Raw genomic sequence first — 60948 nt, forward strand, 5'->3', positions numbered from 1 at the left:
TAGAAAAGACAATCACTTGAACTGGACCAACTGATGTGGAGCATAAGAACAGAGCCCCATGCACTGAAACTTGATTTAAAGAAAAGGACAAAATCGTGGTGGAAATCGAAATCACAATATCTGTCAAAGAAATCGCAATTCCAATTTTTTCTTAAAATCCTTCAGCCCTAGTGTGCGCACATCCAAAGTAAGTGTGTGCCGGTGCCAGGCAATAGTGTGAAACAGTGAAAAGAGGTAGGTCTGCACTTTGCCAAATGCCTGATGAAGATCCAGGTTGATTGAAATGTTGCACCTTTTAATATTTTGGAGCAGTGTGAGAATTGGCAGTGTGCAGACCTACCTCTTTTCACTGAACGTGAAAAATAGCGAAGACCTCTCCTGAAAGGTTTGACTGAGTAATGCCGCAATATTGGTCCTATTTCGCAGAGGGTAGAGTGCCAAAGATCCCTTTGTTCTGGTGCTTTGAGTATTTCTTGGAAGTTAGTTACTAGGTATTAGTGGACCAAGTAATTCGACGTATACTCACGTTTTACGTTTGCGATTGCAATTTTTTTTAAAAAAGTGTCAGTATTGTATCAAAAAAAATATTATTGAAATTGTAACTGAAACCAAAACTCGGGGGCAGTTAATGTAGTTTGAAACGGTTACTTTACCGACTAGCATCTATTCTAGACCACTGTGTTTTCCTCGCCCATACCCCCCTGAGCCTTCACCTCAGCCATCCCCCATCCACATCCCACTCACATCCTCCTTCTCAAGAAGACTCCTGTGCTGCGCAGCCCAGCTTCAGTTGCACCCAGTGGCCCACACCTGTGATGTATAATTCACTGTTGTCTGGTGTCTCTGTGAAGAGTGCATTACAGGTCCCCACACTAAGACGCTCATCATCAATACAAGAGCACCAGTGAATCTTAACTTTCTTACCCTCATCTTTACATATTAGAGGTTTAGAGAGAGAGATTTCAGACCTTTTTTTTTTTCAAAAGAAATTATGTGTAGTACATGACCATGTCTTGTGTTAATATTTTTCCTCCCACATATATCATCCAAATATGGAGCTTTGTTTACCTTTCATCACTTGGATTTGAGCTTAGGATAGTCAGGGCACAACATGTGTTAGAGGGGGTGGATATGTGGTTATGTATTTAGGTTCATTGTTACATTATAACACCTGTCTGTACTGCCTGCAAATTCTTGAGGTAGCATTGAAGGTGTAAAAAATCATGGATTTTAGATTCTGTGGTTATGGTTTCCAAGGTTCTTTGAGCTCTCAGTTTAAAAAAAAAACAAAAAACTTATGTACATTGCTTTTAAAAGCAACACCATTTAGCCCATTTACCCGTGAAGACTCTGTGTTAAATTTGCTGTTACCAGGATGGCAATGACCATGTCCTAGTACATTAGTAAAGGCCCCGTGTTATGTCATAGCATTGTAGTACTATGGTAGTTAACTTTTCAGTAACTATTACAGTGTGCCACTGGAGGTACGGCTACGACGTACTGTATGAGCAACGTTTATGCAGCATAACTGAAGAACACCTGCAGCATCTGTGTATATTTACCTTGAAAAGTGTTGACAATTCTGTTAAAAATAGGTCTTAATGTTGAGTCTTAATGGGGTTAAACAACTGAATAAACGTGTTATGTGGTGTGGGTGTGTGATGTGGGACTCTAACTCCTCTTGGTGTCTGCTTCTTTTTTTTAATCACTCCAGGTTTGGACCCTATGGAATCCCAATCACATTACATCCCAAGAGAGAGTACAAGGACAAGCCGGAACCTATGCAACTAAAAGCTGTACCTCCTACCGCGGATGCCGAAAAGACACATGGCAAAAACACCAACGACAACTCCCAAAAAGAGCCTCCTCCCCCAACAGCAGAGGGTCGTAATGGCACTCTCGAATCCACCCCCACGCCCACGCCCCCCGAAGCAAACCCGAACCCTAACCGACCCCCCCACCCATGGACGTCGAAGCCTCCACCGCTGTTCCAGGAGGGCGCCCCGTACCCGCCGCCCCTCTTCATCAGGGACACCTACAACCAGCCCTTACCTCAGCCGCCGCCCCGCAAGATCAAGCGGCCCAAGCGTCGGCTGCTGTACCGCGAGGAGCCCACCTCCATCATGAACGCCATCAAGCTGCGGCCGCGCCAGGTGCTCTGCGACAAGTGCAAGGGCACCGTCACCGTGGGCGGCGGCAGCGGCGGGGGGGACAGTAGGCGGGAGACGCGGAGAGGAGGCCCCGCCGCGTCCGATTGTCGAAACGACGATGGCAAACGGCGGCGGAACGACCACAGCGCAAACACTGTCTCCGGTAAGCGGCATCGACCCGACGAGAAGGCCCGCGGCGGGGCGGACTCGGCCAAGCGGCAGAGCTCGGCCCATCTCCGCATCTCCTCCAACACTACGTCCTCGTCTGTGGGCTCGGTGAAAGGGGCAGCAGCCGGGGGGAACAGGGTGGTGAGGGGGGTGTCGAGCTCAGCAGGAAACGGCAACAGCAGAGTCAGCAGCAACCAGCTGAGCAGCGCCAAGAAGGTCCTGCAGAGCAAGAACGTCGACCACGTGGCCAAGGCCCAGGAGAAGATGGCCAAGGTGCCGTGCCGGCAACGGGACACAGTGACGTCCTCCGGCGTCAACAACACCAACAGCAACAACAACAACAACAACAGCGGTGGAGGCGCCAAAACCATGACCCGCTCGGCGGCTCTCCAGCAGGCCCACCAGCACCAGAAGGTGCACTTCACCCGCCGGCTGCAGCAGATCAGCACCAGGGGAGTCGGCGGCAGTGTCGGGGTCGGCAGCAGTGGCGTCGGCGGTCCGCCCAGCATCTCCAGCCCGCTGCCGCCCAGGATGCGCCTGAAGCCCCAAAGGTACCGTAACGAGGAGAACGAGTCCTCTCCCCCCTCCTCTAGTAAGCCGTCGCCGCCCCCTCCCCCGCCCCTAACCCCACCGCCACCTTGCCTTGAGAAAGTGCCGACAACGAGCGTCGTCCACGTGTCGCTGGCCAAGGTCGCCGCCGCCGCTCCTCCGCCCCACTGCACCTCCTCCTCGCGTTCCTCCTCCTCCGCCTCCTCCACTACTTCGTCCTCCTGCTCCCCGCCCTCCTCTGGCTCGGCCTGTGAGCCCGCCGCCGTTGTTGCCGCTACCGTTGCTGCTCCCGCTTCCGTCGCTGCTCCTGCTTTCACCGCCACTGCTGCCGCTACCGTTTTTGAAACCTTGGGTCCTGCCAAAGTGACCGGCCCCGAGCCTGATCCTAGACCGCCGGTGCTACCTGAGCCTCAAACCCAACCCATACTCAAACCGCATCCCCAGCCCCAGCCTGAGCCAGAGCTAGTGCCCGAGCCGGCCACGGTGACGGCGACAGCTGCAGAGCGCGGGGACTCGACGGTGGAGGCCGAGGAGCAGGAGGGCCGGGAGGAGAGGCTGGAGATGCGCGGGAGTGGGAACAAGACGGCGGCGGCGGCCAGCGGCGGCGGCAACCTGCTGGTGTACGTGTCCCTTAAGCCTAGCCAGCCTGACTCCTCCAGCACCTCCATGTGCAGTGTCGATAGCTCAGACGAGGCCAAGTCCTCCAACTCCGAGTGTAGCTCGACCGAAACCTTTGACTTTCCTCCTCCCGGCGCTTTGTCCTCGCCCGTCCCTGTTGTCCCCGCCATCCCCGTCGTCCCTTCCCCCAGCACGTCCTCCTCCTCCTCCAGCACAGTCGCCACCTCCGCCACTACCACCGCTGACGCCGTCATCGCCCCCGACACTTCCTCGCCCGTCATCGACGGCGACGAGAACAGGCGCGGCAAATCTCACAAAGGCTCGACGTTTTCCAAAAACGTCTCCAAGTGCATGACGCTGGACGGCAGGACCATTTGCGTGGGGGACATCGTCTGGGCCAAAATATACGGCTTCCCCTGGTGGCCCGCCCGCATCCAGGCCATCCAAGTGAGCCGCAAAGATAACGGGCTCCTAGTCAGGCAGGAGGCCCGAGTGGCCTGGTTCGGTTCGCCGACCACCTCCTGCCTAGGGCTCACGCAGCTCGCGCCCTTCCTAGAAAACTTCCAGTCCCGCTTCAACAAGAAGAGAAAGGGCTTGTACCGTAAAGCCATCACAGAAGCGGCCAAGGCTGCTAAACAGCTGACCCCCGAGGTGCGCGCCCTCCTCACACAGTTTGAGACGTGAGGCCGTTGCGTTGTGTGTGTGTGTGTGTGGGTTGTGCCATTTGGGGGTGGGGGGGTCAAACAAAAGGTAGGCAAAGCAGGCATCCGATTTTTTTCCCCCGACACCCTGCCCGTTCGTTCGCCCCTTAACCCTTTCGCCCAGTCGCCCGCACCTCCCATAAATCTCAGTGTGAGATTCGGCCTGAACCACCATTCCGCCACACAGAAATCGCGTCAGGTGTGCGACACATAGGACTGCTTTCACTTTCACTTTACATAGCGTGTGTAAAAGGGGAACCACGTCAGATACTGGACTTAATGGAAAGAAAAAAGGTTTTGGTGTTTGATGAAGGCTGTTTTGCATCATGATTTTAAAACACTACATGTTCAGAGTGGGTTTGAGTTGAGAAAAGATGAGTTTTTGTTTGTTTTGTTCTTATTTTTTAAAGAAAATGTTTCACGACTTTGCTGATTAAGTACATAGCTGATTTCCATTTTGAGCTCCACTGTCTAGACTCTGTCCTCAGAAAATATTCGAGTGCATTCTCAAACCTGTTTTTTTATGTCCTTACTGCCCATTACATGTAAACCGTGTCCATTTGACAACTCGCGAATAAATGTGAATCGTAACCTAGATAGGCCTGTGAAAGTCAAGTCTTTTGCGCCGATCAGCGTTTACTTTTTGGCGAACTGCATCAAATGCTTAAAGAGAGGGCTTTACAACTTTCAAAGCAATAGGGGTTTTACACGACCACAGGCAGCAGTGAGTGTGTACACAACCTCCGTTATCCATGAAAAAGTCATCAATGAATAGAGGCATCCAAAAAGGCCATTTTGTGTAGTAGTTTCTCTGTAGACTGTTATTATATTGAAAGAAAACGAGAGAGGGAAAAAAAAAGATGTATCTTTTTTACATCCGCCTTTTAAAAATGAAAAGAGAACATCTGTTACTAGTTATCCTGTAGCTACTGTATGAGGTCAATAAGGGCTGCCAGTTTTCCAGTCAGATTGAAATGGGCTGTGTGTGATCACTACTTGATGGCAGTGGCTTAGACCCCAAGAGAGTCGCTGCACTGCACAACATAGCTGCACTGTACACACATAATACAAGTCCCACCTCCGCTGCTATTTGTCATAAAAAACAAAGGTTACTTTTCTTCCCTCATTCGCCTACATGTTGTTGATGTTGCCTGAAATTGGAATGTACTTGCAGACCCCCGAGATTATACACCGTACGAGTGATAACATACTGTACGATCTCTTGAAATCGATGACCTGCCTCGTTGGCGAGTCTCCTGATTAGTATTTGCTTGGATGTACAGTATTAGCCGCGAACATCTATTTTGAGACGTCAATCCGCTAGGGACAACATCCAATCAGAAATGTCAGATATTGAAATCGGTCTTTGGAATTATGTTACTGTGAAATAACTCTGACGGAAGAGAGAATTTGTTGTTTCCATATGCTCAGGCGAGGTGTCATGTCTGTAAGCTGACAAAGCGACACCACTGAGAAAATGTGCGGAGCTCTGGTCTGGGCTGTTTTTTTTTTATTTCATTTTTTTAACCTATAGGTTGCCATAGCTACCCGCTGTGTGGAGTTGTAGCTGTGCAGGAGAAAGCTTGGTAATGGTTCCTTTTATAGTCTGCTATGTGCTGGGTGTTAACCTCGCAACAGCATTCTCAATTCAAGCATACTGAAGGATACCAATGTGTTGTCAAATACAGACAAAATACACATGGAATACTATCACATACCTTTTCTTTAGTACCTACAATGCAGCCGTTTCAGAGGGTGTTAACATCACTGTATACCTCTGCATTATTACCTAACTAAAGATGTTTTTTGTATGTGTTTGTATTTCTGGTGCATTTTCACAGTATTTACCTACATTTTACTGGCAAGAAACTCTTCAATATGCTTGTATTTACTGTGTTGTTACCAGGTAGCTAAATGACCTGTCAATGGTGGCAAAAAAGAAGCATTACTAAAAAAGATGCTGGTGTGGTACGAGGTCTAGGCCCCTGTTTCGTATACCCCCAGGCAGCGGCACTAGAGCTGCTCCTACGCCAAACTCACCTCAAGTGCCCGCGAGAGGGGAGCCACTACGCTGCTCCTGTTAGCCCCCATCCCCCAACCACTCCCCGCCCCCCTGCACCTTCTCCTTACTCCTCCCTCCTCCTCCTCCGTCTCGCCTGGAAAAAGAGACCACGCTTTACCCTAGAGAGCCTGCGAAGCCAGCCAAGCGACCACAAACGGCTTTAGTATGTACAGTACAGTATAGCCCCCCAGCTCATTTTCTCTCCTTTTCTTTCCTCTCTGTCTTGGCCGTGTGTGTGTGTGTGTGTGTGTGTGTGTGTGTGTGTGTGTGTGTGTGTGTGTGTGTGTGTGTGTGTGTGTGTGTGTCAGATTTTGTGTTTTAGTTCTTTTATATTTGTGTGTGTGTGTGTGAATCTGACCTCATCTTAAATTCTGTATCTCTGGACAGTGGAGCTCACGTTGGGTGTGTGGCACAGATTGGGGTTGTGTGGCCAGTGTGTGTGTTTGAAATGACTGCTTTGATTTTTATGAAGTGTGTCTTGGTCCAGAGCACAGTAAACGTAGGCCTGTTTGTCTCCAGAGGCAGACCACCTAAGCAATCATCACATCTATCGTTTTTATCAGCTGGAGTGCTCTGAGAACTGAGAAGGGCCTTTTTGAGTCTTGTCAGACAATGTTGCTCTGTCAACATTTAGGGATCGGGTTGTTCCAGATAGCTTATTTTTGTATGTACGTCGTTTTGTCAGTTTTTAGTGTGTGCCCTTTTGTTGGGTAAATATCTTTTTGAGGTTTGAATTTGTTTTTGTTGTGGTGTGCCTGAACATTATTTTCCACCATTGGACTAGTTTTTTGCTTGTCTGGCTGTGAATCTTGAAGATGTACATAACGTGCGAATAATATGCAATTTCTATGTATGTGGCGTGCTGGCAAAAAGGCCAACCGAGGTGTTTGAGAAGAGCCAGCGAGAGCCTTTTTTGACTTTTTGGACTGGAGAGTGACGTGGCTTTGCTGTTAACACGTGGCTTGCAGTGGAGGGTTGGCTTGGGTTGGTTTGCATTGAGGAACACTTTACCTGTTAGCCTGTTTCTGCTTCCTGGTGATTCACTCTGGCAAACACGTCATCAAACTTCCCCATCAACACTGTTCAAAAAAAAAAAAAAAACATGAAAAGAAAAGAAAAGAAAAAGGGACGTATTGTAAGACACAGTCCCCTATCCCTCCCACCCTCCCAAACACCTTTCAGTAAATAGTTTTGAGTGGAGACGACTTGACCGGTAGTTTACGATACACTAACTGACTTTTTGTCAAACTCCAGAAGAAATGGTATTTATTTTGGTGGTTAGCTTTTTCTCTCTCTCTCTCTCTCCCGCTTCTCTTTTTTCCTCCTCTTGTTTTTTTTAATCTGTTTGCAGGTCAGAGAATGCTGTAAATCCTTACATTTGAAAATATTGTGTAAATGTTTCTGTTTCAAGATTATATAAATAAAATGTGAACAAAAAGAATTTTAGCCTAGTTGTCGTCATTTGAACCTCTCCCTGTCTCCCTGACACCTAAAGCCAAAGGCTGCATTGAAGTAAGTTCAATCCTATTTCATCTGTGTTAATCACAGTTATTATGTTGTCATGTATGGGAGGGTTGTCACATATAACAATAACATGCCAGACGCATTGGACAGCATCTCTTACCTGCAAACAGATGAACTGTAATGATATTTCTACAATAATGTACAGTCGTTACAGCAGAAACCATTTCTACATTTGCAACAGAAAAAAGTCACCTGAGATATTAGACAACAGGTAATCATTTAGACATTCCAGGTGTATAAAATGCTCATTTAAAATCCTGCAGAAATGCATACTAAAGCATAATCTTTAGCAGCTCATATCTCCCAGATGTGTTCATAAGTCCTTTGTTCAGTTAGCATATAATGTTGAGTAATTCTGTGTTTATTACAGCTTTGTAGCTATAGTGATACTTGGCCAGAGGACCTTGTTTATTTGAAAACTGCTCAGCTTTGGCACAGAAAGCCTTGCTCCAAATTTGCGGTATTGGGACAGAAACCTCTGCCAAACAGTTTCTGTCCCGCCGGTGTGACCTACTTCATTCCTAAATAGAGGTAGGCTCTTGAGCTGCAACAATAACACAACTCTGTCCAGTCTCCACATTCACCTCTCTTAAAATCAAGTAGGCCTATTTGGGCTCAATACTCCTTCATCCCCTTAAAACACTAACACAATTTAAGAGTTGGCCCTGGAACTGTTAAGTTGCAACTTTACCATGACTATCCAAATTTGCCCTTTTTAAAATTGAGTACCTCTGGACTCGGTATTGCTTCTTGACCATTAAAAAAGCAATTTAACTAAAAGACATTTTAAGAGCTGGCCCTGGAACTCGGTGTATCACATTGACATTCAGCCGATGATTTCCCCTGACATTTAACGAGACAAACATCTGAATGTTAACTGCTCAGGATTAGTTTTGACTGTGAGAATAGTGTTTTACCCCCCCAGCTCAGCTCTAAGACCTGAGTCAGTCAGTGCTGGGTGAACATGGTTCAACCTGATATGACACCACACTACTGAACCGAACTGAACCGAAACGCCAGTACGCGTCCCTTCCTCTCCTTTCCTATGGCAGGAAGCTCTGTGTGTGCGTGTGCGTGTGTCTGTCTGTCTGTCTGTCTGTCTGTCTGTCTGTTTCTCTCTGTTTCTCTCTCTCTCTCTCTGTTTGTGTGTGTGTGTGTGTGTGTGTGTGTGTGTGTGTGTGTGTGTGTGTGTGTGTGTGTGTGTGTGTGTGTGTGTGGAGGTATTTATGCAACCGATGTGGAGTAAGTGGAGAGGGGTCTGTTGGTATTTTTAGTCCCTCCTTGGTTACACAGCAAAGCAAATAGAACTGTTGCAAGGCTTATTGCATGTGTGAATTGCAGATAAGTGGACGCTAAACTAACGGGAAGGCAACCAGCTTGGCGGTTAGGTATTTAGTGTAAAACACATTTCAGATCATTGCAATTAGTACTACCAGATATGCATCAAAAATCACTTTTTACTATTGAATATGATGTCTATTTTATTTTTTAATGCATTTTTATTTTTATTTTTTTCAACTTTATTTGGAAATGATCTCGGGTCGGTAATTGAACACCGGTCCCCGGCGTAACAGTGCAGTGCCCTACCATTTGGCCAACATTGGGGTCAATGGTAGAAATTTAAAAGCAGTGGTCTCTCTAAGTACAGAGCATGAGGCTCATTTATAATGCCTAATGTTATTTCTTATTATCTTATCCCACTTTGTAATGTTTATACTTTGGAGATGTGTTAATCTTTGAAAAATAATGTGAACATGAAAGAAGTAGAAGTAAAAAACAAAACAAAAAGCAGATTTACCTCAGAAGACCAACCTTGCATAGACTACAGCTTTTGCATGACAACCATACTGAACAGATTGACCCTCACTGTTTTTGTTGAGAGGGAGCAATATTGTTTTGTTTACAGTAATGGGAGCAACACCTGTTCCCACCACGCCTGACACACCATGCAATGATCATTTCTGTAGGTCTGCACTGTACTGTGCTGTAATTCTGACCCACCTGTAGGACTGTAGTACGTAGTGTAACTGAGGTTGTCTGCACTTGTACTGCACTGGGGGCTTGAACCCACAACCTACCTACCAGTCAACGCTCCAATGTGGCCATGAGAGACATAGCACGATACCGCTGAGGTCCAGACCGATAGTCCAGAAATATTGCACCTGTATGAGGCTTCAGGAGGGAGGTTTACTAACATCCTACACTGGGTTCCAATGGGTCATGGAATGTCTGAAATATCATGGAATTTCATTAAAGTTTTTACAGTCATGGAAAGTCATGGAATTTTACTATTTTGCATGTACAGTAATGGAATATCATGGAATTTTCTGTTGCGTGGAAGCAAAAACTTGTTTGTTTGGTGTATAACATTGTTTCGTACTGGTTGTACTACAACACTTCGCCAGAGACAGTTTGGTTTCACACTGTAATGTGCAACATTCTAGAATGCAATGAGCCAACTGAACTCTGGCGGTGGCTCGTCGTCGGCTCAAGGAGTGAAGATCATCTTCAGTTTTCACACTTTTTAAAAACTTTTTAACGTCATTTCTTTTTACAGAAGTGGTCATGGAAATTCTGTTTTTTGGGCCTGGAAAGTCATGGAAAATCATGGAATTTTATATCTGAATTAGAGTGGGAACCCTGTGTTACACTAGCCTGACTATCGCAACTTCAAAGCTCTGCAAGCATTTGGTCTGGCTTACTCGCGTTGTCAAATCCTTTCTCAGAGGGAGATTCAAAGGGCGTGCCCAGAGCCATCTCCATAAAAGAGTTAGTCCGTTGCCATAGCATCCCGCTGTGGTTCCGCCTACAAAAATGCCGGTGAAATTGTCCATATTTGGTCAAATATGGGTGATCATCAACATTCATATCACACCTTCCCCGAAGGTGTTGCGTCACTAGGAGGGCGCAGCCTGGCTAGGTGATCTAGCAGTTTTGTGCGGCCTTCACAAGGTTCCGGATGTAGCGGTTTGTTTCCATAACATTGAGGGCTCTGAGAGGAATTGAACAACTGTTTTTGTCCACTGTTATACCTACGGCTCTGGGTGTGCCTAGCTCATGTTCATGAAAGCCTCCGTATAATGGTAGAAGCTACAATCGATAAGACCATTTACCCCTTCTCTCATTTGCTAAATGAACTGGTGCGTCATTGCCTTAAAAACGCCCCATCTTGGCCCTACCATGCCTTAACGGTAAGCCACTGGAGTCCGTTTCTCGATTCTTGCCTTTGCTAACCGTCTTAAGTCGGTCTTGAGTTGGTCGTAAGTTGCTCTTGAGTTGGTCTTAAGTTGGTCTTAAGTTGGTCTTCAGTTGGTCTTTAGACGTAAGACCAACTTAAGAATAACTTAAGAACAACTTAAGAACAACTTAAGACCAACTCAAGACCTTGGTTACAACGTTGGTCTTAAGAACGAACAAAATGGCTAAAGTCGTTAGCAAAGGCACTGTCGAGAAACGACCCCCTGGTCTGCTATGAGGCCGACCCGGGTTCAATTCCTGTCCGGTTCCTTCAACGTCTCTCTCCCAAAATGTTTCCTGTCTCTCTCTCTCAAACTGTTCTGTCACTAATTAAGTCTAAAAGACCAAAAAACATATTTAAAAAAAAACACCCCATCAAGCTATTGGAAATGCTCAAAATTGATTGGATCACTACATCGATAGGATTTGGAATCCTGTAGATCAGTGATTCTCAAGCTGTGGGCCACAGTGTCACAGTTTGTATGGGCGGGCCCAGGCTAGGACTGCACTGTAGTAGGCTACTGTATTCTGACCTGCTTGTGGTCCTGCACTGTACTGTATTTTGACCTGCGTGTTTCTCTTCATTCTCTCTTGCAGTGCTGCAACAGTGAAGGGCTGTTGATGAGTTCCATGGCGTCCTGACCACACTGCCAGAGGAGGAGAGAGAGAGCGAGAGAGAGAATGGAGGGGGGAAGAAGAAGAAAAAAAAAAAAAAAATGAAGAAGATAATGATGATGATGCAGTCTACCACGGGACAAATGGGCCAAAACGGAGATTATTTTTATTTTAAAAAAAGATGACTTTTATATTTATAATGACTTGCTGACTTGCTCCAACTCTCCCCAGCTCCTTTGGTTATATCAGAAGAGAAATTAAAAACAACCCTTAGATCTTGTGATCTTTTTTTCTCCTTTGTTGAGCGGGTGGTGCTGAGCAAGGCCAGAGAGACATGATCAAAAAGGCACAAGGCGCAACGACGACAGGCATCAATGCAATGCAATGCAAGCAAACGCGGAGGGAGCTGTGAATAGTAGTGACACAGAGAATAATGTATTACGATGAAGCGTATACCTGGTGAGATGAGCTGAAGTGATGGCAACTGTGAGTGATTGAGAATGCATGTGTTTCGCTCTCACCTAAATGCAAAGGGGAGGGATGGGGGAGGTAGCCTGGCCTGGCGACTTCCAAGTCTCTTCAAGACTTCAGTCTGGCCATGCAAACCATCTACAACAGTTTTCTGCAGGAGATGTAAAGGGCGTGTCTAGCTCACGTTCATAAAATGTCTCCATAAATATATATATTTTAAATTTAACCTTGATTTTACCAGGAAAATAGACCCATAGAGATTAAAATCTGTCTTTTACAAGGGTGTCCTGGCCACGTGGCAGCACAAGCTACAAATTAAAAAAAATGCTAGGCTACTGGTTGAAGCTTCAGTTCATTAGATAATTTCTTCACTCACCTTTTAACTGAAATGGTGTGTGATTGCCTTTAACACACCCCAAATCATCGGAAATGCTCAAAATTGATTGGTTCCCATTATTGGGGAAATTTGCAATGTTGTAAGATGGTGCCTGGCCAAACTCAAAAGAGACTTGTGGTGGTGATTGCCAGGCTAGGGGAGAGGGGGTTTGGGGTAATCAGGTTTTTGCTGTGTGGAGTGACAATGGAATTTCCTTATAAATTGTGATATTTGTTCATATAGTTGGTGCTATTGAAAGTGAGATGGCCTTAACAAGTGTGCTCTTCAAAGTCCATTTTGTGCGTTATGTTTATATGAAAAATTGGGGCGGCTTGAGTGGAAAAGTGGTCAAAAGCCAACTGCCTGGATCAAATGTGCACAGACATAATTATGCAGGCTCAGCAGTGCACACCCATTCTTTGTCAAGGACTGTTAAGGAAGACACTTTCCCCTCTGACACTTACATCTATACTTGGTCGCCGATGTTCCCTTATTCTATAACCAGATCACACAACTGGAGAAAATGTAACATGTAGTACCTATTTGTAACGGTCCCATGGTTGTATGCAACAGCACACCCAGATTATCCTCTTTGCATATGGAAAATCTCCTTCCAGACCCTGGGTGCAGTCCATTAAATTAACTCCCGTCCTCCCTTGTGCTTGTGGCCTTGTGATAACGTCATTGAGAGAAGTTTAATTCAATATCTTCCAAAAGCGCAATTCAAATGTCATTTTCACATTTGCAATCGGGAAGTTTAGTCCCCCAAAAGTGGTTGACAGTGCAGGTTGACAGTGGGGAAACCTAATTGATTTCTCCACTGAGGTGGGGTGAGGTGGGGCGGAGCGCAGAGAAGCACGAGGCCATAAGCACAAGGTTGAAGACGGCAGTAAGGATAATGGAAAGAACATCTTGTTTAAATCAAACGCAGAGTGGTGATGACAACATGAGGTCTTAGGCAGCACTGGTCCAGCTGGGGCCTATACTACAAAGCTGGTTCAGGTTAAGTTAAGAGGTAAATCATCTAATACAAGAGCTTTTCTTCAGAAAATGAGGACTGCAGGCTCTTGTATTAGATGATTTCCCTGTTAACTTATCCTGAACCAGCCCTGTTGTATAGGCCCCTGATCTAGGACACATCATATGTGACAAGCTATGGACAGATACATTTGTTGGGCTTTTTTTCCTCCCAACCTGTTATTTTGTACATACATGCGTTTCAAAACAATCGGAGGACTTTAATTGGAGGTGGTGATGATTATTATTATCATTATGAGAACGATAGTTGTGGGGTATTGTTCCGTTTTTACCGTGTCTGTATATCTCTATGAAGAAAACATTAAACATCAGCTTTTGCCTTCGTATGGGAGTGTTTGTGTTTGTTTAAAGACACACGCACACGCACAGACACACACAGACACAGAGACAGACCTGATAGAAGAAAATCCTGACGCTGAATCTTTCACACTTTTTCACTTTTTCAAACAAACCATTGAGCCTGAACAACCATCAGGCACTGAGCCTGAATACTATCACCCCTAACACTGAGATGTTGTGTAGTGTGTGTGTGTTCTTTTTTATTTGCCACATTGCAGTTTTATATAACCAACGCAAAAGAAGTGTGAAAACCACCTTCAAAACGAGAGGGCGTCTTTTATTAACAGGCATACAGTCTTAAAAAAGACAAGATTACGACTGCCGAGAGTAGAGCTGCCACAATCTCAGCGGAGGAGGAGGATGGCCGCGGCCTTGGAGAGAGAGCCTTTTCAATCGCTGTGTGTGTGTGTGTGCATCACGATGTTCTGGAGAGTACATTGCGTCATGTTTGTGCACTGAACAAAATGTCAAAATGAAGTGTGCATGAAGCTCAGTAGTTCTAGTATTTCAATGCTTTTTTCCACTGCAAATAAGCTCACAGTGAACTGCCATGCAGTTCCTAAGTGTGTCTAGATGAGCTTTCTCTCAACGCCATACACAATGTCTCAAGTGAGTATTCTGACGTGTGTGATCGTGGGAAAACCAGTAACAGTAATTGCACTTTTACACACATGAATGTGGAGAATTCTTTAAAAAAAAAAGTCATATTCACACACACACATTAAATTCATACACAAAATGTACACTCAGAAACACAAGTCTTAATCATGGCCATGGAGAAGACTGCTTCACGCGCAAATATAGTACTTACAGTAACTTGCCATTCCTCCCCTTTCAACAGTGGGTACAAGTCAAACTACTTTCTCCACTCCTGTCCTGATCCTCCTATCTCCTTGCCTCAGCATGGCCCTGCCTCGGGAGAGAAAACTATTGAGTTTCTCCGCTGTCAACCAGCACAGAGAGACATTTGAGGAGCTTTCCCCCATTTTACATCTCTCTCACAAATGAGGGAATGACCTTAGCATTAGTTTTTTTTGCAAAATATTGAACATTGATCATCAATAACGTCGAGCCTCGCATCACAAGGCTGCAGGCCACAAGGAAGGACAGGAGGAATTACTTTGACTTGCACCCATAACCTCCAGGATAACCCCAAAACAAGCACAACACAGTATGGCAGGCAGCCTTTTGGTTCTGTGGCATCATTATGGGTCTGCGTTGAGGCAGCCGATATGTCAACAATCCGGATCCAAAAGTAAAAACCCTGCCACAGTTTCCTTCCAACACAAGTGACAGACTGACCATTTCCCAAGGTCAAGTGTTCTAGCCTTGGTAGTGCGTGAAAAGCCCAATGATTGGATACTCTTGGGTGAACTACGCATAGAATGAAATCACTAGGCGTTCCACGTACTACCAAGGCTAGAACACTTGACATTGGACAATGGTGAAAGAGTAGCTAGCCTAACTCTCTTTACTCTCCAGTTCTCATTTTGCGTTCCAGGGGTCCGTATCTCGATAGCGTCTTTGCTAACGATGGTAGCAACGTCCTTCGTAAGAGCGACTCAACTCTCTCTCGACAGCGACACTCACCACTGAATCCAAGGGAATGGTAAGACGGTCTTAAGACGGTTAGCAACGACAAGAATCGAGAAACGGACCCCTGATTCAGAGCTGGTTGGATCAAATTTGTGGCAGGGTTTTTTACTTTCTGAACCAGGGATTGACACATCTGCCAGACGGGCTTCTCTCCCTCCACCCTTGTGTGCTATCTTCGGTTTCCGCCAGGGCCCTGCACAAAGTTTATGGAGTAGGAGCCAGAGCCGGGGTCCTGGTTCACCTGGAAGTTGTTTGTGGACAGGCCGAATGGACGCAAGATCATGTTGCCCAAGTCTTTCAGCTTGCCTGAAGAGTAAACACAAAAACACACAAATGCAAATATGAGCATATTCTCCATAGAAGACAACTTCAAATACATTTTCAGCGCTGATGGTTGGAGAAGCTGTGACCTAATGATTAGGGATCCAGTGCCCACTGCCCAGGGCTACAGTTGACACCTTTGATTGGGCCTGGGACAAAATCATCTAAATAGGCCCCCATCCCAATGCATACAGTGTAATGGTGACCAAATTATGGACCCTCCCCTATCTGGGCCCAGTACAACTGACCTGTTTGTCCCCCCTGTCAGCGATGGGCCTGCCCATAACAGTAGGAATAGTGTGGGTATGGAGTCCCATCATTGACAGGAAAGCGTCCTTGGCCAATGCACCTCACCCCACGTTGCACCAGGGACTGCAATCATACCCTCAAACTAGATAACCAAGTCACTTTGGATAAAAGTGTTGGCTAAGTGTATTGCTATGTCATGATTCATGCATTTGTCAATGGCCTCGGCTGCCTATCTGCACTATATTCAATCACAGGTTCTCTTATTCAATACAAAATGAAATTCCATCATTAATTTTGCCACCATTTCCCACAACTAAAGCGATATATATAGTAGGAGCAAGCTGCCATATTACATTGCTTTCTTTATGTAACCCACTTTTATTAATACCAAAATGATACGTGGAGGAAAAAAAAACATCAAGCAGTTTTCACTCCCTCAATGAGTGCTCTATATTCCCAAACCCTCAATTACTGTTCAGCCCACTTCACATCCTCCATAATAAGTACAGGAGATAGAGGGAGCTCCTGGGGACAACTAAGGGGCTCTGCTCTCCCCCCCTCTCCTCTCAGTCTGAATCATTCTGAACAGAGCAGCCACATACAGTTCATCTGGCCCCCAGGAACAGCAAATCACTGTAATTCGCCCTGAAGTGAAGCTTAATACTGTAAGCGCAGGAGCTGTTAGAGAGACTATGCAATTGTGCACCCATTTTCAGGAGTTGAGGTTTCAAAGAAGTGCTGGAACCCTTTAAAAAAAAAGAAATAAAATAATGAAGGGGGAAAAAAAGGCATTACATTTTCAAGAGGCTGAGTTTATGGTGAGCCGTGATATGAGAGTCATTTTGCCAATGAGCGAAGGAGCAAAAAGCATTTTGTGTGGCATCCTGACAGTGGCAGCCTGGAAGTTAAAGCTAACCGACTTGAAGGCTGCAAGTTCAAACTCACTAGCTGCCAGATATGCCATTGAGGTGCCCATGTCATATCTGAGATGCCACTGAACAGTGAGAACGATATTACATAGGAGAGAATATTCCTATTTTAGAGAGAATGGTGGCAGTTTTCAGTTTTGGCCCGAGTCATGTGAACTCTTTCTTCATTCTGCATGTGGCTATGCAAGGTGAATATTCCGGTTGCAGAATGTTGTTCCGCGCATTTAAGCAAAATATTCTGAAACTTATTTTAAACCAACATTACATCTGAAACTGGAATGCTCTCTGTACGTAACTGCAGTCATTGCCTGCGGAAACATTGCAACCAGCACAGTGCTGTAATTCGACTAGCTTCACGTTCCTCCTTTGTTGGGCTGTGTCAAAAATCTCAACATCCATAATAGACAGATATCACTAATGTAAATTCAAGATTCAAGAGTTTTATTGTCATTGTTAAAAAGGCAACGAAATGCCTGATGTAGCCTGTGTATGAGTAGTTCTGCTCGTTCAAAAGCAGGAAGTGACCACACATGACATACATGGCCTCAGGCTTTGGGTGAACTGTCCTCTCTACAAAGTCAGAGCAGTGCAGAGGACCCAGAGCTCACAATTCAAGATGTCTGTGGAATCCCAAGCATGCTCAGTGAATGCCGTGATTTTTTTTTTCTTCCATTTATACTTTTGTCATCGTCTTTCATACTTTGTTTGGCGCGGCCATCAGCCTTGCACATAATAACCACTATTGTTTCAGTCAGTGCAACATAGATGTTTGTAAAATAAATATGTTCTTTATCTTGCATCATTACATGGTGGAGACACATTCAACAGTTTTAAGAGACATGAGGTCAGTCTGCCCTCCTATCTCAGTTGACGGGACAAATGGAATGCAAGCAAGCAAACACATGCACGCACGCACGCACGCACGCACGCACGCACGCACGCACGCACGCACGCACGCACCATTAATTATGCACGCACATAACAGACGGAACAGACGAAAGCATATTAGAATGTAAAGGTGACCGGTAAAAAACACATACCCATCATCTCCTCCTTCAGCTTCTCATTGCGCTCCTGAATCTGCTGAGGCAACCTCTGGAAGAAGAGAAGAGAAGAGAAGAGAAGAGAAGAGAAGAGAAGAGAAGAGAAGAGAAGAGAAGAGAAGAGAAGAGAAGAGAAGAGAAGAGAAGAGAAGAGAAGTCACATATATGCAGGACATTAGGCACCATGTTGTCTTGTTGTGCTGATGTACAACAATGCCCTATAAATGGCAAAAAGCAGAATCAGGGCTGCTCACTTTTCCTCCCTACTGCAGAGTTGAGTAAATAATGTAATTATTGAATTCATCATGTTGCCTTATACTTACAATTTGGTACCGTTATCCATGATACACCTTTTGATTGCAAAAAATAAAACAATAATAAGCATAATATAATAAAAAAATAAATAAACCAGGAATTCAATTGCCTCTGTTCTGATCTTCTAGCATCAGATCTATATGGCATCCAAACCCTGACTAAAAGCCTCTGCTCTACTGTGGCTAGTACTGACTCACACCACTCAAGATGACGCCACGTTCAGAAACAGATGAGCCACACATGACACGCATGCAATGGAGGAGCATCACCAGAGCAACCCAGACGTGGATGTGGAAATGTATTTATAAAAGGTGCAAGACTAACGTTTAAAGTTTCTTCTTGCACCTTTATAAATACACCTCCACATCTTGAGTTGCTCCAGTGATACTTCTCCATTGTTTGAACCAAATCCTTCCCGTTGGCACACCAGATTGTGAGGTACAGTGGCATGGAGGATACACTGTTTTTTTGTAAATGACATACAGTACACTGTCAAACTTGTGATGTTTTCGCGCACCTCAGCTGGCAGGTGTGTAGGAGTTGGCCCATGGATCATTTATCAGACAATTTGAAAAAAAAAAAAAAAAAAAACTCCTGCGAAACGACCATTTGCCTGTTGTCTTACTCAACGTTTTGGTTTAAGACCTTAATCAGGTTAAAACAAATGTCATTGGTCAGTGTGCGGGAGTTGACACTACCGAACATACCAAAATCATGTAAAGAAAAAAGAATAACTGGATAAGCCACACGTACCATGCATGCTTCCCTGGCCACGGGCAGGCCTGGGTCCTTCTCCAGCACCACCTTATAGTCCTCCAGAGCCTCGTCCAGCTTCTCCGTCCGCTCATACAGCTCTGCTCTCCTCAGCAGGGCCCGGACGTAGTCAGGGTTCAGCTCTATGGCTGTACGGTGGACACAACACCAGATAAGTTATTTTCAAAACAACACACTGTCCCTTTTTGAGACATCTCTGAAGTATTCAGACAATGTAGGGAATATATTGCAGCAGTCTGGTTTTTCTTTTGGTTGTTTTTTATTCAGCCATTGCAGGGGTCAGACAGATGTTTTGTCCACTGATTAATACCCTTGCAGCCAAGAAATCGTCTGACCCATTGTATGCTTGAATAAAAAGAGGAAAAAAAGAAAAAAAAAAAGAAGAACCTGAGTGTCATACACTGGTGAACACAACAAGCTTACAAATACTATTTAAGCATATCCAAGTGTTGATGTCTACAAATGTGTCCAGCAGTCCTAAAGTGTGCCTGCCACCTACAAGATTTATTTTATCTGAAAGACCCAGTAGGAAATTAAAGTACAAGCATGAACATATGAAGTGTGTCCACAGCAGATAAGAGAATGGGCAGAGGGAAGGCACTGGCGTACAGGACATGCAAAATAACCCAGCAGACTGATAAATGAAATCCATAAGTAAGTTTGGTTTGAAAAGATGTGAAATATATCAGCTAGGTTGAAGGCCACGAAGGCTGTGGACGGTATGAAGGTATGTCGTTTAGAAGCTCTCTTCGTGGTAGGTCTCAGTACGTAGGGGTATGGTTAGATGCAGCCCGATTTAGTGTTGTGCTATGCAGGTTATGTTTAGTATGTTAAGCACGGTGTAGCATGGCACTATGGCAGAAGTGTACTCTTAGCTGGAAGTTCACTCCACCAGCATCCAATCCATACACACAGTAAAGCAGATATATTCACCACTTTGTTACCTTGTATCAATGCTCATATTTGCTCAGAAATTAAAAGTGAATAGGTCAAACAAAAATTATTTGTAATGCGAATTAGGAGTCAACTATTGTGGTCTTTATTGATTGTCATCAAAAGTCACTTGCTGGAAAAAAAGCATATGTAATGGCAATCTTTCACCACAGTAAAACCAGGAAAATAAATATTACCTTTTGTGCAGTCTTTGATTGCCTCTTCCTTCTTATCCTAAAGCATCAATAAATGTATTAAGTTAGAAAAAGGCAAAACTAACTGTAGTAACTGTTGTGACTCATCAGCAGGGCTGCAACACAGTTCTAAAAAAACAATGATTTTGGAGACTTCCCAAACCATTCCAACTGTAATGTCACAACACTACCAGTAGACGTCGCCAACGCACAAGATTCTTTGTGGTCAAAACAACAGTTTCCTACTTTTTAAAATCTCTCCTCCCTCATGACAGGTGTTGTAGGTAGGAGGTTATCTAATGAAATAGATTTTTGAATTGTACACTTTCCAACTGTTGATTGGTTGAATTGCTTTTAAAGATCTCCAACCCTGCCAGTGCAAGTTGTGTAACGATTTAAGATCTGGAACACCCACAAATCCTGAGGTGCATCATGAGGCCAAGTTTTAAGCAACTGAATTTATTTTTGGAACTCCAAGGGGCAGCCCAGTTGTTTACAACCTAAGTCTATTGACTACCGTGAGCCGTGAACCAGATGAATGAGAATCTTCATAGACATTTTTCTCACTGCCCAATTAGTAATTGAAGAGATCAGATGCAAACCCTAAGTACATTCATGATGAGTTCACAAAAAATATGCATATATTTCAATACATTTAGTAAACTCAAAAAATCAGTTAATCTCATTTTGTTTTATCTTGACTTGTTGTACTTATTAGCAACATTTTTTTGGGAGGGGGGATACTAATAATTAATACAATTAATTTGAACAGATTTTGAAATGGTTTTGCATTACCTGGTGTGAGCGAGCTGCAGCGCGGTTGGAGAAGAGAATAGACCTCTCCTTACTGCAGCTGAAAGGACAAATGTGCAGGGCTGCCGTGTACGATGCCTCTGCCTCCACATGCTCTGAGGAACACACATCCGCAAGTTACAGCAGCAACAGTTATGCCATTCGATGTGCCAACCATCACAAATCAGGAATGGCAAAAAGCATTGTGAGGTTCTTACCTCCTTTTTTGAATTCACCATTGCCTTTTTCCTTGAGAACCACACTTTCCTTTCGTTTAGTCTGAGATAAAACAAATACAGAAGAAAAGAATTAGCCCCATATATTTTCCTCATTGTTATTTCAGTACAATACAGTAGGTAAAAACTATTTACCAACAGCAGCATTAAGAAAATAGGTTACCTCTTTTTCTTCATCAGTTAGAGATTCTTCAATCTCTTTCAGGTGCACATCATCAAACTCCAGTGGGACCTCTTCTTTCAGTTCAGGCTCTGTATCGGCCCAGTCCTCCTCCTTGTCCTCTTCAGCCAGAGCCTCCTGTTCATCCTGGCTGTGGCTTTCCTCCTCCTCACTTGGGGCTTCCTCTGGTTTATTTACACTTAGGTCTTCAAAATCTTTGTCTAGCTCAGTTAATGGTGAGCTGTCAGCAGAGTCCTTTGAACTTTGTGGTGCAACATTCTGTGGCTCTTTCACAGTTCTGTCACCTGCTCCGAGTTCTGATGTGCTTCCATCCTTTGTTGACATTTTACCATCCTCCTGCACTGTCTCCTCACAGTCAAAGAAGCATTCCTCTTGCTGTTCCATACTTGCAGGCTTCCAGTAGTGTCGGTCTCCTCTTGAATAGTTTCACTGGACAGATCCCCACTCCAACAATCAGACACCTCCTGAAGACTTGTCCATGCCAGAGATGCTCAGTGAACCTTGGTTAGTGAAGAGAACAAGATTGTTGCATTGCAATAGATTCATAACCAGCACCTTTCCCAAACCTACCATACAAAGCTTGCCACACATGGAAATGATAAAGGCGGATCTGCCTGGGAGCCTGGGGGACAGGCGAAATGCCTCCCAAAACCTAGAAGTCCGCAGACCTTCCATAATGGAATATTATCATTAGTGACGTTGTACATAGCATATGGCGGTGTCAAAAGTCGACGTGGTGGTATTACATTATCATGTAAGTAAGTCTGATTAGTACCTAACTGGTAGACAGAAGCATATGACATTTGGAGACAGTGTCAGTAATGCTAACTGATGTTAGCATGACAACTTTTAACTTGTTCTGTGCAAGTGACACAATGCCAATTTGAAACCAACGTCAACGTTATTACATGCCAACAATTACATGTAGATACAATCCATAATTTGATCAAAACGACGGTAGAAAAAAAACATAGGTAAAAGTAGTTAGCCAGACAGGCACAGCCTGTAGTTAGCCACAGACAGACAGCAGTCTGTAGCCTAATAGCCTAACCAAGAAGGCTAGGATAGCCCGCTCATGTACGAGCAACACAACACTGTGACACTAGAAATATAACGACCACGACTTATGCCAGAAGAGAAAAGAAATACAACATCTTTTAAAAACCATAATGCTGTCTCATCTTCTTCCAAACCTACCATGTTCATCCACACGAATCATAAACACTTCCGCGTTAGCATAGGATTGTGGGATATGGAGTAAAACGACGGGTGACATAGGCTACAGTAGTGTCTTGCATGCCCTATCGTTTAGAGCAGTGTTTCCCAAACTGGGGTGCGTGCACCCCTGGGGGTGCGCGGCCTGCCATAAGGGGGTGCGTGAGCTAAATAGAGCAATGGTGGATATGTGAGTTTTAATCCAGCATTAATGAACATGAAGTAGTTTTTAATTGTATGGTGAATTGTATGCTGGGATGGTCCATCTGAAGTGTAGTTTAACTCCTAGACTGTTGGAAAATAGGATTCCCCAAAACAACTGTGCATAATGTGCAGTGAATCATACTTCAGCACACCAAAATATTCGCTTAGGGGGTGCGCGAACCACATTGAAATCTACAAGGGGGTGCGCAGGGGGAAAAGTTTGGGAACCACTGGACTAGAGGTAGTGGGGAAGAATTGGGAAGAAAGTATTGTTTTACTATCAGAAACAATATTCCCCAACCAAAACAAAATACATTATAATGCATTATAATAGTCTCTGAACATTACTACTGTGTTTTATACAGCCCAGTCGGGCACTTACTAACAGACCTAGACCTAGACCTAGAAAAAACGCTTCGAAATAGTGTGGCACACCCCATCTCAGGGGGGGCCTTGCCTGGAATAAGGAGCCTTGTCATGATAAAGCTTGGGAACCCCTGCCTGAGAGATACCAGGCTAATACCTAATATGGTAATATTAAAAAAAAAAAAACTATGCAGCTGCTGAACAAAGCAGGGCAAACTGGGCGGGATGCAGGGCCGCTGCTAAGGTTTTGGAGGCCATAAGCATAACTGGTCAAGATTCACCCTCATAATTTAATAATAATAATAATAATAATAATATTATTAATAATAACAGTTATAATAATATTAAGTAGGCCTATTCATAATTCCAGTATACATTTGTTTTAGATACAACAAATGATGAAATTAAAGGATAACTTCAGTCATTGTCAAGATGCATTTGTAATGCTCACACTACCCTGGATTTGTCAGTACCTGAGGTTTTTTTTTCCCCCTTCTTCAGCCTTTTCCGAGATCCTGGTCATTGTAATGGGGGCAGATGTTTGTTTACATTTCAAAAAAACATTTTTATTTATTCCCAAAAACATCCAAAAGGTTATGCAACATCAGCAGACAACTAGCAAGCAGCGGTACCTTTTGGGGAAATATTTGGAGTAGGATGTTAATTTTTTTTTTTTTTAAATGTAAAGAAACGCTGCCCCCATTAGAATAGCTCATATCTCGGAAAGGGCTGAGGCAAAAAATGTGGCATCACCTGGTACTGACAAGTCAAGGGTAGCATGAGCAATACAATAGCATATTGACATTGGCAGAAGTGGTCCTTTAAGACTGGTGCTGTCTGTGACTTCATTGTTGAATTGTTTGCGACCACTTCTGTCATCTTCTGTCAAAGCTGTGGAGGGATTGAATATTGTGGCACCGCAAAGATGAAACTGTTTATTGGGCAAAACAGTTAGTTTACCTGAATTGAGTGACGGAATACCCATTTCTTTTTTTTTTTTTTTTAAACCCTGATTGGCCTTTTAATAATAAATTAAAACTAATAAATTAGAACTGAAACTAATTTTTTTCATGACGTTTTTTAGTCAATCTCAGACCTACGTAAGTGCTCTGCTTACTTTGTTTATGCCTAGCAGCGGCCCTGGCAGGATGGAAATCATAGTTTCAGACATGAATAGATGGGAGTAAGTGCTGTGGCACAGATGCATCAGCGCTGATGCACCTGACCTGTGAGGGCGGGCTGAATGCCTGGTATCAGGTTCGAATCCGGCCTGGGTCATTTCCCAACCCTGCCTTGTCTCTCTAACCCATCTCCCACTTGTTTCCTGACTGACCTTCACTTTACATTACATTACATTCACTGTCCTATCAAATGAAGGTAAGATATTAGTGAGACAAGATAAAGAGGTAAGATATTATAGATGCAAGATATCATGGCCTGTCTCTATTATGTGGACTACAAACTTTGGAAACCTTTTACCAAGTAAAAAAATAAACAAGGTGAGCTCATGCGGGTTACCAAACAGATCAATCTTTTTTTGCTAGTCTCTAGTTGTTATGTGATATACTGTAGGTCCTGGTTCATAGACTGATTAATCCTTTGATATCCTGCAGGGCTTTTCAGTGGAAAATGACCCGTCTCTCTGAGCAAAGCCCTCGTCCCATTAGTCTCCTAAGAGACCGCCTTTGTAGTCAGCTTTGTTTACCAAGACTGCTCTCGGTCATTAAGTTTCCCATTTTAGCTCAATAAAAGAACAGTCTGATACACAATTAGCCTAAATTGTTAGACGCGGCAAAATCGTGACAGCAGTCTGGTCTTGCTGAAAAGAATGAACCCTCCCTCCACACTTTTAGCTCACATTCTCCACTTGTTAAATAAAATAGAATAATAAAAGCAGATAATATGTGATATAATTGGATGCGTAAATTGATCAACAAATGATAATTTGCAATAAAATTCAGTATTAGATACCTTGCAAACGACCTTGATGGACTTGTTCAGTCGTATAGGAGAAAAGAAGACTGCAAGTGGGCCAAGTGAAGTGACATTGAACAACTGGGTGTATTGTACTGGCTGAGAAAGACAATTCATGTAGTCCTCACTGCGTGACAATGACCTTTATTTAAAATGTACATACTATGGGATACCTTAATTTACACCATACACATCATTCACACTCAGCCAAAATTCAAATACGTACAGAGATACAAAATATTTCATGGAAAAGGTAGCAATTCAACACATATGCCAGAATGCAATGGTAGGTTTCTGTCTATAAGTAGCCTAAAAATATTTAAAGATATTTACAACCTGCCACAGCTTTGACTTCTAAATAAGCCTATAGAACAGAGCCAAATTTTAATGAACAGAGCCAAATTTTAATGTCTCATATACTGACGTCTAGCCTCTCAACTGACACAATCTGAGAAAATAAAAGGTAACATTAGGGAATATGACTGTTTCCATTGCTGATTGTGGCTGAATGCAACCTGACTCTGGTCAGATGAATGTAGTTCTACTGGCAAGAGAGTCAGGTTAGGCTGGATGTGTGGATATGGCCTTTATGATGTCTGACCATTTCAGTGTCTGCCTGTCGTGTACTGTATCTCCAAATATTGATATTACACACCAAATAGTATCCTTAAAAATACATTTGGGAAAATGTACACCTTGAATGAACACTGAGTGCATTTACAGGTGAGTAAAAACTGCGCGCGCGCACGCACGCACGCACGCACGCACGCACGCACGCACGCACACACACACACACACACACACACACACACACACACACACACACACACAAAAACAATTATATAAAGTAATATTATTAAAACACTATAGGAGTTGATAATTCATGCATCACAATGCAAAATATGCTACGTCTGCTGTCCTTCAAAAACGCCACCCATCTGTTGGCCCAGTTCACAAGATATTACAATTTAATGTCTTTTCATTACTTATCCTAATAGAGACCTGAGATTCACATGTGTGGGTCCTTGAAATTTCTCTCCTCTGTCAGCATTGTGTGCTATGGCTTAAGCAAGTTAACAACGCAATATGTCAACAACTCAATATATGTTTCTCTCTTGTCTGCATTGTGCACTAGGGCTAGAACTATGGCTTCAGTAAGTGAAGAAATCTAGTGTTAGCGTCAAATCTAATTCATAACTATTCAATAAAGAAATTGCATTCAGATTTTTTTGTATTGTGTTCTTGACTGTAATGGACCTGACAAACCTGATTATTTTAGTCAACACAGAAAAATCTATGTTATCTTCCCTTATGTCTACCTATTTGTTACTTTAATTACATAATGGCTAACTGATTAAAAAAGGGAATATTTACACATTGTATTCTACAACTGACAAATTAATTTAGTCTTCCTAATAAATTGTCTTTTTTGTCAATACATGCTACACTTGTGGCCTGCACAGGATGGCCCAAGTAATTTATAATGGGCATTTTGTTTGGGCGAGGGTGATATCAATAACAGCAGCTACAATCCTATTCACACCAGCAACATTTCATACAGAAACGGGCCCCTTTCATTAACAGAGACATTTCACAATTATATACATGATGTACAACATTATGTACAGACATACAGTAGCATACCGTAAACTGTTTTCCTTGTATGTCTCATTTAAGTTTGGCTTTGTAGCAAGTCAAATGTGAGACAGGTTATCCAGCTATAGAAATACCGTTTGTTGCTTTGTAAGCTGATTAAAATGATGTTTGCTTTTCAATCAATGCAGGTGTGACTTTCAGCAGTATCCAGACAACTGCAAATTATCACGTCATGCAAACAGGTTTAGTGTGCATGCCAGACGTTGCACCAGGCAGTATACACACATGCCTGTATTCTGATTTTCAAACGGTAAGTGAAATTGCATCTGAGGACATGCCATCATAGTTGCTCTAGGAGCATTAGAGAGCCTGGTTCTGTACTATAAAGAAGAATTCATACATCCAATAAGTACAGATACTTATAGTAGTCTTGAACTAAATGATTATAAATAGCAAACATACAGTATTAAATATGAATGTACATGAACTCTTTAAAGGACTATGCTTTTTCTGCATTGCATTTGGCTGCATGTAACCTGAATATTTAAAGGTGCACTGTGTAATATTTTTTGTAGTTTATTTCCAGAATTCATGCTGTCCATGCACAAATGTTTCAATTTTCGTGAATACTTTCTACCACCATCAAATTTGTAGTATTCATTATGACTGGGAAGATTGCATTTTTCATACAGAAAAGGGGCATCTTCTCCATTGTGCGCCATTTTTAATTTCCAGATATAGACATTTATAGGTGCAAAACTACTGAACTTTGGACATATGAGTAAATATTAGTTCACTATTTTAGTAAATATTCATGAAAAGATCCAATTTGGCGGTAGACAGCACAGTTTCAATGAGCAGTATAGTTGCAATACCTATTCTGGCCACCATCCTACACAGTGCACCTTTAACCTGTTAAAACACTGCGTTATACATTTGCTGTTACCAGAGTGGTAATAACCAAGTCATAGCACATTACTAAAGGCCCTGTGTTATGTCACAGTAGTGTAGTAATATGGTAGTTAACTTTTCAATAACTATTACAGCATTCCACCGGTGGAACGGGCGTGCGGAGTTCATTTTGATTATTTGTAACTGTTTCAAACCTGTAGGGAAAGCGTCTCCAAGCTGAGATGAAAACCATTCCTTCGCTTTCCATCATATCCACAGAAATAAACTGTCATGGGCAATATAAGACCATAAGTGGTAACGTCTATGCCTATACTATTTTTCTTCATAGTTATTATTATTATTATTATCATCATGTCTGTCATGCATGTAATCAAGATGACACGTGTTGAATTGACTTTGTGTTTTTAAGGCATATCCTTTTTCCTCAGTACGCCCTCTATCTCTGTGTTACAGTTCTGGTCGCTAGGAGACAGAGACTTCTTGTTCTTTTTCTTCTTCTCTCCAGGGAACATCAGCGCCACTCTGCCCAGTTTGCTCTTCTCCAGGCAGACGGCCGCTGAGCCAACCCCCAACTGGACGTCACCTGGAAACGGGCTCCCGGACATGGAGGAGGAGGATGACGACGAGCTCGGCCCCCACCCAGGCAGCTGTCCCAACTCTGACCCCGACCCCAAGCCCAACGCCAACCCGGACTTGGACCCAGTGGCACCAGCAGCAGCAGCCTTGCCCTTGTCCTTGGTGGCTTTGCTTATGCAGGAGGGGCTGGGATGGATGGAGGCCAAGGTCTGCTGGCTGCCATTAAAGCAGGAGTTGATGTCCAGGTAGGCGTGGTGGTTGTTGGTGGAGCTCAGGTTGGAGCGGTAGTTGTAGGCTCGAAGGCCCGGGTGGCGCTTGGCATGGCACTGGCAGCGCAGGATGCGGATGAAGGCCGTCTTGAACTCGCGGCTATAGCATGGGTAAATGATGGGGTTGAGGCAGCTGTTGAAGTAGCCCAGCCAGAAGATCACTTTGAAGAAGGTCTCCGGCGGACGCAAGCTGGCGTTGAACGAGCCTGTAGAGGAAACAAAACAAAAGAGATGAAAAAGGGTTTTTATTATTTTCTTTTCATTAGCAGATCAGGGTTTAGTCTCTCCAGTTTTTACTGCAGTAATAAAACACTGGACAAAAAACCCCTGAGTGGGCCCACCGTGTATTAATTAACCACTTGAGTCAGTGTGGTTGTCAGTGAAAATCTTACTTGTGTCCACCAGATGGCAATAGATACCCTTAAAAGGAGGGACACAGGTACAGTTAGGGCCATAAATATTTGGACATCTGCACAATTTCCATCTTTTTGGTGCTGTACACCATCCCAATGGATTTGAAATGAAACAAACGAGATGTACATTAACAGCAGACTTTTAGCTTTAATATGGGGGTGTTTGCGTCCAAATCGAGTGAACTGTGAAGGTATTATGACATTTTCTATCAGTGCCACCCCTTTTTTAAGGGACCAAAAGTAATTGGACAGTCTAGTATTTATACATCAAACTTTCAATTTTTAATTATTTGGTTGCAAATACTTTCCAGTCAGTTACAACCTGTAATTTGCAATCCATAGACATCAATAGACACCGGGTTTTATCCCTGGTGATGCTATAGTGAGCTCTATTGCAACAGTCTTCACTTCCTGCTTATTCTTAGGGTTTTTTCCCTTCAGTTTTGCCAGCAGCAAGTGAAATGCTTGCTCAACCGTACTCAGGTGAGGTTATTGACTGGGCCATTGAATAATATTCCACTTTTTTGGGGTAGAAATGGCTTAGTGGCTTTCAGATGAAGCTTTGGGTCATTGTCCATCTGCACTGCGAAGCATTGCCCAATGACTTCAGAACCATTAGGTTTAATATGACATGATAATATAGCCTGAAAATCTTCAGAATTCATCCTGTGGCTTTTGTCGGTAGTCCTCATCATCAATAAATATAAGGGGAAAATAGTTTTGACAGATATGCATGCCCACACCATGACACTACCACCACCATGATTCACTGATTGGGTGGTATGCTTTGAATCATGAGCAATCCCTTCCCTTCTCTATAGTCCTTCCTTCCCATTACCCTTGTACAACATGATTATTGTCTCCTCTGTCCATAGGATGTAGCTCAAGACCTATACTGTCTTTTTAAGACGTTGTTTGGCAAAGCCAAATCTGGTATTGCTATTTCTGATGCAATCAATAATTTACATCTTTTAGTGAACCCTCTGTATTTCCTATGGTGAAGTATTCCTGAACGTTCTTGATCTTTTTCTTGATTGTTGCCTTGGACATGTATCCACCGTTTACATGGACAGTGTTCTACATCTGGCAAATTGTTGGGAGATGGGTTTTTGCTCACCAGATACAGAATATTGTCTGTCATCCACAGCATTTGTCTTCCATGTCTGCCAGGTAATTTGGTGTTGCTCTGGTATTTCTTTTTTCCAACATTCTGAACTCTTGAATTAATCATATTCAATGTTTGCCCATCTCTCAAATGGGTTTGTTTTGATTTTTTTCAACCTTATGATGGCTTGCATCACTGATTGTGACAGGTGGACTTTGGATCTCATGGACATTCCGTAAAAATATATGGAAATGTAAATTGAACACTTCAAATGAAATCTAAGACCTTGTATTGACATCTTGGTGATGGTGTAGTAAGGGAATAACACACATCTGACTGGAGAATAGCTGAGAAGCCTACTGTCCAATTACTTTTGATCCCTTGAAAAGTGGGCAACACAGACAAAAAACGTTGCTATTTCATTCCTGTTAATGCAATATGGATGTTAACACCTTCACATTAACGCCAAGACTCTACAGTTAATGCACAGCTTGTTTGTTTTATTTCAAATCCATTGTGGTGGGGTATAGGGTGGAAAAGGATGATAATTGTGTTGCTGTCCAAATATTTCTGGCCCTAACTGTAGGTTTGTTTGACCCATAGCAAATTACTCATCAAGGTAACTCATCAAGGTAAGTTATTCATTGACATGGAAGCAAGATTACAACATAAAAAACATTCAGATATTATACGATTACAAATATTGGCTATATGATAGTTAAAATTTGAAACTCTTATGGCTACCTCCCAAACTGGTCTTCATCACACTACAGTACATTATTTTCTGTAATGGAAAAATATGAAGATATAATCATTGTTATTCTAAAACGCATGCCAGATGTCTTGTTTGCTATGATGACAACTAACATTAGACTGCCGTATTGGTCTTCGCCAGAACACTACAACAGGCTCTCCGGTGATAATCAACAACCTGCAATCACATGTTGACTATGCCACATGTGTTCTGAAGACCAACCCCCTACCATCTTTGGGTGAGGAGGACTCTGAAAACAGAAGCTAAAAGAATGTCTGGGGGCCTCCCACAAGTAAACGAAGGGTCAGACTTCCATCAGACCTCCAGATTTTCCCAATATAGGGTAATAAATCAGACATTCCCCATAGGAATACACTACAGGGAGATGCCTCTTTTACTGCCTCTTCGCCTGGCTGGCCTGTTGGCCGCAGGGCTGGATTAACACACAGGCTAGATATGGCTGCAGGCTTGGGGGCCCCACCTGCCAGGGGCCCCCTGATGGCCCGAAAGTGAAAAATTGCAGAATTCTGACAAGATGCACTCTTGAATCATCGATCGTGTTGAGTACAATTGGTAGACATGTCATCCTGAATTTCTAGCTCTAATTATGACACTGTCTAAGTACGTTTTCCGCGAAATTTGCCTTCTGGGGGGGGCCACAGCAACTTGTAGCCTATAGGGCCCCAGGCCATCTTAATCCGGCCCTGGCTGGCCGCCCCTGCCTTGCTCATCCCTATCCCCTTTTTTGGCCTTATCGCAGCCGGCCTTGTAGACCTGTAAAGCACGGACAGACGGGCACCAAGGAGATTTGCTTTTAGTATCGGACCTCTGTGCCACTTTAAGTCTTGTTATGTCATTACAAGCTAAACTACTAGGAGACAAAGTTGCATTACGTTACACTTAACAGATGTTTTTATCCAAAGCGACTTATCAGTTATTTAGGTACAGGGTATTGGTTACAATCTCTGGAGCCATGTAGGGTTAGCTTGCTTTGGTCAAGGGCACCCCGGCCCTGGATGTGGGTGGGTAGGGCTCAGGAGAGAACCAACATTCTTCCTATTGGTATGTATGATGTCTGGAATAGTTGCAGACGGCAGATTGGTTGGTGCACTGTGTTGTCTTAAATGTGATTGTTAGAACAAGAAGTTAAAAGTCAAGTCAAGTCAGCTTTATTATCAGTTTCTTCATACAGGTATGCACATGTCATACAAGGAAACTGAAATTCTGTTTAGGGATTCGTTAAGGGTTTTTTTTCTAGATTTTAAGGGGGGTTTTTTGGCTGATAATTCCAGGCACATATCGCAAGCTTTCATGAAAGCCATAAATACTGGTAGTGCTTATGATTAACACTAAAGTAAGGAGCTTTGAAATTTTAAATGATCATTTATAATTACTTTTTTAAAATGTCCGGCATTAATAGAAGAGCACTGATTGTGTTTCACTGTCTGCCCAGTATTGTGTGAAAGCAGACAGGGTGGCCACAGGCAGATGACGCTATAAAGTGAAGCCAGACACTACATTAATTCCGACACATAGTTTGAAAGCAGTCATCAGTGGGGGAAATACAATTACAATGATAAGAGTAAGACATACATTTTGTTTTATCTCTGTAGCGAAAGGGTAATGTCAGTGTGTGTGTGCATTTACAAACAAACAAGGGAGGTCAGTGCGAAGAGTCGGTCTGGAGGAATGAGATAAAAACTGAGCATACTCTCCACTCCTCTCTCCAACACAAAGCTTTTTTTCATCACTATGCCAGTCTGATTCAATTCCATTCAATTCAGCCCCCTTTTCACAATGCCTGCGATGTGTGTATGTGCAGAACGTCACATTTTTCATTGTATTGGTTGCCACCGAGCACTCAAGCCCTGTGTGACACCAGCGCACAGTTCTCTTAGCCTGTTAACATGAGTGTCAAAATGAAAGTGACAAATTGGCAGTGCAGCCGTCATGCACACACAGCATCAAGGCAGCGCAAAACAATTCAAGCAAAGCTTTTTACCCTGAAACGCTACACGACAAACAATGCATCTCACAGAACATCAGTTACTGGAGACGTGTTTTTTGTTCTCTGGGTCTCTCCTCCTGACATACAGCATAAACACATTTCTCAACTGCCACCTCTTAAGCAAAATGGATTTCCAAAACTCGATGGCTGTGTCAACGCATCAACGGGGTATTTTCAACGTGCTTGAAAGTCTAGTAGGAAGTGCTGTGCATGGCAGGGCGACTATTAGGAATCAATTTCGTAAAGCTGAACGTGCTGACACTGGCCGATGATTGCAGATAGAGGCTGCGAGTGTGGCAATGTCATGTCATCATTCATAGCCACACCTGCAGCATCCCAACAAGCGTGCAACACTCATCTCCAAGCAGAAGCACACAATTCCATCAAAATACAATATGTTGGTGCTTACACACACACACACACACACACACGCACGCACACACACACACACGCACACACACACATACACACACACACACACACACACACACACACACACACACACACACACACACACACACACACACACACACACACACACACACACACACACACACACAAAACATTACTTCATGCAGTAAATTGCTGAAATGCTTTGGAAAAAAATGTTGCGGATTAAGGACTTACACACAAACCAACCAATCTCCATACATTCCAGTAATCGTTTCATAAACAATGGTTGATTAATATATCCAATTATTACACTGTGGTTAAGAAAGTATTCTTGACATTTTTTTTTTGTTAAAGCCAACATGAAGGAGTGAAGAAATCATTTAACTTTTTTTTGCTGATTTGTCTTTTCCCTTGCAACGTCTTTTGTGAAAAAATAATGAAAGAATGCTCATTGAAGTAAAAAGCCAAATCAATCATTTAACTCATTAAAAAAGCGAGCCAACTGGAACTCCTCTGGGCAACAAAACTCTTTGGCGTAATGTGAAATTATGTGATTTGGAAAAGCTAGTGTATGGGATTTTCAGTGTTTTAATCGTAATCCATTTGGTCTCTTTAAAAATGAATACTGTAGGCCTATATTGGCTCACACACTGACAACATGTAATGTGTTACTTCTTTAAACAAAATGAACCTGAGTCTAGGGATTTGTTTTCTGGACTACTTATGACTGCGCATCATTTGCACATGGACATTGGCTTTGCACAGGATTGTATTACTTTGGAGTGCTCTTAGGATTTGTGGTCAACTGAAGACATGCATTTAGTTAAAGTCGTCGTCTCATAGGCCTGAACAACACAACACTGCAGTTGCCATGGCCCACATGCCTGTATGGTGGAAAATAATAGTAATCGTTGCCGTTTATTTTTTACTAATGATTCTCCATGAACACCATCGTCTCCTTGGCGATAGAAATACTAGCACACAAAATCATTCTGTGGACAAAAGTGCTTTTGCATTACTTTCAGTTTACTCATTCAGGCCAAACAATTTGTGTCCTCCACTCTATAAAAATAAAATGCTGAAAGGCCTCTGAATGTGAATGTTATGTCTTCGCATTGGAGAGGTTTCTTCAAAGCCTGAGATAATAATGGCCTACTACACTATGTCATATCAATGTCAAGTGCCTCATTGTAGAGCCATTGCCTTTGCAAAATTGAAATAGGTTCTTCTATCTATGGAATTGCTCTGAAGAATCGGCACTGGTCCCATTAGTTGTTGAATACATGGATTATGCAATCAAAAACCCAACAGCGCCAAGGTCCTTTTCTGAGATGGTACAAAGTACGTCACACTCCCCAACTGTCTTCTCCTAATTACAAAAAAGGCAGTCTGATAACCAGCACTTCTAACCTCAACTATTCAAAGTGGCTTACCAAGCAGGCCATACTATTTAAATAAATAAAAGCACCTCGGACTTGGACTGTCATCGGCACAGCACTGTTGCAATCAGTTCTACCGTGCAATTCCTCAAAAAAGTTGCAACCTCTGCAATCAGCATGAGGCACGGGGAGTCACGTTGCCTGGCCTGGTCACACAGAGGACACCTCCAAGCCACAGCATATCTCCCCTCTCCCCGTCTCGCCTCTTTCCATTGTGTCCGTGAGGTGTCCAACATCGGGAAGCCTGCTGATTTAGACCTTGGCAGCTATACTGCAGCTCGTTGGGAAGCAAGGAGCTGCCCCATTGTGTGTCACAGAAATCACCACACCACATGCAATCACTGCAGCCCGAGCGCCATACTTACTGCCTGGAAGACCCACAAGGTCACCGAGCCCGGTGGATCATCTGTTGTTGACAGATGATTCCATGTGGAGGAGACTGTTAAGAGGCGGCACCTTTAAAGGTGCACTGTGTAATATTTATTACTAGTTTGTGTCCGTAATTCATGCTGCCCATTCACAAATGTTACCTTTCTCATGAGTACCACCACCACTAAGGGAAAATTGCACCTTCCATACATGAAAAGGGGAATCTTCTCCATGGTCCGCCATTTTGAATTTCCAGAAATATATTTTTTTAGCTGCAAAACTTACTGAACTTTGGTCATACTAGTAAATTTTGGTTTATTATTTAGTAAATAGTCATGAAAAGATCAAATTTGACATAGGTAGCAAGGTTTCAATGAGCAGCATGGCTGCAATACCTACTCTGGCCACCATTCTACACAGGGCACCTTTAAAGGTGCCATCCACAGTTCAGTTCGCTGCTCGGTTGTGATTTTGGCTCACGGGCGCAAGCAGATTGCAGGCTTACCCTTTCCTTATGTGCAGCAGGAACAGCGTTTAAAATGCAGAGAAAAGGGAGGCTGTACTGTACTGATACACACATAGTATATTCACACAGACCCATCTTGGCGTCCTGCCTTCTGCAGTCAGTGTGTGGATGTCAAAATGCATCTGTAGGATTTAATTAAGTATGCGTGGTATATATGTATACCGTACACGACTTCCTCTCACCGCTCTGTAATTGTCTTGACGTTTGGCCAGCACTCCACAAAGTTACTAAAAGTTGGAGTAAAAGCAGCCTGCTCCTTCTCTAATGAACTAGTGAAGCAGAGTGGCATCCAGCTGGATTGGCTTTATGCTTGAAGTGCTCTGAGCCACAATGCTGTTGGCCCAGTTATAGAGCCAATGCTCTGTGTGCACGCCAGTATTGTCAATGTGCATCATAGACTTATAGTGTATGGACGGACATTAGTGAATGTGCTATATACTGTATGTGGACATCACGTGTACATGTGAACATTAAGTATGTATCCTAGAATACTGAATATAATTAGGGTGGATTCCAGTATGCAGACTCCCATCCTCCCTTGCTCACTTGTCTGCTTGTGATCTCATAATGATGTCACTGACAACAGAAAATTAATTCAATATCTTGCAAAAGCACAATTCTAATGTCATTTTCTCATTTGTAATCGGGATGGTGAATGTAAAACAGTCCCCCAAAAGTTGTTGTGGTCAGGCTAACAGCTGGGAAACTTTATTGTTCTCTCCAGGGCCAGGAGGTGGGGCGAGGCCACAAGCACAAGTGGAGGACAGAAGTCTAATATGCACCCTTAGTCTCCCTCATCCACATGGGGTTATTTAGAGAAATATAGATGCCATGAATGCAACTTTGAATGTAGAAGGACATCACCCAAGTACACACATGTCATGGCAAGAATACTGTGCAACTGCTTTGCCATGTTGACTACATTAACCTGCACCTTTTTTTCTCCCTCTCTCTATTTTATTGATGATGGGACAGTATAGAGAGGTGGACAGGAGACGAATGGGGAGAGAGATGGGGGAGGGGTCGGCAAATGACCCGGGCCGAAATCGAACCCGGGTCACCAGCATAGCAGCCCAGAGCCCTACCGTTAGAGTCACGGCAGGACCATTACCCTGCGCCTTTACATGGACATTACCAACAGGAAAGCATACACTGGCAACCCGTACTGTACAGTACACACGTACAGTATATGGACACCATGAATGCACATATGAGTGAGTCCTGATAGGCTGAATGACTACAGAACAATGGGTATATAGAGGGGCATATATGTATACAACACACCAGAGTTGAAAACTTCTGCCTTTATTCAGATACATAGGTCCAGTTATGGAACACTATATAATAATATACTTAATGTTGAATCAATGGACAAGACCACAAGGGAAGACGGGCGAGACTGTAGGTGTGATCTGGAAAACAGCACTGGTCAAATTAAAACCCTCAAGTGTCCCAAGAGTGCTTAGGCGGACTGCAACCACTTACTACATGTAATTGGACCCATTAGTCTCGGAGAACACATTGTTGCAATGCTAGTAATTACACAGATAAAATCGAATAAAACATTACCGCATCACGTTACAGTTGCAGACTCAAATTAGTCCTTTATTTCTCAAATGTGTGGATAACTAACAGACATAGTAATACTACAACGTGGACAGTTTACTGACTTGAGGTGGAGTCCAAAACCTAGCCTATTGAGCTAGTAGTGCTGTATGTCAAGCATGTGGAATGTGATGATGGTGGGAATCAAAGATTAGATTGTGTAAGTTAAGATTGTATGTTTAATTCAACTCCCAAATATCCCAGCCACAAACTACTTCCATACCTTCCTTGAGGTAAAAATTATCTTCTATTTTAGTCCCCTTTTATCCAATTTTAGTATTTTGTTGTGATACCTCTTGCACACAGAAATACTCATCTGAAATACCACTACTACCTGCACAACCTCACACATAGATTACACACCACCAATACCCTTTCAGCGATATTGCTCGGCCATCTTTCCCTCGGTCAACCAATTATGTGGCCTTTTTTCTGGAGCAGCTGTAATCTGCCGTGATTCCAAATGGGTTTGTGTCATTACGGAGATGAGCCAATAATGAGGGTGGCTGCTGCGACACATCAGAAGGAAACAACTGCAGTGTGACATTAAGCTCGGGGCTATTGTTTACATCAAGCTGCCAGCCCAGAAAACACTCACACGACACACACAAAAAATATGAGTGGGCTTAACCAATGTGATGGGCAAGAGTAGTCATGACAACAGCTCTGCCTCCCAATATGGTGATGACTAACTGTCTATTGTTAATTAAACACATCAAACTAGAGAAGAGAGAAGCCACAATGGTGAGTCTTGGTTGAGTCAAGGACAGGTTGCACGGTTTTATTCCAACATTAGCAGAAGAGGTGTTGTGTACTTACTATATAGGCACAAAAGACAAAGGGAAGCTGCAGACAAAAAACAAATACTGATAAACATTGGCACTGAAGCCAACATTGGCTTCTGCCACGTGGACCGGTTTGCCCATAAACTTGGCAGTAACAGATTGGCAGCCTATAAACAAAAATAACAGGATGACCTAACCGGCGTTTACAGTGTGCAATCCCATTCGCTTCTCCCAAAGGTATTCTTCCTGGGTTCAGAATAAACTTGTGTTTTCCTCACAATTAAACTGACAAAACGCTTTTTCTGCAGACCTGTAGGCCAAATAAAGTGAACGTGCACCTGCTATGTCATTCCAATCACTACGGATGATGCAGACTTTCCCTCCATTGCCTACAGATGCAAGGCCGTTAAGGGCAAGGCCGACAATCCATCCAGCACCAAAGCTGAAAGGCTTTTAATATTGAATGAAATATGTAGATAGCTGGGTCTGATATGTTGAGCCCCATTGAGTTTCGATGTGATCCGCCCACTGACTTGAGCGTGTCCAACAGGAATGCAATGAGCATTGATCCCAACTTTGTCTAAAGTGATGCAATCAGCTAATACCAACAATAGCTTCAAGAATTCGCTGACTGAGATCACGGCAAATAGCAACGGTTAGTGAATTAACATCATGGATCCACCTTCGAGCTTACCTAAGCAAAAGGACATGTACAGTATAGACGGTATCCAGCATGATGCTGCAAACTGTGTACTGTATATGTGTGTGCACTCCTTGCAAACTTTCTCTCTCCTATTACAAGACCATTGTGAGGTTTGCATTAAAAAACAGGGTTGGACAGTTTAGATGTAACACCCTGTAAATCTAGTATTTTCCATGAATGTACAGCATTGAAAAGACAGTTCAATGGAGTTTACTTGGATTTTTAATTTAAATACCTTGCCTTTTTGCAAATGTCTAAAAATGGACTTACAGGGGTTTTGCCTTTGATCTTTTTTGTCAGTTATAACCACCCAACGACTGAAAGGATTTTCCGGAGCTGTTTGATCCCACACCCAAATAGACTTGAATCTGTCCACAAAGAATCAAAGCTCATTTGATCCTCACAGCAGACATATTGTAGTCCAGAAGCACGAAGGCGGGTGCAGTTACGTACATGTATGTTATATATTTTCCACAACTGAGTCAAGAGGGAACACTCCTTCAATCTTTTCATCAAATCTGACCTGACATTTGAAGTGACAGTATAACGAGCAACAGGGATATCACAAACTACTGAACCTCAGAATGGCACACGCCAGTTTGAAAAGTCATGGAGGAAATTGGACAAAGGACACTTGGCACATCTAACTGATGAAGTGCATCTGCAGCTGCATCTCAATGCCAGCCTCATAGATGAAAATAATGTTACAATTACATGGCTGGGTGTTCCTCCATAAGCATCAATAAATATCACAAAGGAACCCTTTCATTCTGTTGTTCTGCATCACTGCTGCAGATAAGGCTGGTGGCCTGGTTTATGACACATCAGGTATATGATGAACTAGTGCTGGCAAATCCTACACTTGTTTATGCCTCAGTTTACGTTTCTGTGTGGGCGCCGGATATGCACCGAGGACTGAATGAAGCTGGCAAGAGTGTGTGCTGTAAATCACTCACTGCTATTACTGCTGTCTAAGAAAGTTCAGAGCTTTTAACCCTCTACTGCATGGGGTTGCCATATGGCAACCGTAAACTTTTTCCAGTTTTTCTAATAGAGGGTGCACTATAACCTGTTTATTTATACTTATTTGTGATAAGACAGCCTTTTACTTTGAAACCAAAAAAACTTTTCAGGTCACATGATTAAGAAATAAACACAGGAAGCCCTTTTTCATCACCTACTTTTGTGTGTGGAGGTCATCGCTCGAGGCCTCCATAAACCAAGGTATTACTCTGATTTCAGCCCAAAATATTGTTATAAAAAAAAATACAAACACTATCTGGAATATGTAAACTGTTATTTTTCATCATTAAAACAACTTTAGATGCAAAGGTTTTTTTGGAAAAAGGTAAAATGTTATGGTTGCCATATGGCAACTTCATGCAGTTATGGAACAACATTGTTGGCCATTCACCCCAATCAACCCCATTGGAATGACTTAGAATTAGATTAGTATGAGGCTATTTTTACAGATATTTCTTATAATTTTGGTGCCAAATTAATCATTTGAACTTATATTTGTAATTTTAGACATGCTTAATGTGAAAATGCATTGCAAATGTCTGCAAATAAGTGTAAACAACCTTTTCGGAAGCTTTTATGTAAATGTGTGTACATGTCTATGGGCCGTCTTGTAGACCATATTTTGCTATTTTACAGAAAATATTTTCACTAAATACTAAAAATATACATTTTTATTTATGTCATTTAATGAGTTTTAACATTTGGAAAGTAATATATTGAAGATTTATGAAGGGAAAATTCTCTTTTTAAGGAAAAACCTGATTTTACACAAGATTCCACGACTGCATGAAGTTGCCATATGGCAACCATTAACTAAAAACTTAATTTAAAATAAAAATTTAAAAAATGTTTTGGAAATCTATTATTTAACTCATTTTAACACTAAAAAAGCACTGAAACATTTTTTACACTGTAAAAATAATAATTCATGCAGTAGAGGGTTAAAGCTGCCCCATGAATTGTTTGTTTTTCATTGACCAAGACTTGGCAACTCATCACACTATAAAGGGTGGAACCTAATTTCAAAATTTAACAGACTTTTCAGCTAAATTTTGCTTAAATTGACTTAGGGGTACTTCAGATGAATTGCTTCCTATAAACGTGTATTCTGCATTTGTTGATTGTTGCTATGTTCAGCATTTCATACACTGTAAAAAATGCTTTTGTTGAAATTACGGCAAAAAACTGTCAAATTGCAACAGTCAGTGACCGTAAAATGTAAAACAGTTTGTCTCTGTACTAAATACGGCAAGCTACTATTAAGTCAAAAAGCACTACATGACTTTATTTTTGACAGGTGTCATATGTAGAAAATACTGGACTGTTCTCTGTAAACGAAAAAATATTGGAAAATACCGTTAAGTGAAGATGAATAGTCAAGAAACGATACATAACTTTATTTTTCACTGGTGTCTTATGTAGAAAATACTTAACTGTTCACTGAAAAGGAAATATTTGAAAATACTGTTAAGTGAAGATGAAGTAGTCAAGAAACGGTACATGACTTTATTTTTCACTGGTGTCATATGTACACAGCAAATTTGTCAGAGTTAGATTGATCAGACTGGTTAGACTGGTGTTCAGCCAAAATCTAAACACCAAGAGTTGCAGCAAGACTACACAGTGTTATTTGACTCCTCTGGATCGGAGTTGTTGAGCTAAGAGAGCTAGTGAGTTAATGTTTAATTCCCCAGAGAGTTATGAAAACCATGCCTCCTCAAATGTCAAATGTTTTGGCAACATGAGCAGCCATTTTTGTTGAGTCCCCTATAAGTGAACCAAACTCAATCCTCTGTAAGTGAACCAAATTGTGAACCAACACACAAAGAACTCTGTTCTGCTTTTCTTCACATTATGTATACTACACAAAATAGGTGCTCTTTCTGGTCGTGTTAGGCTTTTTAAGTCCTCTTTTTGTCCAATAGATCTCTTGTGATTGCACTTGTTCCAGGTGCAACTTGTCAAACCACTGATAGGCTGGTTGTAACAGGCAGAGTTTGATGTCAACATGCTATTTGATTAGTAGCCATCAATTAACTTAGATTACAACCCTCTGCATGTGTTCAATTTCATCCTGCGCAAAATTTCCCTTATTGGACTTGGAGGCTTTGCCATCAGAGTTTTCAAGTGAGAGGCAAATTGACAAAGTAAACCTCTCTAAAACTCAGAATATCCTTATTTACATTCCTCCTACCCAACAGAAAGCAATGGAGGTTATAATGAATTAAATATTAATTACTCCACAGAAAACAGATTGCCTGTCTGCTTGGCTCCAGGTGCCTCCACGTTGTAGATTTGACAACAGTGAAGCTGGCAACTGAATAAACTGTGCAACAGTTAAGGACATTTTGCAATAATTCACTGTAACTTATATATTTCTCCGGTAACAGCCTACAGTTTAGCCTCATTTAATGTGTAAAATATACCTGAAGGCTAGCATAATTTGAAAAACTCTACCTGGGACAGTAATCCCTTGATTCAGTCTCTTAGAAGTATACTAGTTTATTTGAAACTGTCATTCTACTTCATCCAAATCAATCTGTCAATCAATTCCTGACCTCACCTGAGTGCTAAGGGCTGTCATGCAATGATTAACTTACTGCCTGCACCTGCGAAATGCCTCATCACTCGGGTCACACGGTTCACTTGAACATGTATTTAAACCGGGACTGTTGCATTGTACTGCTCACTGGTTGGCAGCTAGCTAGCTAGCTGGCTGACTGGCTATAAGGCCGGCCGGCCGACCGGCCGACCGGCCTGCCCTCACCTGGCCTGACATGGCCGGCCCAGCTAGCAGGTCACGTTGTAAGGGTGGCTGTATGGCTGGCTAACTAGCTTGTTTGTTAGCGTGCTTGCCCCGCTAGCTGTGGCCTTCATTTTACTCAAGGTTATTTTCAGGCCTTTTTCAAAAAAGGAATGCATTTTCATACCCTTCAGTGAGTAGAATCAGTCCAATCAGTTGTCTGATTGTAACTCTATAGGACTCACCTATTATGGGAATTCCACTGAAATGCAACACATATAAACTTTGAATCCTACGCCTGAGCAACACAATTGTGCTGCTGGTTTAGCAATAAATTCTGTGGAATGAATAGAGATTCACCTTAAAAACAAATGCTTTATACTGTAAATTGAACAGTCATACCGTCAAGGCATAAATAATTTCTGTTGTTTTAACAGAAATTGACTGTAAAATAGGCAAATGAATGCTGTGGAATGGTTAGTATTTCACTTAAAAAACAACAGGGTTGCATTGTTAATTATACAGCTGTATACCAAGAGCCTACATGAGTGTCACTGTTATTTAAACAGTAACTCCCCTTTATTGTAACATCTTGAAAATGTTGATTCTACAAGTCTTAATTTACCTTACCGTAAATCCATATACAAGATCTCTGTGCTTTATACGGTGAAAAAATGGCAACCACAGCTGCCAGTTTTTCACCGTAATTTTGACAAGATTTTTTTTACAGTGTAGCTTCTGCTTTCACCATGTTTCTCCTCACTGAATCATTTATGAATACTGACATCCATCGCTTTGTATTGACACCCATGTTTTGTCTAAATGTACAGTATGGGTTGGACTGGCTTGGATTGTCTTTATCGGTCGTGACCAAATCTGAAAAAGAAGTGGGGATAATGACATGATACTAACAAAGGTTTGTATATGAAGGTGCATGCCATTGTTATAACTGTAAAGTCAAACCAGCATAGAATGATCTATGCAGTGCATTTACTGTACTTCATTATTTAGAGTGGGTTTCTATATGCAGCACTATTACAGTTTACAGACTGTAGATCATAACAATGTAGGCCTACTGTATCCGAATAGTGCAAAATGTGAAAATTGCTGACAGTGCTGTGAACTTTTGTGCCAAAGCAGTTACCACCAAAACTAAATCATCCAGGCCAGTCATCAGGTGTAAGGGGCAAGGAATCACACTAAGCAATAATCTCCATCTCACAGCAATGGAAAGAGACGTCACCCAACGTAATCGCATGACGTCACTGTCATGTTGAAATGTATGGCAGCGGGTATGATGGTTGACCATTTTAACAGCCGCTCAGTAATTATTGCTGGGCAGAGTTTAGGCAACTGTCTCAATACTGGCAGCAGTTAACGATTAACACAGACTTCCGACTGCTCCTGGGGCTTACACACCACTGTCTGTCCCTGTCTCTCTCTCACACAGACAGAAAAAGGAGCGATAAAAATCCCAGGCTGAACATTTTAATGTAAATATATTTCTATATTATCATTATTACTTTTTATCAGTAGGCCTATAAATGTTCATGGGGTCAGGCCAGGGTATTTCAAATTCATCTTTGAAAAAATGTGGAGCTACAACCTGTGCAATATTTTAATTCTTAAAATCAATTCTGTGGGGGTTTATTCGACCTTGGTCCATTTTTGCATGTACACACATCCCCTCAACAAACAGCACTGAGACATGGAAGACTCCCCCTGTGCCTGCCTCTTTCATTCCAGACTCCTGAAATATATGGATTGAACCTGTCTCTAAGTGTTTACTCTGCAAATGAAGGAAATATGTACAGAGGACAATTGCATTGGCAATAAGGCCCTCAGACAGACCAGGCAGGGGTGTCGTACAGGGGGGGTAAAAGTGTGACTGAGTCACCAGGGCCCCATGAATATAGGGGGCCCAGGCCCACAAACAGTTTGATTTATGTAGATATATGGCTGGTGGGGTCCATTGGAGCTGATTGTACATAGGGCCCACAATATGCTGCTACGCCCCTGAGGCTGGGTAGTTTTTAAGGAGGCTGGGCGGTTTCCATTTTAGAAGGTTTCATCACCCTGGAGGGCACGGCACAAATCATAGATGCCAGAGTGGGGAATGCATTGCGTGATTAAAATAAGGGCCGTTTTTACTGGCTGTGGAGTGGAGTGTATTGATGGCGGGGTGAAAACACTATCTTGAAAAGAAATCCGTTATGGATCTGGGGTGATATCATGAGAGCTTGCCAGGGGCTACAAAAGTGCTGAAGCATTCCTAGATGGATAGATCTACGACCTCTGCCATATTGGCATTTCCTCTCCCGCCATATTTAGCTTGGCCATAAAATAAGATCAATATTTCCATGCTTGACTGGCCATGCTAGACAGCGTTACAGTATGTGACATCTCATTCAGCCTTGTACTTATGCTTACCCATAGGCCTATTAGCACGTCATAATGATATGTTTCTCATCACCATTTCATTCACTGTAATATTTGCCATCTCTATAATTCGCATCCTCTGATCACGTTACCTTGCAGTAACCAATGTTTCTCTGTGGATTTATTCATAGTCTCAACTGAAAACGTTCAGCTATTTGCATACCAATACTTTTCCATAATTCACTTGCAAAACCATTGGAGAGGGCAAGACGTTTGCAGAAGCTGCGCCAATATTTGAGTTCTGAATAGACTAAACAGCTAGGTGTGAAGTGGACAGTGGGGTGTGTGAGATGTAGAGCTAGTTGTAATGTGATTTATGACCAGCGTGTTGTTGTCTGGCCATATATTTTAGTTGATGGGGGAAAGTGCACTGTCTGCTTTTGTATTCTATAGGGCCTCACAGTCAGAGCAGCCATTCGTGAGGTGGGCTACCATGACAAAGAAATAATTAAATAAATGCAAATTGCCCACTGCATTGAAAGATAAACAGTGCAATTATGAGCAGTTAATAACATTTTTCACACCAGTGGAAATAAGCGTCAGGAAACGCAGGAATCAATCCAGAAGATATATGAAATTATTAACGTTGTACACTGCTTGAATAAACCTAGTACGTGTCTTGTTTCAGATTGTGCTAATCTGTTGTTTTTGTTGGCACCTGTGCCCGCTGCTCGGTCTTATCAAATGTTTTATACCAAAGGCATGCATTCTGAACAAGCCCCTGCTTCAAATAGAAGTTAAAAAAGTGTCAGTCCACTACCCGAACTAAAAATAAGCACCGGTACCTAACATGCCGCTGACAGTTTGTCAGGATCTTTATCGGTGTGATGTCACTTCACAGCACTTACCAATGGGTAATGCGAGGAAAAATGGCAGCCAACATAAAATGAACATGCCCACTACGACTCCGAGTGTTTTAGCAGCTTTTTTCTCCCGGGAGAACTTTAGTAGCTTGACAGTTAGTGAACTCCTGCTATTGCCCTTAGTCCCGCTGCAGTCCTCCTGCGTCCCCGAGCCTTTGTAGTGGATCCGAAGCGTCAGTTCATGATTCGAGTCATTCATGCGCTCTTTCATCACGCCGGCCTCCAAGTTTTTAGTTGTCCTTTTAGCAACGATATACACGCGGGTATACATGGCCAGGATGACGGCCAATGGGATGTAAAATGAACCCAAAGAGGAGAAGAGCGCGTAAAAGGGCTCTTCGGTAATGGGGCACTCAGTGTCATCTTCCGACGGTGGTTGCTTCCACCCCAGCAAGGGTCCAATAGATATTACGATAGCAAGAGCCCATACACCCAACATAGCAAGAATAGCCCGTTTCTCGGTAACAATGCTCGGATATTGCAGTGGGTAACGCACTCCAATGTACCGGTCAATAGATATTACGCACAGACTCATGATGGATGCGGTGCAACATAACACATCCACTGCGGCCCAAATATCACAAAATATTCTCCCGAAAACCCAGTAGTTCAGAATCTCCAACGTGGCGGAAACGGGCAGGACGGTGGTGCCAAGCAACAGGTCAGCAATGGCTAAATTTATGATGAAATAGTTTGTTGGGATGCGCAGGTGTCTGTTGCAGACGACAGACAGAATAACAAGGATATTCCCAACTATAGCAAACACTATGAAAGCGCCGAGGACCATTGCCAATGGCACTGCTCTGGACAGGGCAATGCGGTTCGAATCTTGTGTCTCAGTCACATTTGTGCTATTTAAGTTGGAAACATTAGCCTCGGACATTTGTAACACTTTCGGAAGGTCCGTGGAACCATTGTTCCAAATGTCCAAGAGATCATCCGTATCAAAATTCATCTTGAACAATATCCAACTTCTCCATCCGAGATGGCATCCCGATCATCTCCAGTTCACCACAGGAGACATGCCATAGTTTTCTCTCTAAGCGAAGTTACAAATCGCGTGCGTAAAATGTTGGTACCACGCTGGGACTTCACTTCTGAAAAAGAAGAAAACTTCTACGGAGCGCTGATATCCACTTGTATTCTCCATCATTTTCTTCGCTAGTCTTCAATTCATCATTTTCCAGTCCTGATGGTGTGGTGCCGAGTCGTAGAGGTGCTGTAATCAGTTGTGCGCAGCGTCCCCGACACTCCTGGATGCGCAGCAGCAGTGCTCCTCCTGCCGTTCTCCCCTGCGCGCCTGAGTGCACCCGATAGAAGTGCCTGAAAAGATGCGTTTTGCAAGCGCGTGACCTGACTTTCTTACCATCAAACATATGGCATACAGCCACTGTTTGCTTGATTGCACAACAACAACAACAACAAAAAGAAAATATGTGCTGCCACTTACTGGCACTCAATGACCAACATAGTCCCCCTGTTTTATTTTCAAGTAAAAACTGCTAGAGGAATAAACAACAATAAAACCATGTCAAAAGTGCCTCTTCTACCGTGGTTGTCAGCTCTGAGCAGCTTTGCATTGACAAACCCTTACCTCATGAATACATAAAGCTCCAAACTTATCTCACCTCCCAAGAGAGTGGTGCAGTACAGAAGCAGTTTTCCCTCCAATATAGGGTAGTTTGGCTAAGGATTTTCCTGCCCATTCAAAAGTCCTGAATTCTCATCACACATCAAGCTTTCTGCATTTCCTGTGGGCATAAATCAAACGGAGCTGACTTTGAAGTTAATCCAAATTGTTAAATTACGCTTGGCATTGGTGAGGGGGACAGTAAGATTAATGCATTGTGACACGCTAAAGATGCTGAGTGCAGGGGGAATGCAAGCCAAGCATTGTGCGTAATTTAAGAGGAGTGGTGATAAAACACACACACACACACAGAAACACACACACACACACACACACACACACACACACACACACACACACACACACACACACACACACACACAAGCATGTATGTACACGTGTGTGCATGCGCGCCTATTCACATCCAAAAACACAAACACACAGGCACTCACTCACACACAGATGCACGCACGCGCGCGCACACACACACACCATACCACCCCTTGCCTTTTCTCAACCAAACCCCTGTTGAACTAAGCCAACCTAAACTCACTTCCAGCGAATTAAAGAGATTAAATCTGGCCTCCCTTTGGCAGATAAATAGTGGCGGGTGGCGCGAGGGTGAGATGTAGGAAGTCAGCAAAATTATGAGCATCACATCATAGTAGGTGAGTGGGTGGCAGCCAGGGGGGCGGCTGCCGGAGCCCCAGAGCACAGGAAGTTTTGATTTTTGATAGGACTGTGTACCGTGCAGTGATAGCAGTAAACATGCATTCTTTCTGTTATATTTAACCCCTTACCGCAGAGCCTCTGTTGTAACCTCATTGTCATCAAAGTGGTAATGACTAAGTGTTAATCTGCCTCTCTGCATTGCCATAGCAATGATGTAGTTCAGTGTTTACAGTTTTCAGCATTGAGTGAATAGGCACGTTGATGGGTCTACAGTGTTTCTTCTCATATCCCATTGTATTCATATTATACCTCATGAATGCATAAGATTATTTTTTTCCTCAAAATATTGCCAACATTACATCAGAGTAGGTGAATGGGTGGGAGGCTGGGTCGTCAGAGTACAGGATGTGATTGTGTAACGTACAGTAATAACAGTAAATATTGCCATGGCTCTCCAACTTATGTGACTCAAAGTAACACATTGTTACTGTTGCCACCTCTCCCGGTTTTCCCTGATTGACCTGGTTTTTAATGGATGGTCTGTCCAGGGGAAATATAGCTTCACTGGGCACTGAATGAAGGGACCCATTGCTTAAAAGCAAAAAAGGATTGATTATTATTTCAATGAGACAGAGGTGGCAACCCTACATGCATACGGCATTAGCCTGTTAAGACAGCATTATAAATTTGCTGTTACAAGAATGCCGATGACCAAGCTGTAGTGCATTACTAAAGGCCCTGTGCTACATCATAGTAGTGTAGTGCTATGGCAGGGTTTCCCAAACTGTGGTCCGTGCACCCCTGGGGGTGCGCAGCCTGCCATAAGGGGGTGCGGGAGCTGAATAGAGCAATGGTGAGAGTTTTTATACAGCATCAATGAACTTTAAGTAGTTTTTAATTGTACGGTGAACTGTATGCTGGAAGGGTCCATTTGAAGTGCAGTTTAACTCCAAGCCTATTGGAAAAGAGGATTATTCAAAACTGTGCATAATGTGCAGTGAATCCATACTTGCGTGGCCATCAGCACACCAAAATATTCGCTAAGGGGGTGCGCGAACCACAATGAAATGTACAAGGGGGTGCGCGGGGAAAAAAGTTTGGGAACCGCTGTGCTATGGTATACCTATAAACTTTCAACTATTACAGCGTGCATTATGGGGTTGAGTTTTGGGAGTTTTCAGCACTACAGCACACATTATGCTACTAAGCATCCCTGGTTATTATAGGACAAGAGTATAAATATTTCACCACATGTTTTAATGAATTCAAGAGCACATTTGGGCAACGGGTCTGATGTGCCAGGCAGCGCTAAGACGCATTGCACGGACATTGATTTCTTTTAAGGCCGTGTGAGGAGTACATCAGAGGGGCACTGCACAGCACTTCACTTTACTTGACTTTACAGAGAGAGAGGCTGAGCCAGTCCTTTAAGTCATAGCTGACATGGCACCCCTCTCCATCCCACCCTGCCTCCTGCATGACAAAAAGGCATAGGAACTGAACTGAATTAAAATGACTTTGGATTCGTTTCGAACATCCAGTAGGCCTAATTTGTGTAATTTTAGTAATTTTGTAATGATTCAATACCCGCACCCCGTCAATAAATGAATGAATGGATGAATGAATGAATGAATGAATGAATGAATGGATGGGTGAATGAATGAATGAATGAATGAATGAATGAATGAATGAATGAATGAATGAATGAATGAATGAATGAGGACCAGTACCATACAACATGGTCCTGCCGTCCGGCCTGAGGTCGTTTCCTGATCCTTCCCCAACTCCCTCTCCCACCCCTCTCCTGTCACCATCTTCAAGGTCCTATCACCAAAAAAGGCATAAAGCCTCAAAATATATATTTAAAAATAAATAAATAAAGGAACAAGATTTAAGCTATTTGGGCACATGATAAAAGTGATATTTGCTGTTCCAAAAATGACAATAACAAATTTCCTCCTCAGATTGAAGTTGTGTTTTTCCCCCCCTGTCTTCTGCTGGAGGCTGTTTCCAATAGACATGATAATAGCAAGTGTCCATGCACCAAGTAGGGGAAAATAGCTTGTATCTCTGTAGCAATAGCCTACCTACATTGCAGAGGCACAGGCCAATGTCAATAGATATTACACAGCGTAGTAGACCACATGCATGGAATGCAAACACTGCACACTTCTCTAAGATACTGTCACAGACCACATGGCACACGCATTGATTGAGAGCCCCCACTGTTTCTCTGCTGCATGGTTTAGTGGTGGTACGCCTACTGCAGTAACTGTGGTCAAGTGTGTGAAGATTACAAGACTGCTACTGCTGCTGCTGGTTGCCTCTGTTCTCTCAGGAAGCACACAGACAGGGAAGTTGACAAGGGGGGGACAAAGTGGTCCGATGTCCCTGGGCCAGGGAGAGAGAAAGAGAGGGGGGGGGGGGGAAGAGAAATTGTGTCCTCATTACATTGGATTGTATAATGGGTTGGGGGGCCTTTCAGATGACTTTGTCCCTTGCCCGGCCAGAGCTGTCAATGGCCCTGCATGCAGGCATTCTCTTCATGCAGTCAGCCAGTCGCCTGTATCCTCCCTCTCTCTCCTCAGTCTGCCTGACTTCAGGCTGGTGAATTTGTTGGTCCACTGATCCCGATTGAGACCGCAAAACCCCTCGGAAGGTATATTGTGTACTCTCAGGCTCAAAATGGCTGCCCGTGCTCCTGCTCTTATGGCCATCTATGGCTTCATTGTGTTCTGTGTTTACTGAGTTCATATGTTAGACTATATTGCGATATTACAGTAAGACATCAGTGATACTAAGAGGGCAGTTCATAAGTGCCAACCATCGACGGCAGGGTGTCCTATGGATGAGGTTGTATCATACAACTCTAACATGAGAGATGAGAGCTTGTGGATTTGGGCAATTGTCTAGTTAATGTCTCTGTACATCACGTGTAATTTCAGCCTCAAAATGGCTGCTGCACCTACTATACAGTGTAAGAGGCCATCTACGGCTTCACTGTGTTCATTGCATATTACAGTACTAAGATGTCAGCGATATTAAGAGGGCGATTCATTCAAGTACAAACCGACGACAGCAATGAGACAGCCTACAGAGAGGCTGAGGGAGAGCGGATTTGGGCGGTTGTAAATGTTTTCTTTTTCTATTTCCATTTCATTTCTTTGTACATCACACTAAGATTTTTTTTTTTTAAAAAGAGAAAAGGGAAGAGAACATGAGGCTCTTTGCCGCATGCTGCCTCCAAATGTGCATTTCATTATGGACCATATTTCATGCTAATTACAGCAAGAAAATGGTCCAATCGATGCGGAGCACAATTTTTTTAAAGAAAGATATTGCGGGTGAAATGGCAAGAAATGCTAATTGCTTTTGAGGATCAATAAAGCCCTTTTACTGCACCGTATGAACCTGACTTTAAACGAGCCGCCCCCCCCATCCCGAACAAGTGGCACTGGGAGCTCAGAGTCAGCGATCGTTTCTCTGCATATTTCCGAGATTAACCGTATCTGAGAAATGACTTGTGGGAACACTTCATGCTGAGGGCACACAGACACACAGGGAAGATTTTTTTTTCTGCGACGAGATGGTTTATGACTCCCTCTTGACCTACGAGGTTAAGGGCATATTGAAGTCCTCTCGCTGTGCTCTCCTACTAATGCACACCATCAAAGTTGGCAGCGCTGCTATACCATAACTTGCGTCACATAGCTGCGATGCTTGGCCCAGGTTTTCACAGAGTAAAAACCACCACCAAAGGTCATCTCATGACCTTTTTATTTAAAAGCATCTGCATTAGTAAGTGTGCTTTCATAGTGGTCACAGAGGAGAATTCAGGCTATGTAACTTTTTATAAAAACCTTGTTCATGAATTGTGTCAGTTTCCCAAGGGCTTGGAGATGTAAAAATAACAGCATGTAAGGAGTTTTTGGTCTAAGACAAACAGGCTAACTATGAAATGGGCGTGTACAATCTTGAAAACACCATCAATAATTGTTGGCATGACAACATGTTTGAAGCCGCCTCTTGAAGATGCAGTACATTAGACAGTTTTGCTCTGAACATTTTTTTTCTCTGCCATCTTTTAGGGGTGTAAATCACAGGCTTCATGACCATTCGATTTCTTAGAGCAGGATTTGATTATTTTCGACACTTAAGAATTTCCCATGATACGATGCAATTCGATTCGATTCGATTTTCTCCAATTACTTTTCCACTACTATTATGTTATGGAGCTAGGGCATTGAACAGGAGTCAGCGATTCGATTATTGTCGATACTTAACAATGTCCCACGATACAATGCCGGCCGATACATCGATACATTTCGATTATTATTTACACCCCTACCATTTTTGCAGGTTGTTTTGTTGTGAAGCCAACTACATACTGTATGCAATCCACATTCGGAATAAAAGTATGGGCAGGAATAATATGTGATAATATGTGGTCGTCTAAAACAGCAATATGCAATGGTGCAAAAAATATTTTTAAAAAATATATTAAGTACCTACAGCAAAGGCCATGGAAATAAATAGCTATATTAAATGTGTTGTGTTCATTTCGAGAGGTACTTATCGCACAGATGCTAAAAAGCAAAAACATCCAGGCTGCGGCCAAATGAAATTGTTAGAGTGGGGTGAAATGCAATTTAGGCGTTTCTAAATAAGGTCAGACATTGGACAGCCGAGGCTAATCGGAGGCCATGTTCTCAGCGCGTGATTTCTTCAGCTCTCAGCTGATTCACATACTCAGGCATGGGCGTCTCATCCCTGGGCCACCATTGTTATTGCTATTGTTTTTTCGTGTCTGCTATAATGGGCAGAGTTATATCACCATAATGGCCTTTTTTATTACATTATATTTTATCACATCTTCTGTACGATACACAGCATTTGCATACTTATACATCTAGCATTTTTTGTCTTTATTATTATTTTTCTGAATGCATATAATCAAATTACATTGTCATGGTGGATCCAGACAGACTGGAATGACAGGCATGATGAAAAGATATTGTGTTGTGAACCTCTTACTGAGTAGTAGTGCTGCTCAGTCCCAGGGGACTAGCAGCTGGAGGTTAAAGCCAAGAGCCTTAAGATCCCTTCAGACAGGACAGCCAAGGCTGCTGGCATCCCACAGGGATTATGTAATCCCAAGGTACTGTTTAAGTCCCAATGACTAGCTTGTTAGTCACATGGAAATATAATATCTATAGTCCAGTTGGGTTCTCTTGTTCTCGTTCTTGTTCTCTCTCTCTGTCCCAAATACACACACGCACACATGCATACGTCATGCTTTTGTCATAGTGTTTTGCTCCTTCTTTCTCACACACATACCCTCTCTCACAAACATACACACACACACACACATACATACACACACACAAACACTTGAGCACAGTACTGTATATCATCTTTCTGTCGTGTATTTTTCTTTCTCACACATGTACGTCATTCACTGGCTCCCACCCATCTCTCCCCCGAATGCGCGATTGCGCGTGCGCACACACACACACACACACACAAACAAATACCGTACATCATATTTCTGGCATTGCTTCTCTCTCACACACACTCACACACACATATGCTCATGTGTACATCATCACAATTGCTACTCTCTCTATAGTATATAGAATAGCTCTGCTATGTGGATATCGGACAGTATATTACAATGTAGGCTATATCGTGTTTGCTTGGGAACTGTCTTGATTGACAGGACTCACCTGTCTCTATGGCCTGCCATCCTCATCGGCACAATGAAAGATCCTGTTTGTAAACACCGGCTGGAATGCAGGGGCGGAAGTACGGGAGGGTAGAGCCGGGCATTTTGCTCAGGGGGCTCAGTGCCCTCTCGTATTTGGTGGTGGGGCCCCTATTGTGACCTTGTTAGACTGAATGGGGGACCCCTATAGGTGTCTTGCCCTGGGGCCCTGCATGTACATGTAATTGTAAACTGCCACTGGCTGGCATGCCAAGGACTCCCTCCCTTGGCCAGCTCCCTTGGCCAGCACGGGCTGGACAGGCCATCTGCCATAGCGGGCATTTCCTGGTGGGCCCCACGCTCTCGTGGGCCCCTATTTTCAGGAATGTAAAAAACATTTCTGAAAAATAGGGGCCCACGAGGGTGCAGGGGCCCACCGGTGAGTGAGTTCTGCACCGCTAATTATGAGGGGCCTCTTTAAGCCAAAAGTGCCCGGGCCCTATGTCTCCCCCAGGCCAGTCCTGGCAGCAGCACGTTCCAATCACTGATCCCGGGCTGTCCACAGGCTCCTGTCATTGACCTTGGCTACATTTTGGACTCTGGGAATTCCTGTACTGTTGCCAGGCTATAGATCTTGGACAGTGTCACTCACCCTTGCCTGTCCTTTTAGTTGCACCTTTGCACCAAGGGGGAGATTTTTTGTGAGTGTGTGTGTGCCTGCCTGCTTGGCTTGCATGCTTTGATGCTTCTGTGGCGGAACACTGGCGGAACAATTGGGCGCAGGGCCCCAGGGAAAAACACTGATTGCCCCCCCCTCCCCATATGACCTGCTATGGACATAATAGGGACCCCAACAGCAATACAGGAGGGCCCGGGGCCCAGAGGCAAATGCCCTGATCTGGTTCTCTCCCTCTAACTTAGGGGAGTTTGACCTTCGCTGGCCTTGGTGTGCAGCATCACTGTGCTGGCTTGCGGACCGCTGGTATCTGACCTGCAGATCAGGCCACTCTCCGCTGCTGGCGGCAGGACAAAGCGGATCAAAACCTTATTTCCCGCTGCCTTCATGCTTCCCGGGGCAGATTTTCAAGTTTGCACAACGCAGGCAGGTTGGGTGTGTGTGTGTGTGTGTGTATGTGTGTGTGTGTGCGTGCGCAATGGCGTAATACGGTGCTTCAGCGATTTTTTTTTTGCCATCTCATTTTGAATCCTGGATACTGGACAGCTTTTGAAGAAAGAAAAAAAAGAACAACCTTGACTGACCTCCTTCATCCATGCATACATCACCGCGGCCACCGCGGAGCTGAAACAGAACAAAAGAAGGCGCGCTGGTGTGAGGGCTGGTTTTACGAGGAACAGACCTTCCCCAATCCCGTGGTGACAAAAAGTCCCAATCAACAACAACGACAACAACAAAAATCCGCCATTTGTATGTGCCAGCAATGCAATCCAATTAAACGCTATCAAATTAATGCTGAAACCCTGGACCTTCCCAGCTGGTGCCGTGCGGCGGAGCAGCCGCCACTACTACTACGCTCTATGCCTGGTCATGACCATTTGCTTCAATTACCCTGAGTGAGAAGAGAAAGGAACATTGGGAGTCAATGGAGCGCGGGTTAGTATTCATGTCAGTGTGTCAGCATGAGCCCTGACTAATGCTCAGATGGTGGGAGTCATAAATAAATGGGCATTGATGAATTTGCCTGATTATAATTATTTTGACGGGCAGGCGAGCACGCCTCGCGGCGGGGGGCAGGGTGAGGGGAGTATGAGCACAAACAGCCGGAGAATGACTAGCGGGTGGACGGGGCAATTACGGCGGAGGGAGGAGAGGAGAGGACATGGATGGACGCGGCCACTACGCCACGTCAGGCGGTCTCGTCTCGGCCGCACTCACCACTCTGTGTCTCGCAGAGGAAAATCAATACCACAGCCTGGGTAGACTGCACACACACACATGCATGGATGCACACACACACATGCACATGCACACACATACACATACACATGCACAGAAACACACACACACACACACACACACACACACACACACACACACACACACACATGCACAGAAACAAACACACACACACACACACACACACACAATTTGTCTGGTTGCACAAGCAGGCTTCATGCGATCCTTTCTTTTCCAATCTTCTATCTATCCTTGAGGTCAAACGACCGATTTAACCTTGAGCTGAATGGCCTTCGAGTTGATCTGTCATCTCTCATTCATGCATCCCGGATTGTATACATGTTTAGCTGTTTTACATTGGTTGGTACTGCCTTGAGCTTCTTTTCAAGGGAGGTCTGGTTGTCTTTGCAGCACACATGTATTCATACTGTCATCGTATTACCTCCGCCAAGGAGGTAATGTTTTTGGTCACGTTGGTTTGTCCGTCTGTCTGTCTGTTTGTCAGCAGCATAACTCAAACGGAACACAAACCGGAACCAGGACCTATGTAAAGATTCTGTCAGCAGAATAACTCAAAAACGAATCAACTGATTTGGACGAAACTTTGTGGAGCTGTTAGTAATGACCCAAGGAACAAGTGATTACATTCTGGTGGTGATCCGGATCACGAACCGGAACCAGGACTTTTCAAAAGATTCTTCACCATCTAGACGCCCCCTAGTGACCAGAAATTGAATTGCGGGGAATCCACAAAAACAAGGCAGAAAGACTTAGGGTGTAACATAGTCAAATGTATCAAGCAGCTTCCTTGGCGGAGGTCTCCACTCTCTGAGTGCTTCTAGTTTTATGAGATATAACCACAAGCAAACAAATTACATTACATTACATTACATTGCATTTGGCAGACGCTTTATAACCAAAGCGACTTTCAAAAGAGGACATAATCAAGCCAACATCACAAGCAAATACAAAGTGCACAGGAGATATACAGAACAACAAGTGCAGTTGCAAAGAGGGGTTAGTTGTTGTTTTTTTGTTTTGTTTTTTTAAATATAAGGAGTAAATAAGAGTACACACACACACAAACACACACTCACAAACTAAACTAAACTAAACTAAACTAAACATCATGTCAGGAGTCTGCCCAGGGGCAAGGCCAGTTCAAGCATTAGTCTAGTAGATTCTCTCGAAAGAGGAATGTCTTTAGTTGTTTCTTGAAAGCTGCAAGAGATGCGGGCATACATTTCAAAGTCCAGAAAAGCAGTAAGTTATTCATCACTGGAGCGAGATGGCAGAGGAACAAATTATGTTAGCGGAGCTTGTCTGTCAACAAAAACTGCTGTAATGCTGTTTACTGGGTTTTTTTCCTTGATGGATCTAACTGCGCTAAACTAAACTGCACACTGTTTACAGGGATTTTACATCATCTTGTAAACACGGTAACACAATCACAGAGGGAGACTCGGGGTGTCTTATGGGGGACAGATGCCTTCCAACTTCCAGGGAAGCGGACAAGTGTCGGACAAAAGGGTCAGTTGTCCCGGGCTCGGGAGAAGAGGGGGCCCCAAAATGTGTGCTCTCATTACATTGAACATATTGGGTCGGGGGGGCCCTTTCAGATAACTTTGCCCCCCGTGCCTGGCAAAAGCTGTCGGCGCAACAGTTTCCACCATTCACCATGACAGACAGTTGTATATATATATGCGCCTACTTCAAACTACGCAGTGTTGTTACTCCACCCACAATTTCGTTGACTTCATTGACAATGACAATAAACTCATTGAATCTTGAATCTTGAATCTTGAATCTGGCATCAGTTACTCTCTAGAGGGGGGGGAAGAGATGAGATTGCTCTCGGTCCTGGTTCTTCTCCATCATCTTACCATGTCAGGTGAAATCACATGATATCACTCGGTCCAGGCAGGCTGCTGGAAACGGCTGGTCAGGTGTTGGCTAAGGCATGGTCGTTGTCAGGTCAACAAGACTGGTGGTTTAAGCCCAGTAATTCCCAACCAGGAGCACATGTACCACTAGGGGTACGCAAGCACACTGTAATAATAACAAAAATATGGAGCCTATTGACATTGGAATAGAGACAGAGATGTATAGAACATGACTTAGGCAGTACTCATACGACAAAAAGGCTTAGGGGGTACGCGAGACAAAAAATGTTGGGAAATACCTGCTAATGGTTTGGGCAGTGTTGTAAAATAGAGGACGTGGCGAGCACTGACTGTCTGGGCTGCTCCTGTAGTATAGGAGCATAAACATGTAGACCGACGGTGGATATATTGGAGGATGGTATATATACTGTATGCTGCCATGCCCTTGCTGTGCATTAGCAGTCCATTAATGCTCCTCAGCAGTCTGAGCACTGAAGAGGACGACTTACCGCTTGTTTTTTTTTTTGTTAAATGACAAACAGGACAACAGTCAGTCACTTCATTATGGGAGGGTTGCTGACTGCTAAACACGGGAGCTGAATAGCAAACAATAATCAGGGTGGAAAAATAAAATGATAAAAGGACGAAGTAGTGAGTGGGTGATGTGGCGGTGGAGATTTTGGTCGCTATGGGGCCTACATGGTTGTTTATCAAATCATTTTTTGTGCCGGCAGATGAATCTTTCATCATCATTTCATTTTCAGATACGTGAGTGATGTGGGTAAAAAAGAGGCAAAAAGCAAAGGATACAAAGGACTGAAAAGTAGGCTCAGACTGATTTTTCTTCCTGATACGAATATGCCATTATTCATAATGTCCCACAAGAGCTGTCACCGCACTAATGTGCTGTATTGCCATGCACACAGATTAAAAGCACATCACAGTATGAACATATTAATAATGTATTTTCAATAACAGAATGGCCGAAGAAAAGGTATTGGTTTAAAGCATGTGAATACGTGTATGCAGGTGCGTTTTAATCAAGAGTGCATTTCAATCCTGGTGCAGAGGGGACACAGGCAGTGCAGATACCTGCAGGGGAAAAAAATCTAATTTCAAACAGGATATTGGGTGTATGTGGTTAAAAATATTCCAATTGACGTGTGAAATATTCAGTTTACATGTGTGGAACAGTGCTCTGCATCCTAACATTCCCAGAACACAGCCACATTTGGAATGACTATAGAGGGGACAAGACAAACCGAACCGAGGGACAAACCGAACCGCAAACCGAAAACTGCCACCATTCCGTTTAAAATCGGAATATGGGACGGGACATGTACAGTAACTATGCTCACTGTTTTTGCACAAACAGAGTATGTTGTCGTAGATTCTGGAGCAAAGGCCAAGACTAGAGAATGACTCACACGTCACACCAGAATCTTGACCACAACAAAGACATTTAGAGACACCAGGACGTTTGTCTGTTGAACTCAACCCTATTTACACTAACTGTGTATTGTTTTCTATAAGCACACACGTTTGAACCTTTTGCTTACATGTAAATATAGTTTTAGCTCCCTGAAATAGATATTTTTAAACCTTCAAGTTTTAGGATTTCTCAAACGCACCTGTCACGATAATGATGCGTTTCATCCACATGCGGTGCAAATGGGATCAAAATGTGTAAACAGCAACAACAACAAAAATCCACATACCGTACCGGTATATGTAACCAAGGACATAGTATTACGCAATACTGCATGTTATTATTATAAAGTATGCAAATTGTCTCCTAATGTGATAGTATTTATTACGTATAAGGTAGTATTGATGCTGTTTCCCAATCTTATAATATTATGATCTACAATTCAGAATTGATGTTGTTTCTCCATGTCATAGTGTTACAGCATTATTATTGAGTAGCCTTTTGATGTTATACTTCCATGTTGGAGTGGCATACTACAGTATATTGCCCTTGTTTCTCCATGTTGCAGTGGCATACTACAATATATGGATGCTGTTTCCCCATGTTGTTCTATTGTATACTACGCGTATATTGATGTTATTTCCCAATATTGTTCTAGTCACACTACATGTACGTATATGGATGTTGTTTCCCCATGTTTTTCTAGTGTATACTAAATGTATATTGACGCTGTTTCCCCATGTCCGCAGTGCAATTACTCTTACAGGCAGCACATGGTTCCACAAGCTGTAGCCAACATCTGCATGCACTGAAAGAGCTACAGTGCGTCAGACACGACGACAGCCATACGGAGGTGCAGCGAATAATGACTCGCAGCTCTCTGGCCACTCAACCTTGAAGGTGGCTTTCAGCTACTGGAGGGAACGGAGACAGCCTTAACAATGGGGTTGCTTGCCATTTGTGGGGATGTGTCTGTGTGGTGTGTGATGTGTGTGAGTGTGTGTGCACGTTTGTGTGTGCACGTGTGTGTGTGTGCGTGTTTGTCTGTGTGCCTGTGTGCATTCATATGTACTGGTGTGTGTGTGTGTGTGTGTGTGTGTGTGTGTGTGTGTGTGTGTGTGTGTGTGTGTGTGTGTGTGCGCGCGTGCACGTGTGTGCGCGCACGCGAGTGTGTGTGAGTCTGTGTGTGTGTGTGTGTATGTATATGTGTGGTGCGAACGTGTGCATCTGTGTGTGTGTTTGCACCGCAGGGTCCGCTCTGTACTGTATCACAGGGACAACAATAGCATCCTACTGGAACTGTTTTCTTTATTAGCACCAGGCAAATGGAATGACCTCATTTAAGGAGCTAATATCGGTATGCAAATGACAACCGAGTGAAAGAGCATGGCTTGCTTGCATGGGGACCACAATGATCAACACTGAATATGCAACGGGACCAAACGCAGCTATTTTTTCTCTTATTAGTGTTTTTCAGTGAGAATTAATTTCAGCAATGAATGAATGAGGCCGTGGTATGAATTATGGAACAGAGTCCCTTTTTTCTCCACAGGTAGGGCTAACGGAAAGAGTGCGAAGACAAAAGTAACATCTGCACACACTTGGTGAATCATCCTGGGTCTTAACGTGCATAGAGTGCCATCGCATTACCATATCTACAGCGCAAAATGTACCCTACAGACAAGTGGACATTAAAATATGCACTTTATTCCGCTTCATACAATATGCAACACCTTCACATGATATCGCAATTATTTTATAAGAGTAAGCTCAAAACGTGTAAGGAAAGGTTTATGAGCTACTCTGCAGTTTTACAAAAAATATCAGGCTTATAATAAGTCTATGTAAACCTATATGCCGTCATCCATATAAAATGTGAGCACTGAACATTTTAGCCGATGGTTTCTAGTAAGCTTTCTTACATATTAGCCATATGAGCTATACAACCTTCAAATTGTTCCTCATGGTGCCATGACAAAAGTCGTCAAGTGTTTTCTTTTCTTAGAAGACTTTGTCCTTCCTCT

General features: G+C 43.2%; 3 protein-coding genes across 4 annotated transcripts in view; 1 reads left to right on the top strand and 2 right to left on the bottom strand.

Annotated features, from left to right (window-relative positions):
• Nucleotides 1-14010, top strand: part of pwwp2a (PWWP domain containing 2A) — a 16697-nt gene extending 2687 nt beyond the window's left edge. The window contains exons 2-3 of one of the 2 annotated variants that reach the window (XM_063203766.1): nt 1715-4136; nt 11607-14010. In XM_063203766.1, coding sequence (XP_063059836.1) covers nt 1715-4136; nt 11607-11651 — 2467 coding nt within the window. In that variant the 3' untranslated portion in view covers nt 11652-14010. Of the gene's footprint in view, nt 1-1714; nt 5542-11606 lie in introns of those variants that run through there. The other variant, XM_063203767.1, reaches the window with a different exon arrangement.
• A 78-nt stretch (nt 14011-14088) lies between these two features.
• On the bottom strand, nt 14089-22687 carry ttc1 (tetratricopeptide repeat domain 1). Its single transcript, XM_063203769.1, has 8 exons — nt 22609-22687; nt 21394-21911; nt 21213-21273; nt 20998-21110; nt 20206-20242; nt 19055-19203; nt 17984-18038; nt 14089-15750 (listed from the first exon to the last, which is right to left on the bottom strand). The coding sequence occupies exons 2-8, from the start codon at nt 21793-21795 to the stop codon at nt 15614-15616; spliced, it is 954 nt and encodes a 317-aa protein (XP_063059839.1). The 5' UTR covers nt 21796-21911; nt 22609-22687; the 3' UTR covers nt 14089-15613.
• Nucleotides 22688-27846: 5159 nt separating this feature from the next.
• On the bottom strand, nt 27847-46863 carry adra1ba (adrenoceptor alpha 1Ba). Its single transcript, XM_063203768.1, has 2 exons — nt 45677-46863; nt 27847-28729 (listed from the first exon to the last, which is right to left on the bottom strand). The coding sequence occupies exons 1-2, from the start codon at nt 46644-46646 to the stop codon at nt 28083-28085; spliced, it is 1617 nt and encodes a 538-aa protein (XP_063059838.1). The 5' UTR covers nt 46647-46863; the 3' UTR covers nt 27847-28082.
• Between the last annotated feature and the right edge of the window lie 14085 nt (nt 46864-60948).

This window comes from Engraulis encrasicolus, chromosome 7 (assembly GCF_034702125.1).
Source record: "Engraulis encrasicolus isolate BLACKSEA-1 chromosome 7, IST_EnEncr_1.0, whole genome shotgun sequence".
NCBI classification, from domain to species: domain Eukaryota; kingdom Metazoa; phylum Chordata; class Actinopteri; order Clupeiformes; family Engraulidae; genus Engraulis; species Engraulis encrasicolus.

Coding starts and splice junctions, on each gene's coding strand:
- ttc1 (XM_063203769.1), bottom strand. CDS start 21,795: ATGGAACAGCAAGAGGAATGCTTCTTTGACTGTGAGGAGACAGTGCAG. Junction 21,274..21,393: donor TAACTGATGAAGAAAAAGAG/GTAACCTATTTT, acceptor GTTTTATCTCAG/ACTAAACGAAAGGAAAGTGT. Junction 18,039..19,054: donor TGGCCAGGGAAGCATGCATG/GTACGTGTGGCT, acceptor CTCTTCTTCCAG/AGGTTGCCTCAGCAGATTCA.
- adra1ba (XM_063203768.1), bottom strand. CDS start 46,646: ATGAATTTTGATACGGATGATCTCTTGGACATTTGGAACAATGGTTCC. Junction 28,730..45,676: donor TTTCCTCGCATTACCCATTG/GTAAGTGCTGTG, acceptor TTTCCTCTACAG/GCTCGTTCAACGCCAGCTTG.